General features: G+C 46.1%; 1 protein-coding gene and 1 long non-coding RNA gene across 2 annotated transcripts; one reads left to right on the top strand and one right to left on the bottom strand.

Annotated features, from left to right (window-relative positions):
* Nucleotides 1–29072: 29072 nt before the first annotated feature.
* On the top strand, nt 29073–29622 carry LOC142276403 (uncharacterized). Its single transcript, XR_012739855.1, has 3 exons — nt 29073–29325; nt 29458–29517; nt 29598–29622. It is a non-coding gene; the product is annotated as an uncharacterized LOC142276403 (long non-coding RNA).
* Nucleotides 29623–32511: 2889 nt separating this feature from the next.
* LOC142276404 (uncharacterized) lies at nt 32512–61131 on the bottom strand. Its single transcript, XM_075332605.1, has 2 exons — nt 57115–61131; nt 32512–32673 (listed from the first exon to the last, which is right to left on the bottom strand). The coding sequence occupies exons 1-2, from the start codon at nt 61129–61131 to the stop codon at nt 32512–32514; spliced, it is 4179 nt and encodes a 1392-aa protein (XP_075188720.1).
* Nucleotides 61132–72089: the final 10958 nt, after the last annotated feature.

Below are 72089 nucleotides of genomic sequence, written 5' to 3'. Positions count from 1 at the left end.
TACTTACTTAGGGATAACAGTCCCCGTGGATCTCTCAAAACTATATCAGCTTAACTACCTTCCCCTTCTCAACAGGACAAGAAAGGATCTTACCTCATACAATAGTAAAAGACTATCCTGGTTTGGACGAATAAATGTTATCAAAATGGACGTTTTGCCTCGCTTTTTGTACTTGTTCCAGACGGTCCCCTTGGTTCATCCTGCGGCCTTTTTCTCCAGCCTGCAGTCAGTTATCACGCGCTTCGTGTGGGGAGGTAAGCGCCCGAGGATAAGCTTCACTACCCTTTGCAGACTTAAAAGCCAGGGGGGGGCTGGATTGCCCAACCTTAAACTCTATCATAACGCGGCTCTACTGATGCGATTACTAGATTGGCAATATCATGGGGCCACAAAGCAGTGGGTAAGCCTAGAAGAAATGGACCACAAGATCCCCTTGCGTTACCTCCCTTGGATTAGCTTGGGCTCCAGGGGCCAGCCTCTCTCTGAGGTTGATCTCTTGAGGGCGACATTGAGGACGTGGGATTTAGAAACCAAAAGGGGTCATCTGTCCAGGGGGTGCGGTCCCCTCTCCCCTATCTTTTCAAACCCAGATTTTGCCCCGGCTGTTGGGCCCGATGTTTTCCTGTGCCGGAGGAGGAGCGGGGACGTGCGATTCTTTCACATACTTCAGGGATTCCCATTGCCCACATACGACTTGCTCTCTACCTCTGTCTTGGGAGGGGCCATACCCTGGTTTGAATACTTCCAGATCAGGTCTTTCTTGACCGGATCAGGCCGGGAGGCACTTTATGCTGCCCCCCCCTCCTCGTTTGAAAAGCTCTTTCTTTTGGAAGAGGCTCCGGGACATACCCTGTCCCTTATCTATAACCTTTTGATCCAGAAGGGGGATGTGGACGAGCTCAAATTTGTGGGGGGATAGAGTAGAGACTTGGGCGTGACTATCCGGGTTGAGGAATGGAGGACTGCTTTTCTTTTCACTCACAAATTTTCTAGGGCTTGTTCGGTCCAGGAAAAGGGTTATAAAATTCTCACCCGCTGGTACCGCTGCCCTCATGCCCTACACGCAATCTTCCCTTCAGTGTCAGACAGATATTGGCGGTGTAATCACAAGAGGGGGGATATGTTGCATATATGGTGGAGCTGTAGCCTCATTAAGCCTTTTTGGAGTGGGGTCTTCTCGGCATACAATAACATTAGTGGGGAGGCCCTCTCTGGTTCTCCACAAATCGCTCTCTTATCTATCCTACCGGGGTCTGTAAATTCTCAGAAAATGAGACTATTGCGGTTTTGTCTAGCGGCTGCTCGAGCCGTGATCCCCAGACACTGGAGGTCCACCCGTGCCTCCGCCTTGGATGAGTGGCTTGAGGAGATGGCCTCCCTTTACAGAATGGAGAGTCTCACTGCTGAAATTCAGGATGCTAGTGAAAAATTTATTAAGATCTGGAGTCCCTGGGTCATTTTTTTGATTCTCCGGACTTCAGGTCCCTCTTTGGGGCGAGTTGAGACTCTACCTAGATTTTCCCTGCTAGTTATTCCCGGCCTTTCTTGCCCTTCCCCCATGATCCTTTTCCCCGTCATCATTCACTTTGTCTACTTCCCTCTTTCTTTCTCTCTTTATTTCTTTTCCTTCGACTGACCATTATGTGCCTCTATGGTATGAATGGTAAATCTTTGCTGTTTATGGTATAGTTTATGGATTTTATACTTTTATAATGGTTCAAGACAGAATGATATAAATGTTCTTAAATGTTCTTTATTGTAACAAACTGTATATGGCTACAACCATGCAAAGCCTTTCATGTTTCATTGCATTCTTGTTTTGTTTTTTTTTTTTCTCTATTTGGGGGTTTGCCTTGGTCTGCAGCCCTGCTTATTGTAACCAACCTTAATTTTTCAATAAAAAAGAGATAAACATAAAATAATAATTATTATTATTATTATTAGTATTATTATTATTATCTCTGTATATGAATAATAATATTTAAAATTTAATAAGAAAAAGTATAGCTTATTTTAAGTTTTCATTTTTTATCATAAAAATTATAATAATTTTATTATTTTATTTCCCTCAGAATTTCTCAGTAAAAGCAAATTGATGAAGTATTAAATTTTATTTATAAATTTATTTTTATCCTCAAACAGGTAATATATATGTTATAATGTGTAAGGCAAATCGCGAAAGCATGCTAAATAATTATTATTATTTTCTCAGGTAGCAATCGTCAGGAGGAAGATCAGTTGTTTTAACATCTTTCTTTTAGGAATATGAATACATATATCTTCCTTAGTGCTATTTTGGGAATGTAACTAATATGTGTAATCTGAGTTTTGGAGTGGAATGCTTACACTTGCTTGCCTTTTTGGAATGTTTTTTGTCTTTAATCAAAAGCATGGGACTTTGAATTACTGAGCTAATAATAAATGACTGTCCTGTTAGAGGTCAAACGTACAGTATGTAATTATCAAAGGTACCTGGTACTCATGAGTATATGTAATATTTAATTTGTATATTTCAAGAAGTACTTCAAATTAGTTGTCATATCTTTGAAATGCGCATAGAAAAATTGGAAAATCAAAAAGGGATATGTGTTTGTCAACGGTTTTCTATGTGGATGTATATGTTAAAGAACCGTTACAGTCTTGTGTACATATATGTGTGTATGAATGATTGACTGTCTGAGCAGCTGCTGATGATCATTACTTGTCCAAAGAGTTTGAAGTTTAAAAGAAAAACAACCTACTTCTTAATTTCAAAGTTTATATGTTTATATAGTTAGAATAAATAAGTTATAGTACATAAGTATTAATAATGAAGGAATTTATACAGAATATATTTTATTCATAGACATATTTCTTTAGTATAGATGTGTCACGATCCATATCAAAGGTTAACTCTGAAGAATGACATTCTAGTGTTACTTATTTTACTGATACACAGATTGGTAATCATTTTCTTTTCAAATATGGTCTTGAAGATATACAACATAAATGTTAATTTAATTTAATTGTGATATATTAATTTTTTCATAACATCGTATTTCATGATATTAAAAGAGAAAGGTTTGGTCTAAATTATATATGTATATTTGATTAAAATACATGTCTATACAATATTTTAATAATTAATATTTCAACTACAAAGGAAAAATTGAAGTATGTATAATCACAATGCTTTTACATACTAAAGAAGAGTATTGTCAGCAAGGTTATATGACTTAATTATTTCTATAGGTTAATGATATGACAGGCATGGAAATCATATAAGATATTGGTAATATTAAGGTTATGTGTTATTAAGGACATAAGTGTCATATACATAGAAGGCCTTATTTTTATTCCAACTTTTATCCTTTATTTTTTTTTCGATTTTCATTTTTCCTTTTTATTCTTATTTTTTTATTTTGATTATTTTTATTTAATATTTAAATTTTTAATCAAAATTTTAATTCTACAATTTTTATTTTTCCTTCTATATTTTAATATCTCAATTGAGAAACCACTTCAATATTTAGTTAAGTAATATCTAATATAAGAATATTACTTTATTAAATATGAATCATATTAAAAGGGAAAGTTCCAATTTGGAAGAAAAGAACACTTCATTCATCAATATATTCAATTATTTACTTCCTAGTAATACATTATTCTTACATTAGTATGTTAACGCAATAAGGATGAAATATTGGTTATAGTTACACATTTTCTTATATAGTAGGTTATTTAATAAATAATAGACAAATCAAATAAATTAAATTAGAGTAATAAAGATGGAAAATCGAGGTACATCTAGGTTTACCTTCCTATATTTAAATATATTATATTTTTTAATCAATAATAAGCATTTATAATGAATAATATTGTGTTTTGATGGAATCATCCAGTCTTTTCTAAAAGGTTATTTGCTTTGGTTTAGAATTTTACAAATGATCTAACTAAATAAGCCACATTGTTGCCTTTCATATTTATAATATGGTACATGTTATATGTACATATTATATTATTTCATATTTAGGATTACAGTTTGGTTGTATTCAAACACATTGCCACCTATGGGTTGGAAAGGTAATTACACCAATGACAAAAAAGGTTATTACATGAAAATACTATCGTTTATACCATTATGCAGTATTATTTCATCATTTTAAGTATCAAGTATATTAATACTTTTATGATAATAATAATGACATGGTATTATAATATTAGAGTTATGATAGGCTGTGACATTTATTAGTGGTAGTATCATTGCCATATTTGGTATCTAGATTAGGGAATGAAGTCTTCAATCAAGATTACAGCAAGATAAAAGACTTTTATTAATTTTTAAAGTTAAAAGGGATTCCACAAAATGTTGCAAAAGCTGATACTCAAAGGTCCAAAAGGTAACGTCTCAAATAAGACTGTGTTGAATACAATACACTTACCGCTTCTGGACCTCAGCAAGATGGTGATCTTATGGTGCTAGGATGCAACCCTGACACATGTTCTGTGCATTAAGACCTCACCACACTTACCAAGGAGAGTAAAAGAGTGTTAAAGTTAACCCCTGTCATGCTGACCAAGAACGTCTCAACACCTGTTCCAAGAATGACAACAGGCAGCACAGAGGATAAGGGTGACTAATGTAAATTACACTGCACAGATATCAGAGGCCTATGCTATTTTTCTACACTTATGAACTGTGGTTTATCAACATTAAATTATGGACTTTGATTAAATATATGGACTTTGCAATAAAGAATAAAGTTTATGGATCTAACAATGATAAATGCAATATTGGACAGTATCAAATCGATAAGCAATCATTTTTTATCAAAAGATTTATTTCAAAAGACGTGTTTATGCCAGATTACATTGGAGATAAGAAGACATCATCCCAGAGGACATCAGATGGTGACCGGATCTGTTTTGCATCTTTTTTAGTTTTAGGAAAGTATAATTATGTATTTTATATGATTATCAGTCATGGCCTACCATAATATGAATCCACATTATTATATTGTTGAACATACAACATGAATAATGCAAATGAATTATTATTTATCATTATTATTGACATTAATCCACTATCACCAAAAAAGGAAAGATCTGTTATTTTAATGATGTATTAATTTATTTTGGGGGTTTAATTAATAATTTACCCGCTTCAAGGGGGAATTGTAAAAACATTAAAATTAATACATCTAGATATCAAACACTTTATAATGGAACATATTATATATGATGACAGTCATGTCTATATTGAAGGGCATAGCTTATTGATAACAGTATTTATAAGGAATTAATATTTTGAGTCTGTATTGACTATAGATAGTTGCTGACATAGTCATATATATAAATATATAGCTTTGGAAGCTGCTAGTGAGTGACCTCATGCGTTCAGCAAAATCACCCTATATGGTTTGGACAGCTGCATATATCCTGTATATTTCCTGCCAGCGTTGAGAAACATGTGATGGTGTCTCCGCAGGCCTTCTTGCTTTGAATATTTCCCAGGGGGCATTGCTCTAGAATCACTGCGTTGAGAAACACGTGATGGTGTCTCCGCAGTGGTGGATGTTGATCTCCATAAGGTCAACCATCCTTGCTCACATAGCTGCATATATAATGACAAATGGTGGGGGGCAAGGGGGCTCTCACTCTTGCTCCGGGAGTCGATCTACACATGTCGAAGCTGATCCATCCATCCAGCCCATTCACCCAAGACAAAGTAACATATGCCTGTCAGGTCTACAGTATCTAAGGCTTGCCTAACCATTCAGGAATCAAGGAAAGATGGATGAAGATTTCTATTGATTCAGTATGAACTATTATCGAACTCTTTATGTAAGCTAACAAAGAATACTATTTCTTTGTTTTTCTTTTCTGTAATTGAATTTGGCAACCATTTTATTAGATATAAATACATCTATTTATTTTTCTACTTTTTTTGAAGTTTTGTCTTTCATGCGCTTATCACGTATTTCAAGAAAAATATATTTAAGGGATATATTTTTAACAGACTGTGGTATTTCAGGTTTGAATATCTGATTGGAATCATAGTGGCTGTGTATTAGTGTGTCTTTTAAATTTTGTAATCTTCTAGCAACTACAGAAGGTCTTGATGGTAAAATCTTTTTTAGTGTAACATCCGACAATAAAATGTTCCAATGTTTCTCTAGGTTTCTGAAAGGTTGTAATAAATCGTTCCTGGTTGTCATTATTCACACATTTTTTATGCTGACTGCTGTACGACAAATAATCTCTAAAAACCGAGATTGCTGTTTGATAGCCCTTCCGAATCTGTGTCCTGCTACATCCTCAATCTGCAAATCTATGTGCAAGGTCCTGTGATTGTCATTCACAAAAACAGGACTAGAAGTAATTCCGCATATCAAATATAGAAATATTTTATTTTTAGAAAAATTAATACAGTAAGTCAGGGGTGGGGAACCCCCGGCCCGCGGGCCGTATACGGCCTGTGACGACTTTTTATGCGGCCCCCGGGCACTTTTCCCGGCTGCCGGCACTTTAAATCCCACTGCCTGATGCCTTGTGGGTAGATGCTAGAATGTACGGGCTCTATACAGATCCTGACATCCAGGGCCTGACTGCAGCCCATACATTCTGGGCTTATGGAAGAAGGCAGAGAAGAAAAGGATGAGCCGGCACTGATTCTTCTTTAAGATAAAATCTCTGTAATCTTTATTAGAAATATTAAAAGCATCGTGAAGGCCGAGGTATAAATCAATACATGGAAACTTTACGCGTTTCGGACTACACCATAAAAACAGAAAGAGTCCTTAATCATAAGTGTTCCATGTATACCACAACGTTACTAAAATAGACTGACCCGCTGGATGGGTGGAAGGGAGGGGCGGGATGTCATGATTGCATGAAAAAACAGGTGAACATCGCCGTGCATATGGACAAAAGGAACACCATACTGGGTCAATATAATCCTTAGTAAATAGTGCGTGATAAACCATAAAACATTCATTCATATATTAATAATCATTTCAATAGAGGAGCTGACCTGAAATTGCAATAGGGCTGCAAATACAAGCCCCTATATATTCATAAGAATAGAAACGAAAAATTTCATGATACAGATAGAGCTAAAAATGAAATTAGATTATGTGGGTTAGTTACCAAAGGACCCAACCCTAGGTTGATAAGTAAATTATATGGAGATCACAAGTTAAATAAAATATACATTTATAAGGTTCTCAACAATATTTGCAAAGTATATCAAAAAGCAGCTCCTCCAGTGAAAAAAAGGGGGGGGGGGGAAGAGGACATGTTCAATATAAATAAGCAAGCTCCAATATGTGCATATCGTCTGACGATAAAAAGACCATAAAAAAAAATATATATACATCAGGATGAAACATGTGTGGCGCTTGACTGAAGGAATGCTCATTACAATATGTCCGAATTATGGCATCCGTGCAGGAATGGATGAATTTCATCAAAGAATGACTATAACAAACACATAAGCATAAAAGCACCTCATTGAATGTCAGAAAACGGATCAGAAATTATTCTATATCTATCGATCTAAAAAATAAATCGCAAATCGGAGCGATAGTTAAAGCCACCTGGGTATCTTGTATTTAGCTTCAAAATCCATTTTGCCTCTGCCAAAAGCAGGGCTTGGAACCAGTCCCCCCCACAAGGGTATGCTTGGCCTGAGAGGTATTACATAAATAATTTAGCCAAGGTCTTTTTCCCTGACGGGATATATTCCCGATCAAGGTTATATCTATCTATTTATCCTCTGTTCATTTAGATCAAAGGTTCTCTTTAAGAGTAGCCTCCAACCCTTAGAAAGCCTTATATGGACCTGTGGTCAGTTAGGCCAGGTTTGAGATATGGTTCCAGGCTGGGTAACATTAACCTATTAAATTGCCACTGGTAGAAACTTATATGGTTTTGTATAACCACAGGGTGTAATTCCTAAAAGTGCTGATAGAAGGATGTCCACAGGTTCTGGGGTATTCCATCCTCCACAGTATAGGGAGTTTTCCTTTAAATAAGATGCCTCCCTATATATATATATATATATATGTTTTTTGCCCTGTTTTTTAAATCACAGTGAGCTATAGTCCTAACCCTGGGAGCTATATGTGGAAAGGCTGTCCTGCTGTAACATATACGGAATGGTAGGAGTATACACGGGATAGATATCATCCACAAAAGCTCCGTGGTGTGTTCATTGCGCATGCCTGTGGATGACGATATTATATACAGAATGGGCAGACTGGGAAGGATTGGAAGATTTCGTTTGCCGGAAGTGATGTAAATAGTCACTTCCGGTCCGGCACTGTGAACCACATTGCACTACGCATACACGGAAGCGGTGTGCTTGGTGACTTCCGGCTCTGCGTTGTGGAGCGCACGATGCTGCGCAGATGCGGAAATGACCTCAAGATAACTTCCGGTTGGTTTCCATGGTGCGCAGCAATGCGACTCCACGGAACGGAGACGGAAATGACATGGTTGATCATTTCCGGGGTGATACCTGGGAGCCGGGAACTTTTAGAAGTTCACCATATAAAGGACTGGGATGGATAAGGCAGGGGGTACCACATGGCAGCCGACACTTTGGGACCTGCAGATTCTGAATGCAGCCAGTGACTACACATCGGTTTTTGGACCCTATTATGGGCTGTTTTGCCATGCTGTGATTATGGACATTTATTTGGTCCTCCAGGTATGTTCCCCCAATATATAATGATTCCAAATGGCACTCCTTTTTGAGAACCTACTGTAACTATAAGAATTTAGAAATGCATTGTGTCAGAGATATATTTATATCTTTTATAGAAAGAAACCTCGGATCAGTTATTCCCCTGATGAACCCCTAAGAAAAATATATAGGGGGGAAACGCGTCGGGATTACGGGATAGACTACCGGATGATCCTGGCAGATAAGTTATCCCTGCTGGGAATTCGGATTCACATAAAGATTACAATTTTTCATTGGTCTGAGACATATGTAATATTTATAATACGGCTGGCACACATTGCTGTACGGCTGGATAGCTTTGTGGCTATTTGCATAATTTTTGTAATATTTACAATATGGCTGGCACATATTTTATGTACAGCTGAACAGTTTTGTGACTATTTGCACTAATTTCTTGGTGGCGGGTCTCCCGGTTGCAACTGATAAGCTGCAGGGAGAAAATAGGGAGAGACGACGTGGAGCGGGGGGTACCCAATAACGTATGGTGCGCCTCCGTTGGTAGGTAGGGGACAGGGAGGGATAGATAGTGTATCCCCCATCTCCCTATAAGAACCATTTGGAGTAAGAAGTGCAACTATCTAAGTTGTCCCTACCTTGAGAATAGAAAATAATAAACACTGCTCCCACGAATCGGATCTATCACCTCTCTACACGCACTTAATTCTTGTGTTTTTATATAAAAACTACGTAAAAGCAATTTTGTTTTATATTGATAAATTTTAATAATTAATTAATAAAGGTATACATTTTAGGAGTTTTTCTCATTTTGGTTTTCACTAAGGAAGAAAAATCCGCTGAATGACATTCAATGTAGTGCCTGGTCAGACCAGATAAGGAGCGTTTCTTCACCAATGCAACATAGCTTAAGGAGGTCCTGTCATGAGCTGCTGAAGGTATGCGGACGTGCTCAGAGATCCTGGTTCTAAGTGCTCTAGAGGTGCAGCCGACATAGCCCTTGCGGCATAGTGTGCACGTTGCCACATAGACCACATGTGCAGAAGCACAATTAATAAATGATCGAATTACAAAGCTTTCCCCATTATTCCCTAATAGGGATTTGGTATTGTGCATGAACCTGCAAAGGCCACATCGGCCGGACCCACATTTATAAGACCCAGAGACACTGAGCCAGGTTCTGTTACATTTCTTAGATGTGAACATGCTGGTTGCCACAAGGTTCCCAATGGTACGAGCTCTCTTGGCTACTATATTGACCCCCGGCTGAAGAACTGAATTTAGTATGGGGTCCTGACGTAAAAGGGGGATAAAACGCTGGATGGTCTGTTTAATTTGAAAAAATCAGTGCTAAATGGTGTTGAAAAAGTCACACGATTTCTAGATACTGAGGAAACAGGGCGATCTTCCAACCGATTGGTTCTGGTCCTATTCGCAACAATAGAAGAGGCCCTGTTCAAAGTCCGATCAGGATACCCCTTCCTACTGAGTCTCTCTCTAATGCGGACAGCTTCACAACGATAGGAAGCTTCAGATGAGCATAAACGCTTCGCTCGTAAGAGCTCACCCACAGGTAAATTCTGTAAGGTGTGGGGCATGTGACAGCTACTCGCATGGAGAGAGGTATTGCCACAAATGGGCTTCCTATACAGAACAGAATGAATGGAACCAGTCAAGGGGTCGCCAGATAGCAGGATGTCCAGGAAGGGAGCTGAGTCCACATATAGGTTCATGGTAAATCTCAAATTGAGAGGGTTGTTGTTAAAATGTGCATTGACGGCTTCCATGGCCTCCTGGGGGGTACCAAAATCTCCTGTATTACATATCAAAACTTGATCATCAATATATCTTGCATACCAAATAATGGTATGCAACAATGGATTATCACTTGTATAGATATATTGCTCTTCCCAGTAGGCCATGTAAATATTAGCCAATGCACATGAAAAACTTGCCCCCATAGGACAACCGGCTATCTGGAGATAAAATGTACCGTTAAACTGGAAAAAATTGTGGGTCAACAGAAAACCTGTTGTCATGAGAATGAATTCTTTGAGGACATCGTCAAATGAGCTGTGTTTATTTAGATGAAAATCCAGAGCCTGTAAGGCTTCCCTATGCGGTATGCTAGGATATAATGAGACCACGTCGCTCATTATCCAAAAAGAACCACTCGTCCAGGACATCTTCTCCAAATCCTGTAAGAGACTCTTTGTGTCTCTAATATGACCAATAGTACGTTTCATGAGCGGCTGGATATAATGATCTAGCCAGTCACTCAGATTGCTGGTTAGAGACCCAGTCCTGGCTACTATGGGTCTCAATGGGGGAGGGAAAGTGCCCTTATGGACCTTGGGAAGGCCTTGAAAAATGAGACACACCAGAGAGTCGACAAAAAGATATTCGTGGACCTTTTCGTGGAATTTTGCCCCTAATAATAGGGCTGATCTTTTCCAGACTCTTAAGCTGGTGTCACACATAACGACGATGACAACGACGTCGCTGCAACGTCACCATATTCTGTGACGTTGCAGCGACCTCAACAGCACATAACAACGATCAGAACCCTGCTGCGAAATCGCTGCTCGCTCCTGAATGTTCCAGGTCATTTTTTGATCGCTGTTATCCCGCTGCACATGCTGATAAGCGCTGCATTCTTGTGTTTGACACCACAGCAGCGACCATCGCTACGACGCTGAAAGCAGTGACGTAGGGCTGAAGGCAGGATAAGGGCGTGTTTTTGCGCTCTATTTTGCAACGCCCCTACGTCTCCGATTGGTGGTTACAACAGCGTTCCGATTGGGTACCTTGCCGAAGGCGTCACTGTGATTTCATTCTTTAAGTTCTATTTTTTGTTCTACGAACTACATTCTCTGTTTGGCGTCGCTAGTGTGTCGTGTTTTCTGGATCTTTCATCAGACCTCTTATCAGACCTTGTGATTGAAAAGGTAGGTATGCTTTGAATTTGTTGTGTATAGGATAGTACTTTTGTATACGGGAACAGTATTGTACTACTTGAATTCTTGTACTTAGGGAACCAATATTATCTATATATATAATTGCCTTATTCTGTCTGTCTGTCTATCTGTCTGTCTATCTGTCTGTCTGTCTGTCTGTCATGCTCCGAAATTGTGTCCTTACGGTGACACAAAGCTGATTGGCCGCTGGGCTCGCCATGGCCCCGCCCCCCCACACGGATTGGCCTCTCGCCCCGGCTCTCTGCAGGCCCCGCCCCCTCACGCAATGCACGCTCGCTGTGGCCCAACTGACACGGGGCTCCGATTCCCAGGTGAGTACACACACATCAGATCACACTCACTCTCACACTCACTCTCACACATCACATCCACACACTCACAACATGCTGGGATATCGCTTGCTTCTACACCGGCTCCGTCAGGATCCCGGCAGCGCCAGACATAACCTTGCGATGCTGGGATCTTAACGGAGGCCGTGAAAGCTGGTAACCATTATACACATCGGGTAACTAAGGTCCCTTAGTTACCCGATGTGTATCATAGTTACCAGTGTACACCGGCTCACACTCACACACACATCACATCGCATCCACACATCAAGGTCCTGCAGCTGCAGAACATACATAACATAACAGCACACACACACACACACACACACACACAAATCAGATCACACTCACTCACATACACACATCACATCGCATCCACATACTCACAACATCCTGAGATATCGCTTGCTTCTCGGCGGCGATATTGTGCTGTGAGCTTCCAGGACCTGACGGAGGATCACATGGCCAGAAGCATGTGATATCCCCGGATGTTGTGAGTATCAGCGCGTATGTGCAATATCGTCAGTGTCTGTGTGTGTGAGTGTATGCGATCGGGTGTGTGTGAGTGTATGCGATCGGGTGTGTGTGTGAGTGGATGCGATCGGGTGTGTGTGTGAGTGGATGCGATCGGTTGTGTGTGTGAGTGGATGCGATCGGTTGTGTGTGTGAGTGGATGCGATCGGTTGTGTGGGTGAGTGAATGCGATCGGTTGTGTGGGTGAGTGGATGCGATCGGGTGTGGGTGAGTGTCGGCAGAGGAGCACGGCGTGCTGGAGGAGGCTGGGAGCAGAGAGGCTGATCTTGGGGAAGGCTGGGAGAGGGGGGCTGATGCTGAGGGAGGCTGGAAGGAGAGAGGCTGAGCAAACGTGCTCCATCCGCCATACTGCGCACTCCCCATCGTGCTGCATCCCCCATGCTGCGCACTCCCAAACGTGGTCCATCCCTCATGCTGCGCACTCCCAAACGTGGTCCATCCGCCATGCTGCGCACTCCCAAACGTGGTCCATCCGCCATGCTGCGCACTCCCAAACGTGGTCCATCCGCCATGCTGCGCACTCCCAAACGTGCTCCATCCGCCATGCTGCGCACTCCCAAACGTGCTCCATCCGCCATACTGCGCACTCCCCATCGTGCACCATCCGGCATGCTGCGCACTCCTAAGCGGATGGAGCATGATGGGGGGTGCGCAGCATGGCGGATGGAGCACGTTTGGGAGTGCGCAGCATGGCGGATGGAGCACGTTTGGGAGTGCGCAGCATGACGGATGGAGCACGTTTGGGAGTGCGCAGCATGACGGATGGAGCATGTTTGGGAGTGCGCAGCATGCCGGATGGTGCGCGATGGGGAGTGCGCAGTATGGCGGATGGAGCACGTTTGGGAGTGCGCAGTATGGCGGATGGAGCACGTTTCGGAGTGCGCAGCATGGCGGATGGAGCACGTTTGGGAGTGCGCAGCATGGTGGATGGACCACGTTTGGGAGCGCGCAGCATGGCGGATGGAGCACGTTTGGGAGTGCGCAGCATGGCGGATGGAGCACGTTTGGGAGTGCGCAGCATGGCGGATGGAGCACGTTTGGGAGTGCGCAGCATGGCGGATGGAGCACGTTTGGGAGTGCGCAGCATGCCGGATGGTGCACGATGGGGAGTGCGCAGTATGGCGGATGGAGCACGTTTGGGAGTGCGCAGCATGGCGGATGGAGCACGTTTGGGAGTGCGCAGCATAGCGGATGGACCACGTTTGGGAGTGCGCAGCATGGCGGATGGAGCACGTTTGGGAGTGCGCAGCATGGCGGATGGAGCACGTTTGGGAGTGCGCAGCATGGCGGGTGGAGCACGTTTGGGAGTGCGCAGCATGGCGGATGGAGCATGATAGGGGGTGCGCAGCATGGCGGATGGAGCACGTTTGGGAGTGCGCAGCATGGCGGATGGAGCACGTTTGGGAGTGTGCAGCATGGCGGATAGAGCACGATGGGGAGTGCGCAGCATGGCGGATGGAGCACGTTTGGGAGTGCGCAGCATGGGGGATGCAGCACGATGGGGAGTGCGCAGTATGGCGGATGGAGCACGTTTGGGAGTGCGCAGCATGGCGGATGGACCACGTTTGGGAGTGCGCAGCATGGCGGATGGAGCACGTTTGGGAGTGCGCAGCATGGGTGATGCAGCACGATGGGGGGTGCGCAGCATGGGGGATGGAGCACGATGGGAGGTGCACACCTCCCCCCAACACACACACACACACGCGCACTGCACAACACACACACACTAGGAATCACAAACAACGCCCTACACAGACACCCACACACACAGACAACGCTGCACACACAAATATACGCACATACTGCACAACACACACATTGCTCAAAACATACCTCCCCCCAAAACACACCACACCCACACAAACCGCACAACACACACACACACACAACGCTACAGACACACAGCGCTCCACAAACAACGCAACACACGCAACACACATACAACACCGCTCTCACCCCCCGCGACACTCAGAACATGTACAGCGCCCTACACAAACACTTGGTAACTACACACAACAACATCTATATATATAACAAAAATCATACATGAACTACACAATACGTAAATTCTAGAATACCCGATGCGTAGAATCGGGCCACCTTCTAGTCTATATATATAATTGCCTTATTCTGTCTGTCTGTCTGTCTGTCTGTCTGTCATGCTCCAAAATTGTGTCCTTACGGTGACACTAAGTGTCCTTACGGTGACACAAAGCTGATTGGCTGCTGGGCTCGCCATGGCCCCGCCCCCCCCGCACGGATTGGCCGCTCGCCTTGCCTCGGCTCCTCCCCCGCATGGATTGGCCGCTCGCCTCGCCTCGGATCCGACCCCCCCGCACGGATTGGCCGCCACTCACACTCAGACTCACACTCAGACGCAGACTCAGACGCACACTCAGACGCACACTCAGATGCAGACTCAGACGCACACTCAGACGCAGACACAGACTCAGACGCACACTCAGACACACCTCAGACGCACACTCAGACTCACACTCAGACTCACACACTCACACTCAGACTCACACTCAGACGCAGACTCACACTCAGACGCACACTCAGACGCACACTCAGACGCACACTCAGATGTTGACTTAGACGCAGACTCAGACGCACACTCAGACGCACACTCAGACGCAGACGCACACTCAGACGCACACTCAGATGCACACTCAGACGCAGACTCAGACACAGACTCAGACGCACACTCAGACACAGACTCAGACTCACACTCACACTCACTCAGACTCACACTCAGACTCACACTCACACTCAGACTCACACTCAGACTCAGACTCAGACTCACACTCAGACTCACACTCACACTCAGACTCACACTCACACTCACACTCAGACTCACACTCAGACTCAGACTCAGACTCACACTCACTCAGACTCACACTCACACTCAGACTCACTCACACTCAGACTCAGACTCAGACTCAGACTCACACTCAGACTCACACTCAGACTCACACTCACACTCACACTCAGACTCAGACTCACACTCAGACTCACACTCACACTCAGACTCACACTCAGACACAGACTCAGACTCACACTCAGACTCACACTCAGACTCACACTCAGACTCACACTCACACTCAGACTCAGACTCACACTCAGACTCAGACTCACACTCACACTCACACTCAGACTCACACTCAGACTCACACTCAGACTCACACTCACACTCACTCAGACTCACACTCACACTCAGACTCACTCACACTCAGACTCACACTCACACTCAGACTCACCCTCAGACTCACACTCAGACTCACACTCAGACTCACACTCACACTCACACTCACACTCACACTCACTCAGACTCACACTCACACTCAGACTCACTCACACTCAGACTCAGACTCAGACTCAGACTCACACTCAGACTCACACTCAGACTCACACTCAGACTCACACTCAGACTCACACTCACACTCAGACTCAGACTCACACTCAGACTCACACTCACACTCAGACTCACACTCAGACACAGACTCAGACTCACACTCAGACTCACACTCAGACTCACACTCAGACTCACACTCACACTCAGACTCAGACTCACACACAGACTCACACTCACACTCACACTCACACTCAGACTCACACTCAGACTCACACTCAGACTCACACTCACACTCACTCAGACTCACACTCACACTCAGACTCACTCACACTCAGACTCACACTCAGACTCACACTCACACTCAGACTCACCCTCAGACTCACACTCAGACTCACACTCAGACTCACACTCACACTCACTCAGACTCACACTCAGACTCACACTCACACTCAGACTCACACTCAGACTCACACTCAGACTCACACTCACACTCACACTCAGACTCACACTCAGACTCACACTCACACTCAGACTCAGACGCAGACTCAGACGCAGACTCACACTCACTCAGACTCAGACTCACACTCAGACTCACACTCACACTCAGACTCACACTCAGACTCACACTCAGACGCAGACTCAGACGCAGACTCAGACGCAGACTCACACTCACACTCAGACTCAGACTCACTCAGACTCACACTCAGACTCACACTCAGACTCAGACTCACTCACACTCACACTCAGACTCACACTCAGACTCACACTCACACTCAGACGCAGACTCAGACGCAGACTCAGACTCACACTCACACTCAGATGCAGACTCACACTCACACTCACACTCAGACTCACACTCACACGCACACGCAGACGCACACGCAGACGCACACTCAGACGCACACTCAGACGCACACTCACACTCACACTCACACTCAGACTCACACTCAGACTCACACTCAGACTCACACTCAGACTCAGACTCACACTCAGACTCACACTCACACTCAGACTCACACTCACACTCACACTCACACTCACACTCACACTCAGACTCACACTCAGACTCACACTCACACTCAGACTCACACTCACACTCAGACTCACACTCACACTCACACTCAGACTCAGACTCACACTCAGACTCACACTCAGACTCACACTCAGACTCAGACTCACACTCACACTCAGACTCACACTCAGACTCACACTCACACTCACTCAGACTCACACTCACACTCAGACTCACTCACACTCAGACTCACACTCAGACTCACACTCACACTCAGACTCAGACTCACACTCAGACTCACATTCAGACTCAGACTCAGACTCACACTCAGACTCAGACTCACACTCAGACTCACACTCAGACTCACACTCACACTCAGACTCACACTCACACTCACAAGCACACTCAGACTCACAAGCACACTCAGACTCACACTCAGACTCACACTCACACTCACACTCAGACTCACACTCAGACTCACACTCACACTCAGACTCACACTCAGACTCACGCTCACAAGCACACTCAGACTCACACTTACACTCACACGCACACTCACACTCAGACTCAGACTTACACTCACACTCACACTCAGACGCACACTCACACTCAGACTCAGACTTACACTCAGACTCACACTCAGACTCACACTCACACTCACAAGCACACTCAGACTCAGACTCACACTCACACTTACACTCACACGCACACTCAGACTCAGACTTACACTCAGACTCACACTCACACTCAGACGCAGACTCAGACGCAGACTCACACTCACACTCAGACTCATACTCACACGCACACTCAGATGCACACGCAGACGCACACGCAGACGCACACTCAGACGCACACTCAGACGCACACTCACACTCACACTCGGACTCACACTCAGACTCACACTCAGACTCAGACTCAGACTCAGACTCACACTCAGACTCACACTCAGACTCACACTCACACTCAGACTCAGACTCAGACTCACACTCACACTCAGACTCAGACTCAGACTCACACTCAGACTCACACTCAGACTCACACTCACACTCAGACTCACACTCAGACTCAGACTCACACTCAGACTCACACTCACACTCAGACTCAGACTCACACTCACACTCAGACTCACACTCACACTCACTCAGACTCACACTCACACTCAGACTCAGACTCACATTCAGACTCACACTCACACTCAGACTCACACTCACACTCAGACTCAGACTCACACTCAGACTCACACTCAGACTCAGACTCAGACTCACACTCAGACTCACACTCACACTCACACTCAGACTCAGACTCACACTCAGACTCACTCTCAGACTCACTCTCAGACTCAGACTCACACTCAGACTCACACTCAGACTCACACTCACTCACACTCACACTCAGACTCACACTCAGACTCACACTCACACTCAGACTCACACACTCACACTCACAAGCACACTCAGACTCAGACTCACACTTACACTCACACGCACACTCACACTCAGACTCAGACTTACACTCAGACTCACACTCAGACGCACACTCACACTCAGACTCAGACTTACACTCAGACTCACACTCAGACTCACACTCACAAGCACACTCAGACTCAGACTCACACTCACACTTACACTCACACGCACACTCAGACTCAGACTTACACTCAGACTCACACTCACACTCAGACGCACACTCACACTCAGACTCAAACGCACACTCACACTCAGACTCAAACGCACACTCACACTCAGACTTACACGCACACTCACACACACTCAGACTCACACTCACACTCAGACTCAGACTCACACTCACACTCAGACTCACACTCACACTCAGACTCAGACTCACACTCACACTCACTCAGACTCACACTCAGACTCACACTCACACTCAGACTCACACTCAGACTCAGACTCACACTCAGACTCACACTCACACTCAGACTCACACTCAGACGCAGACTCAGACGCAGACTCACACTCACACTCACTCAGACTCAGACTCACACTCAGACTCACACTCACACTCAGACTCACACTCACACTCAGACGCAGACTCAGACGCAGACTCAGACGCAGACTCACACTCACACTCAGACTCACTCAGACTCACACTCAGACTCACACTCAGACTCACACTCACTCACACTCACACTCAGACTCACACTCACACTCACACTCAGACGCAGACTCAGACGCAGACTCAGACGCAGACTCACACTCAGACTCACACTCACACTCAGACGCAGACTCAGACGCAGACTCACACTCACACTCACACTCAGACTCACACTCACACTCAGACTCACACGCACACTCAGACGCACACGCAGACGCACACTCACACTCACTCAGACTCACACTCACACTCAGATTCACTCACACTCAGACTCACACTCAGACTCACACTCACACTCAGACTCAGACTCACACTCAGACTCACACTCAGACTCAGACTCAGACTCACACTCAGACTCAGACTCACACTCAGACTCACACTCAGACTCACACTCACACTCACATTCACTCACACTCACTCACACTCAGACTCACACTCAGACTCACACTCACACTCAGACTCACACTCACACTCACAAGCACACTCAGACTCACAAGCACACTCAGACTCACACTCAGACTCACACTCACACTCACACTCAGACTCACACTCAGACTCACACTCACACTCAGACTCACACTCAGACTCACACTCACACTCACACTCACAAGCACACTCAGACTCACACTTACACTCACACGCACACTCACACTCAGACTCAGACTTACACTCACACTCACACTCAGACGCACACTCACACTCAGACTCAGACTTACACTCAGACTCACACTCAGACTCACACTCACACTCACAAGCACACTCAGACTCAGACTCACACTCACACTTACACTCACACGCACACTCAGACTCAGACTTACACTCAGACTCACACTCACACTCAGACGCAGACTCAGACGCAGACTCACACTCACACTCACACTCAGACTCATACTCACACGCACACTCAGATGCACACGCAGACGCACACGCAGACGCACACTCAGACGCACACTCAGACGCACACTCACACTCACACTCAGACTCACACTCAGACTCACACTCAGACTCACACTCAGACTCAGACTCACACTCAGACTCACACTCACTCACACTCAGACTCACACTCACACTCACACTCACACTCAGACGCAGACTCAGACGCAGACTCACACTCAGACTCACACTCACACTCAGACGCAGACTCAGACTCACACTCACACTCACACTCAGACTCACACTCACACTCAGACTCACACGCACACTCAGACGCACACGCAGACGCACACTCAGACGCACACTCAGACGCACACTCAGACGCAGACTCAGACACAGACTCAGACGCACACTCAGACACAGACTCAGACTCACACGCACACAGACTCACACTCAGACACAGACTCACTCACACTCAGACTCAGACTCACACTCAGACTCACACTCAGACTCACACTCACACTCACTCAGACTCACACTCACTCACACTCAGACTCACACTCAGACTCACACTCAGACTCACACTCAGACGCAGACTCAGACGCAGACTCACACTCACACTCACACTCAGACTCAGACTCACTCAGACTCACACTCACACTCAGACTCACTCACACTCACACTCAGACGCAGACTCAGACTCAGACGCACACTCAGACGCACACTCAGACGCACACGCACACAGACTCACACTCAGACACAGACTCACTCACACTCAGACTCAGACTCAGACTCAGACTCACACTCAGACTCACACTCAGACGCACACTCAGACGCAGACTCAGACGCAGACTCACACTCACAATCACACTCACACTCAGACTCACTCAGACTCACACTCAGACTCACACTCAAACTCACAAGCACACTCAGACTCAGACTCACACTCACACTTACACTCACACGCACACTCACACGCACACTCACACTCGCACGCACACTCAGACTCACATGCACACGCACACTCAGACTCACATGCACACTCAGACTCACACACACACTCACACTCAGACTCACACGCACACTCACACTCAGACTCACATGCACACTCACACTCAGACTCAGACTTACACTCAGACTCACACAAACACTCACACTCAGACTCAAACGCACACTCACACTCAGACTCAAAAGCACACTCACACTCAGACTCAAACGCACACTCACACTCAGACTTACACGCACACTCACACTCACTCACACTCAGACTCACACGCACACTCACACTCAGACTCACACGCACACTCACACTCAGACGCACACTGACACTCAGACTCAGACTTACACTCAGACTCACACAAACACTCACACTCAGACTCAAACGCACACTCACACTCAGACTCACACTCACACTCAGACTCACACGCACACTCACACTCAGACTCACACGCACACTCACACGCACACTCAGACTCAGACTCACTCGCACACTCAGACTCACACGCACACTCAACGCAGCAGACACACAACACCCAACACACAAACACCGCGGCACACACAAATATACGCACATACCGCACAACACACACATTGCACAAAACATACCTCCCCCCAAAACACACACACCCACACAAACCGCGCAACACACATACACAACGATACAGACACACAGCGCTCCACAAATAACGACACACAACGCAACACACAAACAACACCGCTCTCACCCCCCGCTACACCCAGACAACACCCAGAACATGTACAGCCCCTACACAAACACTTGGTAACTACACACAACAACATCTATATATATATATATATATATATATATATAACAAAAATCATACATTAACTACACAATACGTAAATTCTAGAATACCCGATGCGTAGAATCGGGCCACCTTCTAGTAATATTTATATTCTTATACACAGGGAGCAGTAGTTATATTCTTGGATATAGTGGGCAATATTATAGTTGTATTCTGGGTCAGTATTATAGTAGTTATATTCTTGGATATAAGGGGCAGTATTATAGTTGTTATATTGTTACATATAGGGGGCAGTATTATAGTACTTTTATTCTTGTATATAGGGGGCAGTATTATAGTACTTACATTCTTGTATATAGTGGGCAGTTTTATAGTTGTTATATTGTTGCATATAGGGGGCAGTATTATAGTACTTTTATTCTTGTATATAGGGGGCAGTATTATAGTACTTAGATTCTTGTATATAGTGGGCAGTTTTATAGTTGTTATATTGTTGCATATAGGGGGCAGTATTATAGTACTTATATTCTTGTATATAGGGTGCAGTATTATAGTTGTTATATTAATGTATTTACATAGCTGGAAGTATTTTAGCTTTTATATTCCGGTATATAGGAATATACATACATATTGTTGAAAATTCTCTTATTTCGTATTATTTTTACAGTTTGAACATCATGGATGATATGCAGTGTGCTGTTGTAGTTGCTGCAATGCTGGTGGAGGAAGCTCAGCGACAAGATGAGGCACGGATGCTAGAGAGGCGTTCAAAGCGAAAGCGTCGCATGTGGACCAGAGAGTGGCTGCAGAGGAGGTCCGAATTCTCACACATGCAACTTATCAGAGAGCTGCAGGAGAAGGATCCTCATGATTTCCGCAACTATCTGCGGATGTCAGAGGAATCCTTCAAAATGTTACTGGAAAGAGTTACGCCACTCATTCAACGAAAGGATACAAAGATGCGTGCTGCCGTCCCCCCAGATGAAAGATTGGCAGTCACACTGCGATTCCTGGCCACAGGACGCTCCCTCCAAGACTTGCATTTTTCTGCTGCTGTTTCAAGGTCCCTGCTTAGCGTAATAATTCCTGAGACATGTAATGCAATTGTTCGCAGTCTACGCAGCAATAATCAATTTCCTAAAACAGTGGAGGCATGGAATAAAATTGCCAAGTATTTTGAGCAGCTCTGGCAGTTCCCAAACTGTGGTGGGGCTTTGGATGGAAAACATGTGCGCATCACGCAACCACGGAACAGCGGATCCTATTTTTACAATTACAAGGGCTATTTCAGCCTCATAATGATGGCCCTTGTTAATGCAAACTATGAATTCATAAATGTCGATGTTGGCATGAACGGCAGGGTTTCTGATGGTGGTGTTTTGGAGCACACAGCATTTGGTGAGCATTTGCAGAACGGTGCCCTGCACTTGCCACCCAACTCTGAGACCACAGGAAACCTTAATTTTGTTTTTGTCGGCGATGAAGCCTTCCCACTTCATGCCAATCTTCTAAAACCGTTTCCACAAAACGCTCTTACGCAGGAAAGACGCATTTTCAATTACCGCTTGTCAAGGGCACGTCGGGTAGTAGAAAATGCCTTCGGGATCATGGCCAACCGCTTCAGACTTTTCCACACTCCGATTAACCTAAAGCTACAATCAATAGACTCTGTTGTTTTGGCCTGTTGCACGCTGCACAACTTCCTTCGTCGTCAAGATGTAAATGCGTACAGTCCGCCTGGTTTCATGGACTCTGTGGAACCAACAAATGGGGAAGTGGTTCTTGGTGAGTGGCGTGCTAACGCTCCCGCAATCGCAGGCCTTCAACCGGTCATACATGGCAGAAACAAGGATGATGCGAAGGCCTGCCGAGAAAACTACTGCCAATATTTTAACGGTCCTGGTGCTGTAAGTTGGCAGCAACAGATGTTATAGAGGCCTACTGAGCATTTTGCTGTCTATACTGTTTTTTTAATATATTTTTGTTGTCCGTTTTATTTTAATCTTTCTGAATTTTATAATGTTTGCATTTGTTCAATAAAATGTTATATATACTATTATGGTTGATGACTTTTATTACATTGACTGCCATTTGTACCAACAACCATTTAGGTCCTCTGTACCGATACCCCATCGAGTATAATTGCATGTCCGCTCTATTCTCCTTCCCATAATAGATTTGTAAATCAAAATGATACCACTAACACTTTATGCCATTGCTATACCCAGCAAAAAGTCATTGGGCCCCGGGACAACCCTCCCTACCCGCGGAGGGGTTAACATCCAGCTGCCACTACCTCTCCCCTGGGTGCCCAACAACAACAGCGGTGGTGTCCCACCTGCCCCGATGTACAAGAATATAACTACTATAATACTGCAACCTATGCACAAGAATATAAATACTTTAATACTGCCCCTATGCACAAGAATATAACTACTATAATACTGCCACCTATGCACAAGAATATAAATACTTTAATACTGCCCCCTATGTACAAGAATATAACTACTATAATACTGCCACCTATGCACAAGAATATAAATACTTTAATACTGCCCCCTATGTACAAGAATATAAGTACTATAATATTGCCCCTATGTACAAGAATATAACTATTATAATACTGCCTCCTATGTACAAGAATATAACTACTATAATACTGCCCCTATGTACAAGAATATTCCATAACTTTACATTCCATAATTCCATAACACAAAAATCCAATACACAAACATAAATCAAAGATTTAAGTGCTATCTATGCCTTTTGCTATCTGACTCGGTTACAGCCGGGATCGCAGACGGGAACGCTACTGTGACTCTGTGCTAGCTTTATTCAGACCGCTAGTTTCACGAACGGGAACGCTACTGTGACTCTGTGATAGCTTTATTCAGACCGCTAGTTTCACGAACGGGAACGCTACTGTGACGCGGTTCGAGCGGCTCGTTGATAACGAGACCGCTAGCGGGATCGCTATTGCGACGTTGTTCAGAACGTGACGTGATGACGTTGCTCACGTCGCCTTTGAAGTCTGTTGGGCGGCGTACATGTTCTGTTAATGCTCAGAGGCGGGAACATGGCGGCTAGGAGTCGCAGTTCTCCATGGGGGCCTGTGGAGGTCCGTTATTTAGTAAAAATGATGGTCAAAAAAGACTATTTCTGCGAGGCACAGCATGACCATCCCATGCTTCATAAGCAGGCTGTGCTGAGGCTAATTAGTAGAGGCCTGGCCCGTCGATTTGGGGTGGAGCGATCCACAACCCAAATTAGGAAGAAACTGGCAGACCTGCGCTATAAATCCAGTGATCTCCTCGCCAGCATCCGAGCAGACATCGAGAGGCGTCATGGTGAGTGCTGTTTAGCGGCTTTGGTCCGGTTCGGTTTTGTTTACCCATGAACAACCCATGGCTTTATGGTTCATGGATCATGGATCTAAACATCGGTGTTACCATTTAGTAAACATGTTAAATCTAATATCCCCAAAAATATATTGTAGGATCACCTTTTATGGCCTAGAGCATACCTGGGCAAGGGGCGGCCCGCGGGCCACATCCGGCCCGCCTACTCTCTGTGACCGGCCCGCCTGGCTCCGGGCATCCTTGCTGGCCGGTCACTGATGAGGGCAATCTGACGTGTTGTCCAGAGCTCCAGGCTCCGGGCGGCCTGTGGTCAGATTGCCCTCATCACACGCTGCGTGCCGGCAGGGAACAGAGGACTGATACTGCAGCACCGCACAGTGCAGCAGCGGAAGACAGGAATCTGTTCTCTGTTTCCTGCCGACACTTTCCCTGTGACACACACGCACGCGCCCTGATGTCGTCAGTACGGCGCGCGTGTGTGTCATTTGAAAAGTTCCCGCCCCGGCAGGAGAAGAAGATGCAGCAGCCGGACCCCGTACGGAGAGAGGAGGCAGCTCAGCGGGGAGCCGTACAAGAGAAGAAGGATGTCAGCGGGAGCCCGGGTGTAGTGATGTATATTACAGGTGGATATAGGGGTGTAGTGATGTATATTACAGGTGTATATGGGGGTGTAGTGATGTAGTATATGGGGATTGTTTGTGTATATATGTCTATAGCGTGTGTGTATGTATGTGTGCGTGCGTGCAGAGAGTAAAGCCCGTAACTGCGAGTGGTACCATGTGCTCTCTCCCCGCCCCCTGCAGCGCCATTCCGCCATTACAGGGCCTGATTGCATTTCTCCGGTACCTGTTTGCATACATGTGTCAGGTACCGGCGAAAACACGAGTCTGTGAAATAAAAAGATTTTCCATATTTACCTGCTTTCTTCAGCTCTGCTGCCTCCCGCTCCTGACCACTGCTCATTCATTGATTATTCACCGCACTCAGGACCTGGAAGCCGGAGCGGCGCGATGACAGCACCGGGCACAGCACCGTTGAGGGCATCAACGCAGGGACAGGTGAGTATTCTGCAAGCACAGTGGCCTCCAGGAGGTCATCAGAGTTTCCAATGAACTTTGATGACCATCCTGCGACACCCACGCTACAGCTTCATGGGTTCATCAGAGTTCATTGGGAACTGTGACGAGTCCCCGAGATGCTCCGGCTTCCAGGTTCTCAACATACACACACACCTTTATACTCACCCAGCGATGCGGTCCCCAGCACTGTCCCTGCTTCCAGCTGCTCACTGCAGTGAATATTCAGTGAGTATAATTACCATCGATAAGGAGCGGGAGGCAGCAGAGCCAGAGACAGCAGCGCTGGAGAGAGGTAAATATAGAAAATCTTTTTATTAAAAAGACCCGTGTTTTCTCTGGTATTTGTCACACTGATGTCACACAGATCACATCAGTGTGCGATCCGTGTGACACCTGTGCTGCCAGAGAAAAAAAGGATAGGTGTGCATGCAGGGCCACGAGGGGTCACACAGTCCGTAACTTACTGTTTGTGTATGAAGGATAGTATATATGCTATATACAGTATTGGTTAAAACTGAGTTAATTATATTAGTCCGGCCCTCTAAAACCATCCCAATTTCTCATGCGGCCCCATGGGAACATTAATTGCCCACCCCTGGCCTACAGGCTACTTTACACACTGCGATATCGGTCCCGATATCGCTACTGTGGGTACCCGACCCCATCTGTTGTGCGGCACGGGCAAATCGCTGCCCGGCACGGGCACAACATCGCCCAGAGCCGTCACCTATACTTACCTGTCCGGCGACGGTGTCTTTCTAAGGGTGGCGGTCCGTGCGGCGTCACAGCCACGTCAATGAACCGCCGCCCAATAGCAGTGGAGGGGCGGAGATGAGCGGGACGTAATATCCCGCTCACCTCCTTCCTTCCGCAATGTGGCCGGGAGGCATGGAAGGGGAGCTTCCTCGTTCCTGTGGCGTCACACGCAGCGATGTGTGCTGCCGCAGGAATGAGGAACAACTTCGTTACTGCTGCATTCACGATTTTTGAGAATGGACACCCATGTCGCCGATTAGCGTTTTTGCACGTTTTTTCAACGATGCAAAATCGCTCATCGGAGTCACACGCAACAGACGGCATCGCTAATGCGGCCGGTTGTGCGTCAAGAATTCCGTGATGCCATCGACTTATATTTGCGATGTCGTAGTGTGTCAAGCCCCCTTTAATGGTGTTGGACGCAGCTTACAGCAATAAAAAGTGGTGTGAGGTTCCCGCAGAAAACATATGGGAACATTGACTGAAAAATCTGAAAAGTTCTGTCTGGTGGAAAAATGAAAGGTATTGAAAAAAATCAGTAAAACAAAAATAATAGAACACATGGGTGCTGAACAAGTTATCGAGGACCTGTCACCCACTCCCCACGCATGCATAAGTGCAGCAATGAATGCAGCATACATACTTTCATAACATGGACATTAACTGTGATATTCTTCCCCGACACTGGTGACCCAGTGATTACAATTGGAAAAACATGGCACAAAATGCCAATGACCAATCATTAAAATAAAAAAAAAAAATCTTAATTTATATAAAATTTACAAAGAATAATAATACAATTGTGTAAAATATGAGGTAGTTTGGCGAGGACCCAAAGGAGGGGATTTATTTCTGAAACATATGAACTAGAAATATACACACACATATGGCTTCTAAACTTGCTCACTCAGATATGCAACGAGATAAGAAGGATAGTCAGATGACTGGACAATGCTCCAAACGCGATTAGAACAAGGTTGTTTGGAAAGCACAGTGTAGTTCAAATGCAATATATTGCAAAGAAAATAATCACATTATACCGAGATATCTAGTGTGCATATCAGAGGGACAAGGTGGCGAAAAAGAGCTAATTATCCTTTGTAAAAGGTATGGTATGCAAACTTGATCATAGGTAAATTTCAGATACCTAAAAACTTCAATGCTCCTGGGGTAATGGGATTATTTACTCTTTGCATATATTAGGATTTGATCAACACTGTGCCAGTCTTTACAAAAACCATTTCGCAATAAACCATGCTGTGTAATCGCGTTTGGAGTATTGTCCATTGACCTGATTATCATTGTTATCTCAGTGCATATCTAAAGAAAATAATTACATTATACCAAGATATCTAGTGTGCATATCAGAGGGTCAAGGTGGCGAAAAGGAGCTAATTATCTAACTTGATCATAGGTAAATTTCGGATACCTCAAAACTTCAATGCTCCTGGGGTATAATGGGTTTATTTTCTCTTTGCATTTGCATCTCTGATTATCATTGTTATCTCGGTGCATATCAGAGTGACATTAGAAGCCTTGAGTACAAGCCATATGTTATACTATTTACAGAACAGAATAAAATAGAATAATTTAAGTGATTGATTTTTGTGCCTTGTTTTTCCAATGAATGCAGCATGTTTGCTGCTTTGAGGCAAGTGGTCCCCATGTGTCTGGTGCCCCTAGAAAAAGGTTTGTCAAACATACGTAAAAAAGCAGGCTATACACGGGCTTTACATGCTACAATATATCTACCGATGTGTCGGCGGGGTCACGTTGTAAGTGATGCACATCCGGCATCGTTAGAGATATTGTAGTCTGTAAAACCTACATGCGATTACGATTAAACGAATAACCGTTCATCGCATACACGTCGTTCAATTACTAAAAATTGAACGTCTGGTTGCTCAATGTTCCCGAGGCAGCACACATCGCAGTGTGTGACACCCCGGGAATGATGAACTGCAACTTACCTGCGTCCCGCTTCTTACGTATGGATGGTCGTATAGAAGGGTAAGTACTTGTGACAGGAACAAAGCATAGGTGCGACACGGTCAACAAATTTCAGTTGTCGCACATAAGATGGGGGCGTGTCACATCACATACGATATCGTATGCAGAATTGTATGGTGTAAAGTAGGCGTAAGCCATAGTGGCCTGGAGTTATGCGCTCAATAAAAGTTTTCTCCTATACCTAGGACCACCTCCAGCTGCACAGGCAGCTCCACCATCTCCACCCTCTCCGGCTGTGGATCCACCATCTCCGCCAGCTCCACCATCTCCTGCTGCGGATCCACCATCCCCGCCGGCTCCACCATCTCCTGCTGCAGATCCACCACCTCCGCCTGCTGCGCCTGCTGGGACACCCTCTCCTTCTCCAACCCCATCACCTGCTGCAACCCCATCTCTTCCTTCAACCCCATCACCACCTTCTACCCTGTCTCCCCATACTTCTCCTTCTAACGATGCCTTCTCCCCCGCATCAGTTGGTGAGTTTTGTGCAGGCTACCCTTCCTGTAATTTATGCACATAACATGGTGTCCCTACAAGTTGTAAAGGATACAGGGATGTTTAAATGATGGTGGGCTGTCGTGTACTAATATTTGATTTGTGTTCCCTAGCCACAGGATCTGGTTGGGCCATCAGCGCCTCAGAGGAAGAAGGTGATGAACCCCAGAACCGTAAGTGGTCAACCAAAAACATATACCTGACAGTTCGATGTTGGAACAAGGATGGTTAACTTTTCCCATTCCCTCCACAGAAATCCCCACACTACAGGACCTGGTGGAATCACAACGGCGTTTGTCAGAAGCCGTCCGGCGTCATGGGGAGATGCTGGAACAGTTTTTGGCAGCCCAACAGCAGGGCCACTAAATGTGAATGTTTGTGATTTAAATGTTTTTTTTTGTTTTGTATGTCACATAAATCTTTCTAGTTTATTTTCGCTGTTGCTTACATTTTTGGACAAAACTTTCAAACAGGGTTTGGGAACCTATTTACTGCCGGGGACCATTTGGAATTTTCTACCAACCAACGGGGGCCACACCAAATTATCAACTTGAACACGACCAGGCTATATTTGTTAAAATAATTAATAAAATCAGCCCCAGAGTGGTGGCTGGAGAGACTGTGATGTTCGGTGAGATGGATCATTTTGATTCTCACCACTACATTTCCATGTTTGTCTTGGTCTGGAGAGGCTGGGGGCATACACAACACAGGAGAAGCTAGGGCATATACATCACAGGAAACACTGAGGCATATACATCCCAGGAGAGGCTGCGTCATATACATCCCTTAAGAGTATGGGGCATATACATCACCCTGAGCAGTAGTTGGCAGCACAAAGAGCACTGTGCCGCCCTGGCAAAACCTGGGTGTTACAGAGGTCTGCATACATGTTATTGATGCTGATTTAACTCTCCCTTGGGGAGGTTCCCACACACAAACACACACCAGCCAATCAGACCCCACTCACCCCCTCCCCACGAAAACAGGAGGACATCAAGACTGTACAGTGGCAACAAGGTTTTTTTTTTTTTCAATGATCTTGACTGTCCAGGGGAGGGTGTGTGTGTGTGTGTGATGTTACCTCTGAGACCACCTGGCTAGTCCAGGGCGTCACATAAGCAGCCCCTGTGTGGGGCTGGGGTGAGTGGTACTCACGGCCTCAGGAATGGGCCAGCCTCTTGTGGGACCCGAAGTGGACCAGGAGAGGGGTGCCAGCTGTCGGGACCCAGTACGGACCAGTGTGAAAAGAAGACACATACCTCGGGCAGGAAAAGATCACCTGAATTACACACACGGGTGTGGGACCCGTCTTCACAGCAGCGGGCCGTTGGCACCTGTTACCAGCAACTTGGTTAATTACTGGACTGGGGTTAGTTATTGGTTTATACTGTGAGTACTCCTGCACCACCCGGTACAAGGCGAGGACTGTACCCGTCACTCTACAAACTACCTCTCCCAATTGGGCCCTGGGACTATAAATCCCCCTACCCGTGGAGGGTATCCCACCTAGCTGCCCCACACCATCAGTCCCGGGCACGGTCCCCAGAGGCAGTGGCGGTGCCACCACCTTATCAACGCAACCCACGGGTGGCGTGACAGACAATTCCCCCTACCTAATCCCCCTCTTTTTTGGGAGCTTGACATTACAGACCGGGTCACGACACCGGGATACCTGCAGAAGTAACCCCTTGGCCAGGATCTCATTTCCCCCCCAATCCCTGGGCAACACAGCAATAGGTGGCAGCACAAAGAGCTGTAGGTGGCATAACACAAACAGCACTGACAGTGACAGCACTAGAAGGCAGCTCGGAGAGCATTAGGTGACAGCACTATAAGGCAGCAGGGAGAGCACTATGTTCCCCACCACAGCTTTAAAACAAAGAACCCACAAAAACATTCTTAATTAAAAAAAAAACACCCACACACACACATTATATATGTGCATCTGTAGAGTTGTGCCATGATGGCGACCCTGACCTCCACCCAGCCCTTTACCCCGTGAATAATGTTATGCAGAATTCATGAAAGCTGTACAAAAGTTTGAAATCAAAGACATTTTTTATTACAATTCCCTAACATTGCTTAAACAACAACAAAAACAGCATAAATATTATAACAAAAAACAAAAACTATAAATTTTGATATTGGTTACTAGAGTCATTTAAATGTTGCCTCTGTGGGCTGAAAAATTGGTTCATTGGGGGGAACATGGGATACTGTGCGGGGGGGTCATGCTGGAGGTGCGGTCGAGGCTCCATCCTCATCCATGGCACTTGGTTCCATGAAGAGTGTTGTTGATGATCTACTTCGCACACTTTTGAGGAGTCTGTCAGTTTCCCCAATGCCACCTTGTTGAGGGCCTCCAGCATGACCCTTTCGACATGACCTCTTTGTTTGTCATCCAGCTTACGGAGTCTTTCATCCGTAAGCTGGGCAAATCCGCAAATGGATGGTCTGCTGTGCTGCTCCAGGATTTTCTTCGCCATATCCATAAGGTCTGTTGATGATGTGTTGTTCGGCTGCCTCTTACGGGTTGAGGAGATCCGCCGCGGTAATGGAGCTTCTGCGGTCTCCTCGGAAGTCCCGGCAATTTCATCATCACCACCTGTCGCTATTGGCCCAGCTTCACAACGATCCTGCGGAACAATAAAAATGATGTTAAACTCAGATATCATGAGCAACAGGCACAGGGATACACATGCACTGGAAACTAATGGGAGGGGCAGACTAGTACTACAAGATATGAAATGTCATTACATGGTATGAAAATAGAGTGTGGAGAAACTAGTAAAGGAGTATACTTATCTGAACTGGAAGGGATACATTTTGAAATCTGCAACAGTAATCATAGAAAACCGTAGTAACTATTTTCAATTAAATAATGCCATGTACATCAAAAGTTTCACAAAGGTACTTACATCTCCAACTGTGGTGTCAGACCGGACCTCAGGCTGTGTTCCGGGACCAAAGGACAGCGATGTTATTGTACGTGGTACCTCTTGGTCTCTTATGAAGGCCAGCAAATCGTAGTACCAAAGCTTTGGAACGTAAAGTTCCTCCGTTCCGGCACCAGATTTGCTGGCCTTCTCCACCTTATTTAGTTCCTTTTTATAAACGGTGCGAAGACCCTGGATTTTCTTTCGCACAATCTCAGTTGTAATGGTCTAAGTAGGGTTATGCCTCTGGAACAATTCAACAAGCTGCTCATAGGCCTGCTTTTTCTTGTATCGATTGCTATAATCGACAGACTTAATCTTCCACAAACAAGGCAGGGATCGATACATATCAATCATCTCCCTTATAAATTCTTGTTTGTTGGAAGACATCTGAAAAAAAAGGAAATTAATGTATTACTACATTGTTATAAACTAAGCACAAGAATATAGCTGCTATAATACTGCCACCTACGTACAACTACTTTAATACTGCTCCTATGTCCAATAATATAACTACTATAATACGGCCCCCTATGTACAAGAATATAACTACTATCATACTGCCCCCTATATACAAGAATTTAACTACTATAATACTGCCCCTATGCACAAGAATATAACTACTATAATACTGCCCCTATGTACAAAAATATAACTACTATAATACTGCCCCTATGTACAAGAACATAACTATATGTACAGCGGTATTGAATATATAAATATATATACATATATACCTATATATATATATATATATATATATATATATATATATATATATATATGTAGAAAATAGCTATATGTTCAAGAATATAATTGCTATAATACTGGCCCCATAGATATATTTATTTTTATATATATATATATATATATATATATATATATATATATATATATATATTCCTATGTACAGGAATAGAAAAGCTATAATACTTCCCCCTATGTACATAGATAAATATAACTATAATACTGCCCCAATATACAAGAATACAGTTGCTATATTAATGTCACGATGTACTAGAATATTGGTATAATACTGCCCAAAATTACTTACCTTTAAGTCAGGAGAATATTAAAAATCCAAGACGAAATCAACAAATTGAAAGAATCACTGCAGCAAACTGCGTTCTGAAAAAGCTCAGGTAGAGTGAATGGAAGCGCTACTGCGTCGTCTTTTGTTTGATACGGTCACCCAATCAGGCGACGCTGTAGTGATGACCAATCGGAACAGAGGGGCGTGAAGAAAGACAACGCAAAGCGCTGTAGCGATCACCAATAGGAACAGAGGGGCGTGAAAAGAGATAACGCAAACCGTATCTAGGGGTTAAAACCACACCTCTGACTCGTCGTGCAATGACATGTCTGAAACCACACAACGACCGTCGACGTCGCTATGATCTCTGCTCCGTCGCTGCTTTATTTAGCATGTTTGACAGCTTACTAACGATTATCTATGGTCGCTGCAACGTCACAGAATATGGTGACGTTGCAGCGACGTCGTTGTCGTCGTCGTTATGTGTGACACCAGCTTTAGAGATGTTAATAGGTTTGTCAGGAATCTCACAATAAAAAGACATTTTTCCAATACTGATGCGGACAATACTGATAGGCCCAACTCACCTGATCCTCCGACCAACAATTCTACTCATGTCCCCCTATTTTGGAATTTGAGGGAACAGATTGCGGTTACGCACTTACAAGAACTAAGTGACACCTGTACGGGTATATCTGAACCTTCTCCTTTTGTCAATAAGAACCCGAGTTTTTATCCTATTGCCTCCAGGGTTCCTGTTATGGACACGTTCCAGGACCTTATAGAATCGGAGGTCAGAAATATACTCTTGATGAAACCCCAGATTCAGGACAATTTGTCATCCTCTGAAAAAAGAGCACTTAAAGATCTGAAGGACAATAGTCACATTGTGGTCCGGGGGGCGGACAAGGGGGGCTCAGTAGTAGTGCTGGACAGCAAACTGTATGAAAGAGAGATTAATACCATATTGAGTGATAAATCCACTTACAGGCAATTGCCTTGCGATCCCACATCTGATTTTTCCTCAAAGTTACGGGTCCTCTTCTCACAAGGTTTTCAATGGGGAGTTCTTAATGAAAAGGTCCACGAATATCTTTTTGTCGACTCTCTGGTGTGTCTCATTTTTCAAGGCCTTCCCAAGGTCCATAAGGGCACTTTCCCTCCCCCATTGAGACCCATAGTAGCCAGCACTGGGTCTCTAACCAGCAATCTGAGTGACTGGCTAGATCATTATATCCAGCCGCTCATGAAACGTACTATTGGTCATATTAGAGACACAAAGAGTCTCTTACAGGATTTGGAGATGTCCTGGACGAGTGGTTCTTTTTGGATAATAAGCGACGTGGTCTCATTATATCCTAGCATACCGTATAGGGAAGCCTTACAGGCTCTGTATTTTCATCTAAATAAATACAGCTCATTTGACGATGTCCTCAAAGAATTCATTCTCATGACAACAGGTTTTCTGTTGACCCACAATTTTTTCCAGTTTAACTTAACATTTTATCTCCAGATAGCCGGTTGTCCTATGGGGGCATGTTTTTCATGTGCATTGGCTAATATTTACATGGCCTACTGGGAAGAGAAATATATCTATACAAGTGATAATCCATTGTTGCATACCATTATTTGGTATGCAAGATATATTGATGATCAAGTTATGATATGTAATACAGGAGATTTTGATATCCCCCAGGAGGCCATGGAAGCCGTCAATGCACATTTTAACAACAACCCTCTCAATTTGAGATTTACCATGAACCTATATATGGACTCAGCTCCCTTCCTGGACATCCTGCTATCTGGCGACCCCTTGACTGGTTCCATTCATTCTGTTCTGTATAGGAAGCCTATTTGTGGCAATACCTCTCTCCATGCGAGTAGCTGTCACATGCCCCACACCTTACAGAATTTACCTGTGGGTGAGCTCTTACGAGCGAAGCGTTTATGCTCATCTGAAGCTTCCTATCGTTGTGAAGCTGTCCGCATTAGAGAGAGACTCAGTGGGAGGGGGTATCCTGATCGGACTTTGAACAGGGCCTCTTCTATTGTTGAGAATAGGACCAGAACCAATCGGTTGCGGATGCCCTGGAAAGACCCATCTCAGAGGAGGAGTACTGGGCTGCAATTAAAAATTCCCCCACTGGTAAGGCCCCTGGCCCAGATGGCTTCCCCCTGCTTTACTACAAAAAGATGGGCTCCATGCTGCTCCCCCATTTCTCTCTGCCTTTAACAATATCTCACTCTCCGAAAAGGTCCACTTGCCGAGAGACTCTTTGGCCGCTAATATAGTAGTCATCCCTAAAGAGAGTAAAGACCCTACCTCTTGTTCTAGTTACCGACCCATCTCCCTCCTCAACACAGACTTGAAGCTCTTCACCAGAATATTATCAGAGAGACTCTCTCCATTGCTGGGGGGGATTGTCAACCCGGACCAGGCTGGGTTCATGATGGGAAGGGAAGCGAGGGACAACACCACTAAGGCGCTGAACTTAATCCACAGGGCTAATTCGGAAGGGTTGCCCCTGATGCTCCTGTCGACCGACGCAGAAAAAGCGTTCGACAGAGTCAATTGGATATTCATGGAGGAGGTTCTGCGGGAGGTGGGGTTGGGGAGGATGATGCTCAGGTGGATATGCTCTCTGTATAGTAACCCCTCTGCCGCGGTCAGGGTGAACGGTCTGGGTGAACGGTCTCCTTTCAGATAGATTTCCCATTCTTAACGGCACAAGGCAGGGATGCCCCCTCTCACCCCTGATCTTTATCCTGACCCTGGAACCCCTGCTTAGCCGAATTAGAGGTAACATTGACAGGAATGATACCAGGCCACATAGGTTTGAGCTCTAAGCCTGAGCCATAACCACGATTTTCAGGTGTTTCAAGCCTCCCCTGATGAGCAGTCGTTGTGAAACGCGTCGGAAGTCACCTGCTTGATGGATATTAGGGTCAGCCACAACAGGGCCAGCTGTGGACTGCCCTTGTAAGGGCGGGAGTTTTTGTGGATTATCTTAGGGTCAGTTGTATCCCAGACAGGGCCAGTGACCAAGCCACTGCTCCCCAAGTGCCGGTAGTTGGACTAAGCAGCACTGGAGAAGGACGACACCTCACCGACAAAAAGACTGGGTGAGATGGTTCCACTTTAAGTGGTCCTAATATTGCACTGTATATGACATCCTATTGTCCCTGACCCCTGCCGTTGTTTGTATAGAGCATGGTACAGGTATTATGAGGTCATTATTTCCTGGGCACCGCATGTCATGGTGCATATGTTTGGTTGTCCCCTGATAGAGCGTATCACACTAGCTTAGCTCTATAGTGGGACATTCACACTATTTTTGGTCTGGTGTTGATGACGCTGAGTGACAACATTCTGTCTGTTGAGTGGCATGCTACTTCTTGTGTATACATTTATCTTTGAAGGCTGCACTTACACAGCATCTGTCTAATCAGCGATACCACATCAGCTTTTTGTGTGTTGAAAAACTCATTACATCTCCGGTGTTGTTCATCTAGGTGAACGTTACCCGTTCCCCTTTTTCTGTAAATGATGGTGCCATAGATACACGCAGCACACATTGGTCCCATCATTTCCAGGTTTTAAATGGTGTTTGGATCACAGTTTGTATATTTATTTTAAATAACCCAATTAAAGGTTAAGTTTTATTATCACATGTTGCTAGATCTATATAAGTTGTACATGTTGGAATTCTTTTCTAATACCTACTGGTTCTGAATTGGTGCTATATTCATAACATTGACATTTCCGGCCCTATAGTTGCTGGTTCCACCTACAAAATTGCGGCGTACGCGGACGACTTACTTTTCTTTATTACCAACCCTCGGGTCTCCCTGCCCAATCTACTGAGAGAGCTGGAAACATACTCCTCTCTTTCTAATTTTAGAATTAACATGTCAAAATCGGAGGCTATGAATGTATCTCTCCCCCAAGATCATGTTATTTCGCTACAATCTGCGTTCGGGTTTAAGTGGGCTAATCACTCTCTGAGGTACCTGGGGGTCCAGCTGGCAGCGGACACTAGCCAACTATATAAGCTGAATTATCTCCCTCTCCTGCAGTCCATTAGAACAGACTGCGCAAATTGGGCGAGGGGCCTTTTCACATGGTTTGGGAGATGTGCAATATTGAAGATGAATATATTACCACGACTTCTATACCTCTTCCAGGCCCTGCCAATTAAGATCCCGAGCTCTTTCTTCAAGGAATTGGCCTCACTATATACTAAATTTATCTGGGCGAATAAGCCGGCGAGACTTTCCCGTTCCCTACTGTGCAGACCTAAGTGTAGGGGAGGGCTGGGAATACCTGATATGAAAAAATATTACTGGGCCACACATATGGTTAGGGTTCTGGATTGGTGCCACCACTCTAGGATGAAACCATGGGTCGCCCTGGAACAGAGCTTCTCGGAGGTACATTTACCGGCCATGCCTTGGGTCGCAAGCTTTTTCCCGTCTACTTTGAGATCTCACCCCACTATTGGCGCTACTCTGGAATGCTGTTCGAGGGGCGAGGTTCGGCGCCTCCTCCTGCCGTTGCCTTCCCCCATGTCACCAATTATAGGAGATCCGGATTTCCGTCCTGGCCTCTTGGACCCAGTTTTTCGGAGCTGGGTACAGGGGGGCAGATTCAGAGCTTACCAGCTGGGAGGGGAGGGTGACTGGCTATCTCTTTCGGATATTTGTGGTCTCCTGCCTCCGGACCCCCTGGGGAGATGGAGGGCCATGCAGTTGAGGCATTTCATGAGCTCCCTTCCCTGCTTCGCCCGGTATGCTGGGCCTCCCACAAGATTCGAGAAATTGTGCTTGGGAGAGGGGGCCCTGCGGCACTCACTTTCCCTGGCATACAATTTGCTATCAGACCCGGGAGATTTGCCCACCCCGGTCTATTTGCGGCAGTGGGAAAGGGACCTTGGGACGGCTCTATCTGACACGCAACGAAACAACGTCCTAATGATGGCACATAAAACCTCGATCAGTTCCAGACTGTTGGAGGCCAACTTCAAACTGCTGACTAGGTGGTATAGAGTCCTGACCAGACTTCATAGGATATTCCCCTCAGTTGACCCCGTTTGCTGGAGGTGTGGCTCGGGGGAGGGTGATTACGTGCACATCTTTTGGTCCTGCCCTTCCTTGCAACGGTTTTGGTCAGAAGTGAGGGAGGTAATTAGACTGGTGACCGGCACGGTTGAGACATTGGGTTCGGAACTGTTTATCTTACAGCTTTTGGAACTCCCGGCTCCTAGATACAAGCGCTCTTTGCTTAGATTTCTGGTAATGGCTGCCAGGTCTTGCATCCCGCTTGGCTGGAAGTCTTCTACCACCCCCACACTGGCACAGTGGGTTTCAAGGGTTAACGACCTAAGGCACATGGAGGACTTGACATCCTCTCTCAATGACAGACAGGAAGATTTTCATAGGACTTGGTTCCCATGGTTGGAGTTCACTCACTCGGTGGAATACGCCAGATTACTCTCTGTTCCACGGCTGCTGTGAGGCTCTGGGGAAACACTCTCCCCCCCCTTTTTTTTTTTTTTTTTCTCTCCTCTCCCCCTTTCCTCTTTTTTCTTCTCTCGCTCTCCCTTCTTCTCACTTCTTTGTCCCCTATCTTCCCCTATTCTCCCCTCCCCCCCTATTCCCCTTTAGCTCTTTCTCTTAACCTGTTCTAAACTCTTTTCGGGCTTTGCTCTCTTTCTATGTTCTGTATTCCACCCTTGTTGGGTTGGTTCATAAAAGGATTAAATTGGGCCTGACTCGAGCAGTTGCAGCGACTAGATATGTACAGGGGTGCGGAAGGGTGGGCTACATGTCAATGTTAAATATTTGAAATCTGTTATTCTGTTCTTTGTGGAGCAGGTGTTACTTTGTATGTTCTCGAGTCGGTCATTAAAATAAAGAATTTAAAAAAAAAAAAAGAACCAATCGGTTGGAAGATCACCCTGTTTCCTCAGTATCTAGAAATCGTGTGACTTTTTCAACACCATTTAGCACTGATTTTTTTCAAATTAAACAGACCATCCAGCGTTTTATCCCCCTTTTACGTCAGGACCCCATACTAAATTCAGTTCTTCAGCCGGGGGTCAATATAGTAGCCAAGAGAGCTCGTACCATTGGGAACCTTGTGGCACCCAGCATGTTCACATCTAAGAAATGTAACAGAACCTGGCTCAGTGTCTCTGGGTCTTATAAATGTGGGTCCGGCCGATGGGGCCTTTGCAGGTTCATGCACAATACCAAATCCCTATTAGGGAATAATGGAGAAAGCTTTGTAATTCGATCGTTTATTAATTGTGCTTCTGCACATGTGGTCTATGTGGCAACGTGCACACTATGCCGCAAGGGCTATGTCGGCTGCACCTCTAGAGCACTTAGAACCAGGATCTCTGAGCACGTCCGCATACCTTCAGCAGCTCATGACAGGACCTCCTTAAGCTATGTTGCATTGGTGAAGAAACGCTCCTTATCTGGTCTGACCAGGCACTACATTGAATGTCATTCAGCGGATTTTTCTTCCTTAGTGATCACGGGTATAGAGTCTGTTCCCAGACCACCTCGTGGGGGGGACTGGTTCCAAGCCCTGCTTTTGGCAGAGGCAAAATGGATTTTGAAGCTAAATACAAGATACCCAGGTGGCTTTAACTATCGCTCCGATTTGCGATTTATTTTTTAGATCGATAGATATAGAATAATTTCTGATCCGTTTTCTGACATTCAATGAGGTGCTTTTATGCTTATGTGTTTGTTCTAGTCATTCTTTGATGAAATTCATCCATTCCTGCACGGATGCCATAATTCGGACATATTGTAATGAGCATTCCTTCAGTCAAGCTCCACACATGTTTCATCCTGATGTATATATATTTTTTTTTTATGGTCTTTTTATCGTCAGACGATATGCACATATTGGAGCTTGCTTATTTATATTGAACAAGTCCTCTCCCCCCCCCTGTTTTTCACTGGAGGAGCTGCTTTTTGATATACTTTGCAAATATTGTTGAGAACCTTATAAATTTATATTTTATTTAACTTGTGATCTCCATATAATTTACTTATCAACCTAGGGTTGGGTCCTTTGGTAACTAACCCACATAATCTAATTTCATTTTTAGCTCTATCTGTATCATGAAATTTTTCGTTTCTATTCTTATGAATATATAGGGGCTTGTATTTGCAGCCCTATTGCAATTTCAGGTCAGCTCCTCTATTGAAATGATTATTAACATATGAATGAATGTTTTATGGTTTATCACGCACTATTTACTAAGGATTATATTGACCCAGTATGATGTTCCTTTTGTCCATATGCACGGCGATGTTCACCTGTTTTTTCATGCAATCATGACATCCCGCCCCTCCCTTCCGCCCATCCAGCGGGTCAGTCTATTTTAGTAATGTTGTGGTATACATGGAACACTTATGATTAAGGACTCTTTCTGTTTTTATGGTGTAGTCCGAAACGCGCAAAGTTTCCATGTATTGATTTATACCTCGGCCTTCACGATGCTTTTAATATTTCCAATAAAGATTACGGAGATTTTATCTTAAAGAAGAATCAGTGCCGGATCATCCTTTTCTTCTCTGCCTTCTTCCACAAACCGGTCGGGACTTACCGGCGGATCCGAGGCACCCGCAAGGTCTAGCAGTCCGGGCAACAGGTGAGCTGAAGAATCCCTTTTCCTTTACCCATTCTAGGCTTATCCCCAGCCTGTGCTAGTGTGCTCTGGTGGACGGAGCAAGCAGCACGCTGCGATAAAGGCACAGAAAAGCTGCAGCAGGTTTACCAGCCTCCCGAAACTGTGCTGTGTGTGTGACTCCCCCCCCCTCACTGTGAGTACTCAACCAATTGCTGCCCCCCCCCGCTCAGTGCTGTGTACCCCCTAGTGCTGTGTGCACCCCCTCGTGCTGTGTGTACCCCCTCGTGCTGTGTACCCCCCAATGCTGTGTGTACTCCCTAATGCTGTGTGTATCCCCTAGTGCTGTGTGTACCCCCTAGTGCTGTGTGTACCCCCTAATGCTGTGTGTACCCCCTAGTACAGTAAGTACCCCCTAATGCTGTGTGTACCCCTTAATGCTGTGTGTACCTCCTAATGCTGTGTACCCCCTTGTGCTGTGTGTACCCCCCAGTGCTGTGTACCTCCTAGTACAGTGTGTACCGCCAGTGCTGTGTACCCCCTCATGCTGTGTGTACCCCCCAGTGCTGTGTACCTCCTAGTACAGTGTGTACCCCCCAGTGCTGTGTACCTCCTAGTACAGTGTGTACCCCCTAATGCTGTGTGTATTCCCTTGTGCTGTGTGTATCCCCTAATGCTGTGTGTTCCCCCTAATGCAGTGTACCCCCTAATGCTGTGTACACCCCAGTGCTGTGTACTCCCTAGTACAGTGTGTACACCCTAAGCACGGTGTAACCCCTCACTGCTGTCCGTGCCCCCCTAGTGCTGTCTGTACCCCCTGGGTGATGTCTACGCCCCCCCAGTGCTGTCCGCACCACCTAATGCTGTCCATGCTGCACCCAGTGCTGTCCATGCCACGGTGAGTGCTGTCTGTGCCCCCCTTATGCTATCCATGCTCCCCAGTGCTGTGTGTCACCCCTCAGTACTGTGTACCTCCCAGTGCTCTTAACTCGCTACTGCTGTCTGTACCCTCCCACTGCTTTCTATGCCCCCCAGTCTGTGCCCTCTTGTTGATGTCTATGTTCCACCAGACCTGTCTGTCTCCCTAGTGATGCCACCTAGTGCTGTCCATGCTGCCACCCAGTGCAGTCCGTGCTGCCACCCAGTGCAGTCCGTGCTTCCACCCAGTGCAGTCCGTGCTGCCACCCAGTGCTGTCCCTGTCCCCAGTCATGTCTGTGCCACTGCCAGGGCTGTCCATGCCCCCTACTGATGTATATGCCCCAGCCCCTCCTGTGATATAAACTCCCAGTGTCTCCTGTAATTTATGCACCCCTGCCCCTCCTGTGATGTTTATGCCCCCAGCATCTCCAGACAGAGACAAACCTGGAAAAGCAGCTGTGAGAAACAAGATGATCAATATCACCAAACATCACAATTGCACCAAAGAGAAGCAGCTCCTGCCCCCACAGTAGGGGTGAGTTAATTAATTGTTTGACCAAATATAGCAGGGTTATTTTTCAGGTTGATAATGTTGTGCGGCCCCCAAAGGTTAGTACGAAATTCCAAATGGCCCCTGCCAGTAAAAAGGTTCCCCACCCCTGCAGTAAGTGATAGACATACAAAAACACATTAAAAATATAGTGTTACAGTTGTGAGGTAGCGACCACCAATGTTGTGGATGGTCGCTATGTGTTGCAGTGGAGAAGGATTCCCTGCCCTATTGAACTGAAGATGTGACTGTGGGACCTGTAGTTTCACAGGACTTGGGTTGTAATTAAGGGTTAGCTTCCCTTTAAACTATGGGCGGCGTGATGGACAGGGCTGGAGAATCACATACCTCCACCTGTGGGTGTGTCCGGTTGGGTTTAAGAGACTGTTAGTTTTAGAGACAGAAAAAAGTCTGAGTGTGCTGCACATGGAGATTGTGTGCTGCACATGGAGATTGTGTGCTGCACATGGAGATTGTGTGCTGCACATGGAGATTGTGTGCTGCACATGGAGATTGTGTGCTGGAGGTCTCAGTCTGTGTGAAGACTGAAGAGAGACTTCTGGAAATCAGTCCAAGTGAGGACTGGGGATAAAACTGCAGCCTGGCTGGAGGCTGCAGGAAGGAACCACAGTGAGTGGTGTTCGCTGGCAGGAGCCAGAGTGTGGAGACTCCACTATGGACATTTAATTGGACTGGAAGCCCACGGTATGTTATATTTTCCTTTAAGCCAGGAGAGGCTTTGTTACATTTTGTTTAGCAGTTTATGTTGAGTCTATTAAATAAACTGCTGGGTTTTATAAGAGACAGTGATACCTGTGTTGCCTAAGCTACCTAATACCGCTGCAAGCGAGTGAAACCCCCAAGTTTCGGTAAGCAACGTTATACAGTGTACAAAACACACAAGGATGCAGAGGGTTAACACGCTGTAAGTTGGGTTAAATTATACAAACCCTAGGAGTATAGTGAACAGATAAAGCCTAATTGGCTATTCCTTTGGATTTGGATGTAGATAATAACAGAGGTAACAGTAATAGGGCTGTCGAAATTTACAAGATGATGGTCGCGGTGTAAGTAAAGTGCAACGGCTGGCTGTAAATATATATATATATATATATATATATATATATATATATATAGTTCCGGAATTGCGACAGTGCAGACCTTCATTGGACCTGTGGGCTGACTAATAAAGTGTACATGTGCACTCAAAATTCATCGGTATAGACCTGTATGTTCCCAAATGCTGGTATCCCCATCATTGATGGGTCCATACCCAGGGACTCAACACGTGAATTTCACATATAATAGTGAGAGAATGATAGTAAAATTCTGTAGTAAATATTATATCTCATCACTATAGAAACAGGACTAAATGGTAATCTCAGCAGCCACAACTCTGCCTAATGGCTGAAATACTAATAAACGCACTGAGTAGTGGAAAATACCAAAGGCAGAAAGAGTGTGCAGGAGAGTAGAAGGCACCTTGCATTAAATTCAAAAGAGCTTGTTGCATTACCTGGTGGTATATGGGGCTGGTTCTGAAGGCAAGAGTAAACCTCCTTAAAGACTATTTTTATAAAGGAACATTTCTCCTTTCCACACCCTTGGTGACCGATTCCATGTTCTGTATGTCTTTTTGTACTGTTTTGTATTTGTTCTTTTAACCTTTACCAATAAAAACTTAATATTTTCAATCATAATTGTGCCTTATCTCCTTTCCTCCTCTTTTGATATGCCTTTCGGAGTTGGCATTACCCCCGAGGGATGCTATTGTGTTATCTCCTCGGTGTATTAATCATGGCCAAATTTATGTGTTTAATCCTTATATGATGTGTTTGCTTAATGGCGGCCGCTTGCAGTCTGACGCCGGCGCATGCGCGCTACTGTCCACCGACCCCAACGGGGAAGCGCCGCGCGTCAACGGTGCCAGCACATGCGCAGTGGCTATAGAAGCCAGTGCACATACGCAGCCCTAATGACAGCGGGCAGGTGGAGGACAGCGGGCACGCGCACCAGACTGCAGTAAGCAACTTACGTCACATTCCCATATGCTGCACTATAATATGCGCTTGCTTACTTGCTAATCACTATGCATGATATGCAAAGTTGAAGCGACCAAATGGTCATGGAAACCTATAAATTTATAAATTCCAAGTATGCCATACATAACGATTGAGACATATGGTAATTCATAACATGCATCAGGTCGTGCAATATTGAGAGAATATCCACGTCAGGAATATGAATCCATTAGAGTGGGTTCTTCACATACAAGGTGATCCTTAGAGTTGGTAGAAGTATACTGTAAACAAATACACTAATTAAAACCGATTAAAAACAATACAGGAAAACAGTGGAAGAGATCAATCAAATATAATGTACTAAATTGCATAAATGATCGTTGCTGCGCAGAGAGCCAGATGGATTAATTGGGGACTATAGAGCTAGTACACAGGCATTTTTTTAGGGGAAAGAGAGTCCAACTTATAAGAAACAAGCAAATTAATTGGTTTCATTCAATCCCATAGTTTCCAATAGTGTAATCCATTTGTATTCTTGCTGTAATAGTTTCTTATTTATATTGCCGCCTCGAATCCCTACGGACACATGTTCAATCCCCCTTACCTTAAAGGTACAGGGATCACTATCATGTTTTAATTTGAAATGTCGAGGGATCGTTTTCAATTCCTCCAAATTGGAGATGGTTTTTGAAGCGACAATGTCGCGTACGTGTTCCCTTGTCCTGACTCTTAGTTGGCGTGATATCAGCCCCATATAAAAATGTGGCCACAACCACACATCGCATAGTATATCACCTGCGTGGTGGATCAGGTGGATACTGGCGACTTTCAAATTCTTTGTCTCCCCATGATGACCTAAAGGTCTTAGTCCTGCACATATTGGTGCATGCCCTACATCCACCACAGGGGTATCTAGTATATACTTTTTTAGGATTGGTTTGGTCTGGAGAACTGGCCACTGGCCAATGGCGCCAATTTGTCGCTAATTATTTCTGTGTTTTTCACAGCATCCAGTAATAAGAATAAAATGGATTATGAAGTCAGAGAAAAGTTAATTGCTTTCAAAAATGAACGCAGTGTTCAGTGATGAGCCCATATTGGTGTCTACGGAAAGCAGTGGAGAGATGCAAAATAGTATAGATCGATATAAGGAGTTGCTGTGCAAGAGAACCAGAATCTGGTGGAATAGGGCATTTTTAGAAAAATATCTGGAGAAAAACCTCATACCACGGAGACTTAAGGGCACTTTACACTCTGCGATATCGGTATCGATATCGCTAGCGATTGTACCCACCTCCGTCGGTTATGCAACACGGGCAAATCGCTGCCCATGTCGCACAACATTGCTTACATCCGTCACACGCACTTACCTGCCTAGCGACGTCGCTGTGACCAGCGAACCGCCTCCTTTCTAAGGGGGCGGTTCATTTGGCGTCATAGCGCCCAATAGTAGAGGAGGGGTGGAGTTGAGCGGGCCGAACATCCCGCCCACCTCCTTCCTTCCTCATTGCCGGTGGGACGCTGATACGGTGAGTTTCCTCGTTCCTGCGGTGTCACACATAGCGATGTGTGCTGCCGCAGGAATGACAAACAACCTCGTTACTCACCTGACAACAATATTTGGTGTTTGGACGACCTCTCCAAAACCAACAATTTTTACCACTTTTGCAATTGTTGAAGGTCGCTCGTACATGTTACACGCTGCGATGTCGCTAACGATGCCGGATGTGCTTCACAAACACCATGACCCCGACGATAAATCGTTAGTGATATCGCAGCATGTAAAGCACCCTTTATAGTGCAGGTCTTTCCAGCCTTCAAGGAGCCGGATGATTAATTTAGGAATAGGTGGGAACAGGCGGCTACCACCTGCTCTAGAGAGTTCATGGAGCTGCTAGTACAACTAAATAAACAGTCAGTGACATGGATACAGAAATTGAACAAATACAGAAAAAGCTACAGGATGGCCTATCCAGTGATGCGCTGGTAAGACTAAATTCTGAGATTGAAGATGAATCCATTAAGTGGGAAAAAGAGGTAAGCGATGTTAAAATCAAAAAGTTTCAGAGAGATACTATGGATCACAACCAAAATAACATCTATAGATGGCATAGGAGACAGCGGGGTAAATGGAAGAACGCTGGATCAAGATCAGGGTCGTTTGCTTCCTGCACGTCCAATGAAGTTCAACGAACCAAGAATCAGGGTCTGGGAGTGGCATGACCTTGCGATCCACGGACAAGAGACAGAACAACTCTAGTAAAAGCATGCCCTCGGGATCATATAGGAAGAGTCACAAGAAAAATGATACGAACAAATTACAGGTGATTAACTTATCAGAACATGTATTGACTTATAATAAAAAAAAAAGTTGTTTGAGAGGGGGCTAACCTTTGCACCCACTAATGGCTTTAATCTTTTCACAGTTATAAAAGATGTTAATCTTTTATCAAGGAAATTTATTCTTAAAAAGCTGCATTATAAAAACAGCGATGACCATACGACCATGTCAGACTCTATAATAGAAGAAGCCTGGAGAAATTTGAATTTTTTGTTGGACGAGCAGGATGGAACGACCCAAGGTAAATACCCCAGGCATTTATATCCCAGATCGGTAACATTTCCCCCGATGTCGGCATCTCCTGCGGTGGAGATCTTCACTGATCTGGTTATCCATGATCTCAAGAGGATCTCTACTGCATGACTGAGTGACAACCTTACTCAGGGAGATCGAACAGCACTTTGTGAATTACAGTCGCTCGATGACCTTGTCATCAAACCAGCCGACAAAGGGGGAAACATTGTCCTATGGCCCAAAAAGATGTATGAGAAGGAGGCACAGAAACAGTTGAGGGATAGAATCACATATATAAAATTATCCAAAAATCCTATGTCATCATATTCTGCTGAATTAGGTCTGATACTATATGGCAGGGCATTATCCCTAAAAAAAAAATAATCTATGACGGTCTAATATTTAAATACCCTAAGACACCAACCACTTACTTCATCCCTAAAATCCACAAAAATGCCACCGAACCCCCGGGCAGACCTATCGTGTCTGGGTTGGAAGGCCTTTATGACCCGGTGTGCAAATTTGTGGATTTTTGTTTGCAACCACTGGCAGAAGCTCTCCCATCATACGTCCGTGACACCACGTACGTATTAACCAGAATTAACGGGATACATTTGGAGGATGATATGTACCTCGTGACTGCAGATATAGAGTCACTCTATACTTGCATTGATCATCAGCAGGGGTTGGAGGCGGCCCGCTTTTTTCTCGTGAACAGCAACTTGGATGGTCGCACATGTGAGTTGGTCCTTGGGCTGCTTGAGTTCATCCTAACGCATATTTTTTTTTCCTTTTAAAGAGCAATTTTATCTACAGCGGAGGGGTACTGCAAAGGGGGCGGCCTGTGCGCCTTCATTTGCAAACCTCTTTCTTGGGTTTTGGGAAAGTGGTTTGCGGGGGGGCGAGGACGCGTGGGCTGTAGACCATATACCCCTCTGGCCATGATACATTGACGATATTTTATTTATTTGGCAAGGCAGTGAGGATGGGCTTAGGCAGTTCATGGGCCAACTCAATGTGAATGATTTTAACATCAGGCGGACCTATGTGTATAGCAGGGAGGTGGTGGACTTCCTGGACATCAAGATCGATATTGACAGCAACCGACAGCTACAGTCAGACTTATTCAGGAAGCCCACCGCAATCAATTCCCTGTTGCATGCAGAGTCTAGCCACCATTACGTCACTATCAAATCTATCCCAGTTGGGCAGTTTATGAGAACGAAGCGGATTTGCTCAACCCCACAGAAATTTCAAGCTGATATATTGAGAAAGAGATTTCAGTCATGAGAGTACAGCAACAGATCCATAAAGGAAGGGTATAATAGGGTGAAGAAGTTCACATGAGAAACTTTACTCCAGTCCTCCAATGGAGTATCCAAGGACAACAATAATGTCAGATTCATCACAACATATAATTCACAATGTGAAGAGGTGAAAAGAAGTTTGCAGCGCCATTGGCCAGTTCTCCAGACCGAACCAATCCTGAAAAAGTATATACTAGATTACCTCCAGATGACCTATAGGAGAAGCAAAAATCTCAAAGATATATTGGTTAGAAGCCACTACGTGGCGACTACCAATACGCCCTTTGACACAGGGTCACCGGTTAAGGGGTGTTACCCCTGTGGTGGATGTAGGGCATGCGCCAATATGTGTGTGACCTTTAGGTCATCAGGGGAGACAAAGAATTTGAAATTCGCCAGTATATCACCTGCTCCACCACACAGGTGATATACTATGCGATGTGTGCTTGTGGCCTAAGTTATATTGGGCTGACATCACGCCAACTAAGAGTCAGGACAAGGAAACACGTACGCGACATTGTAGCTGCAACAACCATCTCCAATTTGGAGGAATTGAAAACAATCCCTCGACATTTCAAATTAAAACATGATAGTGATCCCTGTACCTTTAATGTAAGGGGGATTGAACATGTGTCCAGAGGGATTCGAGGCGGCAATATAAATAAGAAACTATTACAGCAAGAATGCAAATGGATTACACTATTAGAAACTAAATCACCTACAGGATTAAATGAAACCAATTAATTTGCTTGTTTCTTATAAGTTGGACTCTCTTTCCCCTAAAAAATGCCTGTGTACTAGCTCTATAGTCCCCAATTAATCCATCTGGCTCTCTGTTTAGAGCACGGTAGCTAGTATGCCGTGCGAATGCATGATGGCACAGGCCTGGTTATATATACAATGGAATGGCCATTATTATTGAATAAAGGTTTTTATGTTCACTATATGTGTGGTGAGTGAAGGGTTAAGAACAGCTGTGTTCTGTCATGAGGAGACTGGTTAAACCAGTTTAGGCTGGTTCTGCGCACCCGTTTTTTCTAACAGCTGATTGGTCAGCTGTTAGAAAAGTGCGGGAAATTTGTAAATAAAAGCAGGGGCTCTCCATCAGCTGGCTGTCAGAATTTCTGAAGATCAAAGAAGAACAGCTGATGGGAGCCTGCTGCAAGACCGGATGAAGAGGGCGAGCGAGGACAGTGGAGAAGCCTGGCTGAGACAATGCCTGGAGGCGTCTAGGCAGCCAGCAGACGTTGGAGAAGCTGAGGATCGTGACGCCGCGGTTATCCAGCATACCAACCCAGAAGAGATGGCAGCGCTGACAGCGGATATCCCGGAAAGAAGGCGGTCCCTGCGGCGCAGCGTCCTTCCAGCGGCAGTCGGTGAGAATGAGCAAGAAGCGGAAGCCGGAGCATCCCCGCCCATCCTGGCTGCGGAGGCGCGTCATTGTTCAGCGCCGGACAGAGCAGCCACGAAGAGGAAGAGTACGTCATCTAGTCGGCGTCGCCGTAAAAGCGCGGCACCGGCCCAGGGATTTGAAATTCCTGGTGGCAGCGGGAGATCATAGGGGAAGATCGTTCCTGAGGCCAGAAGAGCGACGGGGGCCCCCTGGTCCGAGTCCCCGTCTGAAGAGGAGGAGGTGCTTTGCCGAGGCCAGAGGCAGGAGCCTGAGGCGCGAAGCTGCTGGAGACCAGGGACGTCCACAGGAGGGCCGAGAACTGCAGAGCAGAGGACAGGGTGAGAGTTTCAATGTCCCTCTGTCTGTCTCGTGTGCCAGCCCTCTTCCTTTTAGTATAGAAGCTGTAGTGAAGAAAGTGTTATGTGAAATGTTAGCAGGGGGGCGGTGGCTAGGGAGAGTAGTGCAGGTCTTAGTGGTTGTCAGGAGTCCATGTCTCTGCATGGTTTTTTATTTAAGGAGGCTTTGACATGTGACATGTCCCCCCTGGGATTTCATTTGCCGCAGCCAGTTAGGGATAAGATTTACGAGGGGGATTATGTTGATTTGTTTTCTCTGCTTCCGTCTAGTAGAGAGAATGTTAAAAAGGATGAGAAGACGGATTTAGATGATAAGAAAAAGGCCGCCTTTAAATCATTCAATAACTGGCTGCAGGCATTTTGCATTTTTTCTTCTGTCTTGGGTGAAAAGAATCCGGCAGTTTGTTCGGGTCTTTTTCAGCACCTGGAGAACATATTAGAGGCATATCGCAGTTTTGGTGGCATTGCATGGCTGAATTATGATGAGAGTTTTCGTCAAAAATTAGCCATCCTCCGGAATATGCAATGGGGCCAAAAAGACGTCGGTCTATGGCTAAACCTTATGCTTCCTCAGAGGACTAATTTTAACAGATTTTCTCAAAATAATCCTATGGTTAAAAAAGGTTTCTGCTTTGCATTTAATGAGTCGTCATGTAAATTTACATCCAATTGCAGATTTCGACATGAGTGCTCCTTTTGTGGCGGCAATCATGCCATCTTCAAATGTTTCAAAAAACAGAACCAGAGTACACAGCAACAACACAACACTAAGGAGTCCATATTTAAAGGCGGTGACACCAGTGATAGTACAAAACATGCTGGGTTGGTTAGATCGCTATCCAGTCAGACAGAATGCTTAGTTAATTTTGGATGGATTTGTGAACGGGTTTTTTGTTCCTGAGTTTAAAGGGTCAGGGTGCATTTGGGTGGAGAATCTTCTTTCAGTAAATGAATTTGAGTCAGTGGTAGCTTCCAAAGTGCTAAAAGAGATTCAATTAGGTAGGGTAGCTGGTCCTTTTGTTAGTCCCCCGTTCAAGAATTTTCGGCTTTCGTCACTCGGGATAGTCCCTAAGAAGGAGAAGGGTAGTTTCCGTCTATTCCATCATTTATCGTTTCCAAGATATGGTTCTTAAATGTTGAGATTGAGCCGGATATAGTCTCGGTTAAATATTCCTCATTTGATCAAGCTGTGGATTTGTTAAGGGAAGCAGGTAGAGGGGCTTTAATGGCAAAATCAGATATACAGTCAGCATTCAGGCTTTTACCAGTGAATCCTTCGGGTTTCAATTCTCTGGGTTTTCAGTTTAGGGGGCACTATTTTTTTGACAAATGCCTCCCGATGGGTTTTTCTTTGTCTTGTTTTTATTTTGAATCTTTTTCATCATTTTTACATTGGGTTGTTGAGGTTGAGGGAGGTAAGGGAAAATTCTGCATTATTTAGATGATTTTTTATTTCTTGGTAAGGCGGAGTCTGAGGATTGTTTAAAGTTGTTAGTTAAGTTTCGTGAGTTGATGTGTTTGTTTGGTGTTCCTATAGCGGAAGAGAAGACGACTTTGCCCTGTCGGTGTTTGGAGTTTTTAGGCATCACTATTGATTCTGATAGGATGGAGTGTAGGTTGCCTCAGGATAAAGTTGCTAGGTTGGAAGCGGAGCTTTTGAGCTTGATTGTCAGAAAAAAAGACTACTTTGAAGAATCTGTAATCATTGCTTGGGCTTTTGAATTTTAGTTTGCAGATTTTTCCAATAGGTAGGGTATTTTCCATTTTCCGTTTTTTCTAACAGCTGATTGGTCAGCTGTTAGAAAAGTGCGGGAAATTTGTAAATAAAAGCAGGGGCTCTCCATCAGCTGGCTGTCAGAATTTCTGAAGATCAAAGAAGAACACCCACCCGCCATCCCTGGAGAAAGAACTTCTCGTGGAGGATCGCACTCGTCGTGGCATTTGTTAGAGGGAAAAGTCGTCAGCTTTGCTGGCGGACTAGTTTATGGACTGTGGTGATGAAATGGTTAATAAAGATTTGGTTATTTATTGGTAATTTTAATATGCTATTTAACCCTTAATAAATGTCACGGCCATTTAATGCCATCAAAATTATTCAGAGTGTCACGTCTATTTATTTTATATAGGCCTTGTGTTATCATGCGCAGCAATGATCATTTATGCAATTTAGTACATTATCTTTGATCTCTTCCACCGTTTTCCTGTATTGTTTTTAATCGGTTTTAATTTGTGTATTTGTTTACAGTATACTTCTACCAACCCTAAGGATCACCTTGTATGTGAAGAACCCACTCTAATGGATTCATATTCCTGACGTGGATATTCTCTGCATATTGCACGACTTGATGCATGTTATGAATTACCATATGTCTCAATCGTTATGTATGGCATATGTCGCGGGCGGAGGTGGGGACGCCGCGCTCTCCCACTGCTCGGGTCCGGCTGCCGCTGCTGCTGCGGCCTGCTGCTGCTCGGTGGCTCGAGCGATGGGCCGGATCCCGGGGACTCGAGCGGCGCTCCTCGCCCGTGAGTGAATGGGGATTGGTTTTTGGGATTGTTTATTGTCCGTGACGCCACCCACAGTTGTGGTGATTGTGTGGACACCACCGCTGCTCTGTATGGGGATCCCGGGAGCGGTGACAGGGAGCAGCAAAGTTGTTGGTTCTCCCCTCCGTGGGTAGGGGGTGGTTGTCCCGGGGCCCAGTGATGAGATGGGGGATGAGGGATGGCGGGGCCGGTGCAGGGCTTGGTGGGGTGCAGGGATGCGGGGCAGCGCTGTGCCTCACGGCACTGTGGTACTCACTCAGCCTGAGACGGGGACACAGTTCTCGGTAAAACACACGGCTGGAAAGACGGTTCCCACGGACGGCTGCTGTTGCTTTTCCCCGGTAGTTGACGATGACGGTCCCTTTTCCTGCACGTAAGTCTATATTGGTAGCGATGGGTTCCCACCGGAAAACCCACTCCCTGGCTTGGATATGGGCCGGAGGAGCCCCACTTTACCCGCAGGCGCTGGCCCTGAGAAACTGGTGCCTTGGCGGTGGCGGTGTCTCTCTCCTACGGTTGGACTGTTGCCTTCAATCGGGACTTAGTTGTTGGGAGACCCGGAGGTCCCCTTCACTGACGGATTTGGCAAATTCACGGCGACTCCTAGCCTTGCCGGGATCCGAAAGGCCCCTGCCAATGTTGCTGGCTTCTCTTCGTATACCATTCTGGTACCGCCGGGCCACCACCCGTCCACGGTCCTTTCGACAACCTCCGATCAGCCTCTCCTGCAGACGGTCACCGCCGTCTGCTGACCTTGCTGTCTCAGTCCGGGGCACGCACCCGGACCAACTTCAGGCTTCCTCAACTGTCACTTTCTCTTCCAGTTTTACTCCTCTCTCTTGCTCCTCTACCACTTCACTCTCACTTCAAACTCTGACTAAACTGATCTGACTGGTTCTCCCGCCTCCAGGGTTGTGAACTCCTCGGTGGGCGGAGCCAACCACCTGGCCCACCCCCTGGTGTGGACATCAGCCCCTGGAGGAAGGCAACAAGGATTTTTGGTTTAGCTTCGGTGTACCTATCCGGGGTGTAGGGTGTGGTGGTGTCATGACCTGTGACCCCTGGCTTGCCCAGGGCATCACACATACTTGGAATTTATAAATTTATAGGTGTCCAAGACCATTTGGTCGCTTCAACTTTGCATATCATGCACAGTGATTAGCAAGTAAGCAAGCGCATATCATAGTGCAGCATATGGGAATGTGACGTAAGTTGCTTAATGCAGTCTGGTGCGCGTGCCCACTGTCCTCCACCTGCCCGCTGGGTCACGCCGCTGTCATTAGGGCTGTGTATAAGCCCTGGCTTCTATAGCCACTGTGCATGCGCTGGCAACTCTGAAGAGCGGTGCTTCCCCGTTGCGGTCGGTGGACAGACTGCAAGCGGTGGCCATTAGGCGAACACATCATACAAGGAGAGGGAAAATTGATCTGCAATAGCCCCCTGAGGAAGCGTTTTATGCGAAATGTACATAGGGGCGGAAGTGGATGCACTGCTGACCCACCAACTCTAACATGGGTAACAAAGAAATATGATGTTTATATCTGATACTGGGTATTTACTATTTTAGCAAAGCCTGTTAGCAATGACAGATATCATATTCCTTATAAATATATATATTTATAAATATATATATATATATATATATATATATATATATATGAAAGAGGTAAGAGTCCCGGTGCACCACCTACTCCGTGTGTTACTACACGTTCAGCTACTTGAGCCCTACTGAGCCATGGAGGGGATCATGGTGCAGACTTGCGGTGAAGACCAAGATAAATCCAAAGGAGAAAGAAAGTCGCACTTCAGATGATCACCATATAACTCCGTCTTTATTGCAGGGGAAACATGAGGGTACAAGCGGTGGGGAGGGTGAGACAAGCCATACAACGCCGGACGACGGCGTGCCGTTTCGCTAGAACTTAGCTTCCATGGGTCCAGTGCAAACTGCCATGCAGCACCGCCCTTTTAACACAAATGGTGCGGGTACTGCATTAGCAGAGTGATTTAAAATGCAAATGCAAGTATACAATTAGTAGCTGCAAAAAACAGGTGAAGACTTCAAGGGTATTAACATATCACAGTCTAATACACATATCTCTCAAAATACAATAATATACAAAAGGCGGACAGAATCACAATCCCTACAAGAACAGAACAAAATTCTGATGTACAGTACAGCGAGCACAAAAACAGTAGAAATTATTTTAAATTTGTGAAAAAAAAAAAAAAAATTTCAGAGACAGTGTATGCAATAATGTTAAAATGCAAAACAGTAGCTATTAATCAACGCCATGATCAGATAGTGCTAGCAAAACAAGGGTGTCACAGTCAGGATGTCATATAGTCGACATGCCAAAAAAAAAAAAAGGTCTTTCAAGAAAAACTGACAAGTTGTTTCTGTCATTCAAACCTAGCGGTCCCATTGCGTTTAGATCCAGAATCAATCTGGATTCTTTTTGTAACAGCGTGCGGTGCGTGTCGCCGCCTCTGCTGCTAGGATTGACTTTAAACAGACCAGCAAAAGAACAGGACAGGACTGCGATGGCGACGAATGATCGTGATAGACCTCGCAAATTTTTTTTTAAAAAAAATACCAGGAAAAATGCCGCATAATGCCGCCGGGGATAGATGCACCTTCAATTTCAAATACAATTCTGTTTGACATTGTGAGATCCAGCATAAAGAGACACTGGCATTTGTTGAAAAACGATAAAGACCTTAGAGCCCTGGTTAAAGAGGGTCCCTTGGTATCTTACAGAAGAGGCCATAATTTAGTCGACCTTTTGGTAAAAAATAGATTCGTGCCCACAAAGGAAAAGACATGGTTAGACAAGAAAAAAATTAAGGGTAATTTTAGATGTGGGAATTGTCCTTTCGGTTCGGCCCATAAAACGGGGGATGTAATAAGTGGGGTGTGAGTACCTCAGGGTTAATGATTTCATATCGTGCAAGTCCACTTATATAGTGTATGCATTATTCTGCCCCTGCAATTTTTATTACATTGGAAAAACTATCCGGCCCCTTTACGTCCGTTTTAGGGAACATTGCAAATCCTTAATATCAGGGATAGGTTCAGCAAGACTTATTAAACACATGCAGGAATGCCATAATAGTAATTCCAATCTACTTTCTTTTGCTGGTCTGTTTAAAGTCAATCCTAGCAGCAGAGGCGGCGACACGCACCGCACGCTGTTACAAAAAGAATCCAGATTGATTCTGGATCTAAACGCAATGGGACCGCTAGGTTTGAATGACAGAAACGACTTGTCAGTTTTTCTTTAAAGACCTTTTTTTTTTTTTTTTGGCATGTCGACTATATGACATCCTGACTGTGACACCCTTGTTTTGCTAGCACTATCTGATCATGGCATTGATTAATAGCTACTGTTTTGCATTTTAACATTATTGCATACATTGTCTCTGAAATTTTTTTTTTTTTTTTCACTAATTTAAAATAATTTCTACTGTTTTTGTGCTCGCTGTACTGTACATCAGAATTTTGTTCTGTTCTTGTAGGGATTGTGATTCTGTCCGCCTTTTGTATATTATTGTATTTTGAGAGATATGTGTATTAGACTGTGATATGTTAATACCCTTGAAGTCTTCACCTGTTTTTTGCAGCTACTAATTGTATACTTGCATTTGCATTTTAAATCACTCTGCTAATGCAGTACCCACACAATTTGTGTTAAAAGGGCGGTGCTGCATGGCAGTTTGCACTGGACCCATGGAAGCTAAGTTCTAGCGAAACGGCACGCCGTCGTCCGGCGTTGTATGGCTTGTCTCACCCTCCCCACCGCTTGTACCCTCATGTTTCCCCTGCAATAAAGACTGAGTGATATGGTGAGCATCTGGAGTGCGACTTTCTTTCTCCTTTGGATATATATATATATATATACTAGAAGGTGGCCCGATTCTAACGCATCGGGTAGTCTAGAATGTGTATGTTTGTTAGCAGATTGAATAATAATGTAATAAATTGTTTGGATGGGTTAGTTTTAATTTAGTATTCTTAAAATAGTTTATTGGTTTAAGAATGACAAATAGAACAAACAATTTTATTTTCAATAATTTATTAGATAATGAATTGGTTTCAAACTATCAATACATATATTTCATATACTATAAATGGTTACAATTTTTTTTGTATGAGAGGAAAATGAAAGGATGGGAGGGGTAAGAATATTTTATTAGGGAAGAAAGCAGGGGAACAATGAGGTAAGTGGGTACTATGGAAAGAGGTTGTGGAAACATTCCTGGTTATTTAGTTCATGTTAAATATTTTTATGATCGGTGATTAATATGAACAGTTTTAATAGATGAGTCTAATGTTTAATGATGTCCATGGCTTGTAATGAAAGAAGGTTATGAACAGTGTAAAGTTAATTAAAAATATTTTTATACACCACATTTTGTGTAAAGATCTTTTCACTCTCTTTAAGTAACTTTCCTTGTAAAGGTGTGTCAAGAACTTGTACTTTGACGTTGCATCTCATTGTCACTCTTGAAAACGCAACGTACAGTTGTCCATGGCCAAAAACTGGTTCAGGTAGATATATGCCAACACGGTGTAGAGTTTGGCCTTGTGACTTGTTTATTGTCATGGCAAATGCAGGTTTTAGGGGAAACTGACGACGGCGAAGTTTAAATGGAAGGCGAGTGTCTGAAGGACATATATCAATACGTGGAATTAACACTTCCTTTTCTTTAGCTGATCCAGTGATGACTCTTGCTTGAATAAGGTGTGAATACATTCCAGTCACAATAAGGCGCGTTCCATTACATAGTCCTTGTTTGGTATTTAGATTCCGGAGCAACATAACAATGGTTCCAATTTTAAGTTGAAGTATGTGGGATGGCATTCCTGATGGTGTTACACTGTTTAAAAATTCAACGGGATAATGTTCACGTTCATCTTCATTATCTACATCGATTGAATCATCACTTTTGTACAACTTATATTCACCTGGCATGCGATCCATTACACGGGAATTTAGTAGAGTAACGTCTTCATTTTTGGCACAGAGAATTGCATAGGAAGAGGCTTTGTTAACATTGTTTTTGTCGTTAATATCAATGTTCAAACGTTGTCCAAAAACCTCAGTTACAATGCAGTCTTTACATAACATGTCTTCAGGTATTTCTATAATGTCTTCTCCAAGGTTATATTGATTGGTAAGTTCACCGTTACCAAGTTTCAGAAGCCATTTGCTGTAATCTGGATCAGTAGATCGCATGTTGTTAATTAGTTGGAGTTTGGTAAAGTTTTTCCAAAGTTCTGACATTTTTAAGCTGGACTCAATAATATCTGTTCTTGTTCCACTTGGTATAACTGGAAGGCATTGTCGAAAATCTCCCCCAATAACAAACACTTTTCCACCAAATGGAATTACATTTTTTTCTGCTACCTTTGTGGTCATTACTTCACGTAGAAGTCTGTCAATTAAGGTCAAAGCATATTTGGAGGCCATAGTGCATTCGTCAATTATTAAAAGACTTGCATTTTGTAAAAGTTTTCCTGCTACTGTATCTTGTTTGATTCGTGAAACGGATATTTCATTGACTGGAACTGGGATGCCAAATAGTGAATGCATAGTGCGACCTTCGTTTAATAGATTTGCTGCAATACCTGTTGTAGCAGATGTCAACACTTTTTTTCCCAACCCTCTAACGTGATGTATTAAAACATCATAAAGGTATGTTTTGCCGCTTCCTCCAGGACCGTCAATAAAGAAACATTTAGGGTTCGCATTTCCTTGGTTAAGAATGGCACTTAAAATGGTGTCATATGCAATTTGTTGTTGTTCATTTAAGGAGATTCTCAGCTCTGTTGCTAACAATAATTCTGAAGATTCATTATACTGCGGAGCTTGTGGAAGTTGTATTTCAGGGTGTGGCAAATTAAAGTCAGCATACGTTTTTCCATGTAGTAATAAAATATTTTGGACATCTTGCATGGCGTAAGCTTCACATTTGCAACAATGACCAGTTTGGTTGTGAAGATGTAAGCAGTAATCTTCAATTAGATTTTCTTTGAAAAGTGTCCAAAGTTGATCAGGGTTTGTAGGGGGGCCAAACACGCAAATGTAGGCAAACAATTCACGAAGTTGCTTAGGCATATGTAGGGTTACTGCGTCTTGTAAAGTAAGTTTCCAAACTGTATCATCAAATAGAAGTCCCAAAGCCAAAGCTGCAGCTTTAAATGTATCATGTAATACTCCATGAACGGTTTTTAAATGGTTATAACTTGTAGCTCCTCTGACATGCAGTAGTAAGAGGCGAAGGCAATATCTTTCTTGATCTTTGAGACTAACAGTATACATGCGTCCAATTATTGTGCTTACTCCACGTAGTCTTGGATTCCAAGTTTTTTTCCAAACATAATGCTCTGGAATCTCTCGATACAAATATTGCCTTGCATTTTTATCTCGTTGGTTTAGCAAAAACCATTCTAGTAATGTTGAGGTTGTGGTTAAAGTTTTGGACACATCTTCGACTTGAGCATCTTCAAAAAAATAAAGTTGTTGTTGATGTGGTAAATGAATAGCTAATCGTATAATGGCATGGGACTGTGAATGCATTGGAAAGGCAAATATTCGCCACGCAGCTTCGGGAGCACTGACATATCTTGAGTCTACAAAAGTTGAAGATTCATCATGGTTCAGAGTTTTCTGTTGGATTTCGACATTAGCTTTGTCATGGCCTTTGTAGATATACTTAAAAAGATATTTAACACTTTTGATTGAACCACAGATTTCCACGTTGATGTGACAGTTGTAGCGTTTTAGTAGGTATGGATTGTATGGAACTATCCATGAGTTATTGATATGTTTATTTTTGTGAACAATGTTCTCAATATCTTGTCGTCGGTATGATGGGTAGCCATCTAAATCTTTAACAGTGTGCTGTTTTAAGTCCTTTGGAAATTTTTTAGTACATTTTCCATTTTGCATGCATGGACTTGCTGGATTAAGAACTCCACATGGACCATGAACCATATGAGACACTACAATGTCATAGAGCTCTGGATATTGTTGTTGGTTAGGAATCTCAGCCCATACTATGTTGTCGATGTCTTCCTCAGTGTGAATCTTAGAATTGGTGTCTAAGATAAGGAGAATATGTGCATGTGGTAGACCTCTTTTTTGAAACTCGATGACATGAACCATTGCTATGACTGTTCCAAACAGGCCATTTTTGATGTCTTGTAAAAGGCTTTTTAGTTTTAGCCGAAATATGCGTGCAACTAAGTCAGGCCTATGTTCTACGTGTTGCCATGGTTCCAGATGCTCGGTGATTTCAACCCATTTGGGATTACAGGTCATGGTAACAAAAATGTCTGGTTTTCCATACTTAGTGACTATTGCCATTGCATCTTGATAACGTTGTTGCATGTTGCGGGGGCTTCCTTCAAATGACGAAGGTAGAATAACTGTTTTGCCAATAGGTATTCCCTTTTCAATTGATTTTTGTTGCAAATGTTCTTGAAGAACACAGTAGTCTTCTACTTTGAGGATTTTTTGATTTTGTCTTATGTAATTCAGGCGATTAGCTTCTATTTTAACATATGCATCTACTAAGTACTGTTGTGTTAGTTTTCCACCGTTTAAAATTGGATTAAAGTGATTGCGGACAGAGAGTTGAAAACTGTAGTATTGCAGTTGTGTTATTCTTCTAGTAGTACCTTGTTGTTGTAGGTTTTCATGCCAGCCTTGATCACCTCTTGGAAAGAAAAGCGGATATAGAAGAGCATCAAGGTTGCTGTGCAAAATGCTAATCCGCTGTGTTTTAGGAAGTAAAGGGTTGTTTTTGTCTGGGTGAAGATGAACTAATATATCCCTGTTAAAAGGAGGCTCTCCATCATCATTTTGGAAAACTACTGCGACCTCACTAATGCGTGGTTTGTTGTATCGCCGTGGATCTTGTCCACGTTCTTGTTTAATGGCCATGACAATAGAAGGCATTGAAGTTCCATATGTGATAGCCTTCTGTTCTTCTTCGGCTTCTACGTCTTTTAGCATGCGATATGCAGCTGCAAATGGATTGATTTGTTGTAAAAGTTGTGCAATTTGATGCATCATTTCAGTATTACACTTTTTGTTTTCGTGAACAGTCAGCCGTTGTTCTGTTGCTTCATTTGGATCCAAAATGTATAATTGAGCATATTTTGGAGTTTGGCCCATTTCTGGATGAAGTGTCCCTGTGCGGTGGTAAATTTGACCATGAATTTTAAAACAATACGGGCCAAATCCTGGCGGCGGTGCAATATTGGCTCCAAATGAAGCAAATGCATGTGAACTGTTGATGCTTCGGATATTGTCCATAAAATTTTTACTGTGTGGATGACTTCCTTTCATCAATTGCTCTAACAGATCTGAGTATTGAGGTATGGGCAACTGAATTTTCCCTTTTTGGCAGCATTGAGTGAACAGATTGTCTGCTGGTTTTTCATCGGTAAAATTGTGCGAGTTGCATTTGGAGCAGAGTGAATTCATCTTTCCACAGTAATGCTGAATAATTGTATTTTCATTATGTGTTCTGCTGGCTGTAAAAAGTTGAATATTGTGTTGAGTTTGGCTGAGATGGTAGATCATTCTTTTGTGATGAATTAGGCGATCATGTTGTTGTCTTTTTAGTTTGGAAGATGGGGATTCCTGTCTCCGTTGTTGGCTGTGGGCTTCTGCATCCTGAGCTTGTCTTGCAGCAGTTTGTTGTGGTGTCTCTTGTTTTCTACGTTGTGTGTGAGCTGTGGCATCTTGTGCTTGTCTGTCCACAGTTTGTTGAAGTGTCTCTTGTTTTCTACGTTGTGTGTGAGCTGTAGCATCTTGTGCTTGTCTGTCCACAGTTTGTTGAAGAGTCTCTTGTTTTCTACGTTGTGTGTGAGCTGTAGCATCTTGTGCTTGTCTGTCCACAGTTTGTTGAAGAGTCTCTTGTTTTCTACGTTGTGTGTGAGCTGTGGCATCTTGTGCTTGTCTGTCCACAGTTTGTTGAAGAGTCTCTTGTTTTCTACGTTGTGTGTGAGCTGTAGCATCCTGAGCTTGTCTGTCCACAGTTTGTTGAAGAGTCTCTTTTTTTTCTACGTTGTGTGTGAGCTGTAGCATCTTGTGCTTGTCTGTCCACAGTTTGTTGAAGAGTCTCATGTTTTCTACGTTGTGTGTGAGCTGTGGCATCTTTTGCTTGTCTGTCCACAGTTTGTTGAAGAGTCTCTTGTTTTCTACGTTGTGTGTGAGCTGTGGCATCTTGTGCTTGTCTGTCCATAGTTTGTTGAAGAGTCTCTTGTTTTCTAAGTTGTGTGTGAGCTGTGGCATCTTGTGCTTTTCTGTCCACAGTTTGTTGAAGAGTCTCTTTTTTTCGACGTTGTGTGTGAGCTTGAGCATCGTGGGCTTGTCTATCGGAAATTTGTTTAGGTGAGGCTTTGTGTCGACATAGTCTTTGAGAATTAGCTTCTCTGGCTTGTCTTTCAGTAGTTTGTTGAAGTGTCTCGATGTTGCGACGTTGTTGTCGCATTGATGCTGCTGCTATTTTTCTATCATGTTCGCTGGTGTATTTTCGCTTACGCCCCCTTGTAAGACAGAGCTCGTCAAGTATTCTTGAGTGAAGCTGTAAAAGGCAGACAGATAGACGAAATAATACAGTTAGACTGTTGAGTGAAGTAAAGGATTTTTTTGTTAGAGTACTGTGCATGAGAGAAGGTGTTGAGTTGACTTGTGAGAGCTATGTTGCACTGTGTTACTGAGCAGGTCTTTACAAATGTTGCTGAAAGTATGTTACTACATGGTTTACATTATGTGTGTGTTCCACGTGGAAAAACTGTAGGAGTGTGGGAGTGTTTATCGTTGTGTTGTGACCTTCTTTGTGGGCTACGATACAGCAAGGTATGTGATGGGTAGAAATCTGGATAGTTTTTTGCGTTGTTAGTTGCCTCCATTTGTAATGTAAGGCAGTTGATGTGACAGTACTTGTCCCGTTGCTAAGGGGGCGTTGGCTTATAGAGAATGCATTGGGGCATTAATTTATCTGCGCAGGCAGATGCAAACTGGAACCAATGGAGGCAAGACATGTTAGTGAGGTGGGATGATTTTGGTAGTTACTATGTGTATTTTGTGTGTGTCCATTCTCTTCTTCTTCTGACTTACCTCTTCATTTCTAATTTCTTGTGGTGTCTCCTGTTGTGTTGGAAGTGCGGGAGGTGATACTTCCAAGGCTTGTCTGTTGTCCTTTTTTTGAAGATTATCTTGGTGTAGCTGTTGTGTGTGAGCCGTACCCTCGTGGGTTATTGTGCAGGCAGTTTGTTTACGTGTGTCTTGTTCTGGAGGCTGTGTGCTAGCGTTGGCATCACATCGTTGTCTGTTGACCTCTTGTTCTATTTGCCTTTGTTTTTGACGTTGTAGTTGCCTTCTTTTTGCTGCAGCTGCTTTTCGTTCCTGGTCGGTGGTGTACTTGCGCTTCGGCCCCATTATAAGGCAATCAGTGTAAATCGTGCTAGACGTAATCTGAAAAAGACACGAAAATTGCAAGACATGGCAAATGATATGGTAGACTACAGGCAAGAAGTATGTATTCAGCAGCATGTTAGTTTTTTTTTTTTTTATAGGATTTTGAGAAAGGTATGTAGCAGTGGTTATGAGGTAAAGTCTTGAATAATGATGGTTCATTTATTGCTTGTTGGTGTTCCGCTGTGCAGCACGCATCAGCGTGTTTGACAGCGGAAGATCATCGATCTGAATGGGCATGGAACCGGCATATACTGGTAACTATGGTAAACGATCAGGTAAGTATGCAAAGCGCAAAACTCTAGAAGTGTGGGAGTGTTTATCATTGTGTAGTGAGCTTCCTTTGGGGGCTACGATACAGCAAGGCATGAGATGGGTTGAAATCTCGTTACTTTTTAGAGGTGTTAATTGCTTCCATTTGTAATATAAGGCAGTTGATGTGACAGTACTTGTCCCATTGCTAAGAGGGCGTTGGCTTATAGAGAATGCATTGGGGCATTAATTTATCTGCGCAGGCAGATGCAAACTGGAGCCAATGGAGGCAAGACATGTTAGTGAGGGGGGATGATTTTGGTAGTTACTATGTGTATTTTGTGTGTGTCCATTCTCTTCTTCTTCTGACTTACCTCTTCATTTCTAATTTCTTGTGGTGTCTCCTGTTGTGGTGGAAGTGCGGGAGGTGATACTTCCAAGGCTTGTCTGTTGTCCTTTTTTTGAAGATTATCTTGGTGTAGCTGTTGTGTGTGAGCCGTACCCTCGTGGGTTATTGTGCAGGCAGTTTGTTTACGTGTGTCTTGTTCTGGAGGCTGTGTGCTAGCGTTGGCATCACATCGTTGTCTGTTGACCTCTTGTTCTATTTGCCTTTGTTTTTGACGTTGTAGTTGCCTTCTTTTTGCTGCAGCTGCTTTTCGTTCCTGGTCGGTGGTGTACTTGCGCTTCGGCCCCATTATAAGGCAATCAGTGTAAATCGTGCTAGACGTAATCTGAAAAAAACACGAAAATTGCAAGACATGGTAAATGATATGGTAGACTACAGGCAAGAAGTATGATTTTTGTTCAAGGTATTTAGCAGTGTGTGTGAGTTAAAGTTTTGAATAATGATGTTTCATTTTTTGCTCGATGGTCTTCGGCTGTGCAGCACGCATCAGCGTGTTTGACAGCGGGAGACCATCAATCTAAATGTGCAGGAAACTGTCGTAGACTGGTAACCATGGTACACAATGGAATAACTATGCAAATTGCTTTGCTTATTTACCCAATGTGTACCATAGTTACCAGCGTACGCCGACTCCCGCACACGTGTACCGTGAGCCGGGGTAAGCTGGTAACCATAGTACACATTGGCTAACAAACCAAAATGCTTTCGATATGAAGAAAAGGAGAGATTCCAGCAACTCCAGGAGAAAGTAGAATTTTATTTAAAAATGGATTCTTTATTGATAATAAAAATATTCCATCCAAGCAAGACAAAAAATAGTGAGGCAAGACAGAGGAGTCGTTTCCTACGCGTTTCAACGTAGATAGGTTGGAATCATGGCATTCCATGATTAAGACCTATCTAGGTTGAAACGCGTAGGAAACGGCTCCTTTGTCTTGCCTCACTAAAAATCATTTTGTTTTGCTTTGATGAAATATTTTTATTATCAATAAATAATCCATTTTTAAAGAAAATTCTACTTTCTCCTGGAGTTGCTGGAATTTCTCCTTTTCTTCATGTGTTCTCACCCAGGTCCAGGGTGTTTCCGTGCACCAGAGGTAAAATTTGGGAGTGAAGAGGGGAGAGCTGAAGTTAGTTCGTTTTTGAAAATGCTTTCCATAGTTACAGGATTGTATACCATTGTTACCTGTGTAAGTCGTTAAGCTGCTAACCAGAGTGCAAATTGGCTAACTATGCAAATCGACCGTGGTGGTTTATTTTTTGCTTGTTGATCTCTTGCTGTGTAGCTGTGTGCACCCCCATGCTGCGCATTCCCCATCGTTCTCCATCCCCTATGCTGCGCACTCCCAAACGTGCTCCATCCCCCATGCTGCGAACTCCCCATCGTGCTCCATCCCCGATGCTGCGCACCCCCCATCATGCTCCATCCCCGATGCTGCACACCCCCCCATCGTGCTCCATCCCCCATGCTGCACCAGCATCAGCCTCTCTGCCCCCAGCGTCAGCTTCTCTGCCCCCAGCATCAGCCTCTCTCCTCCCAGCATCAGCCTCTCTCCTCCCAGCATCAGCCTCTCATCCTAGCATCAGCCTCTCTCCTCCCAGCATCAGCCTCTCCTCTCTGTCCCCAGCATCAGCCTCTCTCCTCCCAGCCTTCCCCAGCATCAGCCTCTCTCCTCCCAGCCTCCTTCCTCCCACCCTCCCCCAGCATCAGCCTCCCCCTCCCAGCCTCACCCAGCATCAGCCTCCCCCAGCATCAGCCTCTCTTCTCTCAACCTACCCCTCCCAGCCTTCCTCCTCCCAGCCTCCCTCAGCATCAGCCTCCCTCTCCCAGCCTCCCCAAGCATCAGCCTCCACCAGCATCAGCCTCTCTCCTTCCAGCCTCCCCCAGCATCAGCCTCCGCCAGCATCAGCCTCTCTCCTTCCAGCCTCCCCCAGCATCAGCCTCTCTACTTCCAGCCTCCCTCAGCATCAGCCTCCCCTTCCCAGCCTTCCCCAGCATCAGCTTTCCCTCCCAGCCTCCCTCAGCATCAGCCTTCCCTAGCATCAGCCTCTCTCCTCCCAGCCTCAGCCTCTCTCCTTCCAGCCTCCCCCAGCATCAGCCTCTCTCCTTCCAGCCTCCCTCAGCATCAGCCTCCCCTTCCCAGCCTTCCCCAGGATCAGCCTCTCTCCTCCCAGCCTCCCTCCTCCCAGCCTCCCTCAGCATCAGCCTCCCTCTCCCAGCCTCCCCAAGCATCAGCCTCCACCAGCATCAGCCTCTCTCCTTCCAGCCTCCCCCAGCATCAGCCTCCGCCAGCATCAGCCTCTCTCCTTCCAGCCTCCCCCAGCATCAGCCTCTCTCCTTCCAGCCTCCCTCAGCATCAGCCTCCCCTTCCCAGCCTTCCCCAGGATCAGCCTCTCTCCTCCCAGCCTCCCTCCTCCCAGCCTCCCTCAGCATCAGCCTCCCTCTCCCAGCCTCCCCAAGCATCAGCCTCCACCAGCATCAGCCTCTCTCCTTCCAGCCTCCCCCAGCATCAGCCTCCGCCAGCATCAGCCTCTCTCCTTCCAGCCTCCCCCAGCATCAGCCTCTCTCCTTCCAGCCTCCCTCAGCATCAGCCTCCCCTTCCCAGCCTTCCCCAGGATCAGCCTCTCTCCTCCCAGCCTCCTTCCTCCCAGCCTCCCCCTCCCAGCCTCCCTCAGCATCAGCCTTCCGCTCCCAGTCTCCCCCAGCATCAGCCTCCCCAAGCATCAGCCTCCACCAGCATCAGCCTCTCTCTTTCCAGCCTCCCCCAGCATCAGACTCTCTCCTTCCAGCCTCCCTCAGCATCAGCCTCCCTTTCCCAGCCTTCCCCAGGTTCAGCCTCTCTCCTCCCAGCCTCTTTCCTCCCAGCCTCCACCAGCATCAGCCTCTCTCCTTCCAGCCTCCCCCAGCATCAGCCTCCGCCAGCATCAGCCTCTCTCCTTCCAGCCTCCCCCAGCATCAGCCTCCCTCTCCCAGCCTTCCCCAGGATCAGCCTCTCTCCTCCCAGCCTCCGTCCTCCCAGCCTTCCCCAGCATCAGCTTTCCCCTCCCAGCCTCCCTCAGCATCAGCCTTCCCTAGCATCAGCCTCTCTCCTCCCAGCCTCAGCCTCTCCCCTTCCCAGCCTTCCCCAGGATCAGCCTCTCTCCTCCCAGCCTCCCTCCTCCCAGCCTCCCTCAGCATCAGCCTCCCTCTCCCAGCCTCCCCAAGCATCAGCCTCCACCAGCATCAGCCTCTCTCCTTCCAGCCTCCCCCAGCATCAGCCTCCGCCAGCATCAGCCTCTCTCCTTCCAGCCTCCCCCAGCATCAGCCTCTCTCCTTCCAGCCTCCCTCAGCATCAGCCTCCCCTTCCCAGCCTTCCCCAGGATCAGCCTCTCTCCTCCCAGCCTCCTTCCTCCCAGCCTCCCCCTCCCAGCCTCCCTCAGCATCAGCCTTCCGCTCCCAGTCTCCCCAAGCATCAGCCTCCCCAAGCATCAGCCTCCACCAGCATCAGCCTCTCTCTTTCCAGCCTCCCCCAGCATCAGACTCTCTCCTTCCAGCCTCCCTCAGCATCAGCCTCCCTTTCCCAGCCTTCCCCAGGTTCAGCCTCTCTCCTCCCAGCCTCCTTCCTCCCAGCCTCCCCAAGCATCAGCCTCCACCAGCATCAGCCTCTCTCCTTCCAGCCTCCCCCAGCATCAGCTTCCGCCAGCATCAGCCTCTCTCCTTCCAGCCTCCCCCAGCATCAGCCTCCCTCTCCCAGCCTTCCCCAGGATCAGCCTCTCTCCTCCCAGCCGCCGTCCTCCCAGCCTTCCCCAGCATCAGCTTTCCCCTCCCAGCCTCCCTCAGCATCAGCCTTCCCTAGCATCAGCCTCTCTCCTCCCAGCCTCAGCCTCTCTCCTTCCAGCCTCCCCCAGCATCAGCCTCTCTCCTTCCAGCCTCCCTCAGCATCAGCCTCCCCTTCCCAGCCTTCCCCAGGATCAGCCTCTCTCCTCCCAGCCTCTCTCCTCCCAGCCTCCCTCAGCATCAGCCTCCCTCTCCCAGCCTCCCCAAGCATCAGCCTCCACCAGCATCAGCCTCTCTCCTTCCAGCCTCCCCCAGCATCAGCCTCCGCCAGCATCAGCCTCTCTCCTTCCAGCCTCCCCCAGCATCAGCCTCTCTCCTTCCAGCCTCCCTCAGCATCAGCCTCCCCTTCCCAGCCTTCCCCAGGATCAGCCTCTCTCCTCCCAGCCTCTCTCCTCCCAGCCTCCCTCAGCATCAGCCTCCCTCTCCCAGCCTCCCCAAGCATCAGCCTCCACCAGCATCAGCCTCTCTCCTTCCAGCCTCCCCCAGCATCAGCCTCTGCCAGCATCAGCCTCTCTCCTTCCAGCCTCCCCCAGCATCAGCCTCTCTCCTTCCAGCCTCCCTCAGCATCAGCCTCCCCTTCCCAGCCTTCCCCAGGATCAGCCTCTCTCCTCCCAGCCTCCCTCCTCCCAGCCTCCCTCAGCATCAGCCTCCCTCTCCCTGCCTCCCCAAGCATCAGCCTCCACCAGCATCAGCCTCTCTCCTTCCAGCCTCCCCCAGCATCAGCCTCCGCCAGCATCAGCCTCTCTCCTTCCAGCCTCCCCCAGCATCAGCCTCTCTCCTTCCAGCCTCCCTCAGCATCAGCCTCCCCTTCCCAGCCTTCCCCAGGATCAGCCTCTCTCCTCCCAGCCTCCTTCCTCCCAGCCTCCCCCTCCCAGCCTCCCTCAGCATCAGCCTTCCGCTCCCAGTCTCCCCCAGCATCAGCCTCCCCAAGCATCAGCCTCCACCAGCATCAGCCTCTCTCTTTCCAGCCTCCCCCAGCATCAGACTCTCTCCTTCCAGCCTCCCTCAGCATCAGCCTCCCCTTCCCAGCCTTCCCCAGGCTCAGCCTCTCTCCTCCCAGCCTCCTTCCTCCCAGCCTCCCCATCCCAGCCTCCTTCAGCATCAGCCTTCCCCTCTTCCCCATGATCAGCCTCTCTGCTCCCAGCCTCCTCCAGCACGCTGTGCTCCTCTGCCGACACTCACACACCCGATCGCATCCACTCACACACACCCGATCGCATCCACTCACACACACGATCGCATCCACTCACACACACCCGATCGCATCCACTCACACACACCCGATCGCATCCACTCACACACACCCGATCGCATCCACTCACACACACAGACACTGACGATGTCGCACTTACGCGCTCATACTCACAACACCCGGAGATATCACATGCCTCTGGCCATGTGATCCTCCGTCAGGTCCTGGAAGGTCACAACAGGCTGAGAAGCAAGCGATATCCCAGGATGTTGTGAGTATGTGAATGCGATGTGAATGCGATGTGAATGTGATGTGAGGTGTGTGTGAGGTGTGTGTGAGAGTGAGTGTGATCTGATGTGTGTGTATGTTTGTGTGTGTGCGTGTGGATCTTCCGCCGCAGCAGGCAGCAGGACCTTGATGCGCTTGTAACCATGCGAGCATGGTTACCAACGTATCCACACCACTCCCGTGCGAGCGGGGGCCGGGGGAAGGGGGGGGGAGGGAGTACAGTACTCACCTCCGTGACAGCGCTTGTAACCATGCGAGCATGGTTACCAACGTATCCACACCACTCCCGTGCGAGCGGGGGCCGGGGGAAGGGGGGGGGGAGGGAGTACAGTACTCACCTCCGTGACAGCGCTTGTAACCATGCGAGCATGGTAAGCAACGTATCCACACCACTCCCGTGCGAGCGGGGGCCGGGGGGGGGGAGGGAGGGAGTATAGTACTCACCTCCGTGACAGCCGTGTCAGTTCGGGAAATGCGCGGGGGAGGGAGGGGGCGGAGCCAGAGCTAGCGTGCATTGCGTGAGGGGGGCGGGGCGTGGCGTGGCCGAATTGCCAATGCCTGCAGGGTGCCGGGGCGAGAGGCCAATCTGTGGGGGGGGGCGGAGCCTGGGCGAGCGGCTGGCCAATCCGTGTGGGGGCGCAGCCTGGGCAAGCGGCCAATCCGTGTGGGGGGGCGGGGCCATGGCGAGCCCAGCGGCCAATCAGCTTTGTGTCACCGTAAGGACACAATTTCGGAGCATGACAGACAGACAGATAGACAGACAGACAGACAGACAGACAGACAGACAGAATAAGGCAATTACATATATAGATATTGTCACGGCTGGGCGGTCGGGCAGACCCAGGAGGTGGATCCACTGGACCGAACTCGAAGATGGTGGTAGGGAGTCCGGCAGCTGAAGCACTGATGGGCAGCAGAACAGTCCGTGCAAGTGAAGACAGCGGAGGAGTCCCTGGGACCACGGAGTCACAGATGGTAGTCCTGGTGACGTAGCTCAGGTTCGGAAGCCGAGATGATATCAGGCGGGGTCCGGAACCTCAGGAGCGAGATGACGTGTCACCGCAGGGATCCGAGATGGTACGGACTGTCAGATGGCAGACGGACAGGGTGCGGGGTTCAGGATACGGCTGACTGGATGGCGAGGCAGGTACGGCTCTACAAAGAGAGATAGGTGAGTACAGGCACATAAACACCAGGAGACCTGACTCCTAGCTCAGGGAACACGAAGATCAGGCCCCGCCCCCTTGGACAATAACCCCTTTTATACCCAGTACCTGTTCAACCTCATTTCCTGTTAGTGGACGCTGGCCCTTTAAGAAAGGGTCAGTGACCGCGCGCGCGCCCTAACGCGCATGCGCGCCGCCCGGGTGCCAGAAGCCAGGGAAGGAGGCTGAGAGGAGGACGCAGGAGAGCCGGCCAGGTCCTGGGAAGCCGTCGGGCGCCGGGATCGGGGACCAGGGGGCCTGGGACGGAATCCGGGGGCTGAGGAGCGGGCAGCGTGGCAGGTGAGCCGGGGAGCGGGGGTGAGGACCCGGGGAGCGTGACAGTACCCCCCCCCCCCACGCCCCCCACCCCGCAACCGGGACATGAAGGCACGGACCAGAGGAGTGCCCACGTTCTCCCTGGGCTCCCAAGACCTATCCTCAGGACCATACCCTTCCCAGTCCACCAGGAAGAACTGCCGACCTCGTACGGTCTTCATGGCCACGATATCCCTTACCGCATAGATGTCGTCATCGGCAATAGGTGGAGGGGCCGGACCGGCAGCATCGGAGAAGGGACCAAGGATAACCGGCTTGAGCAGGGAGACGTGGAATGAGTTGGGTATCCTCATCGTGGCCGGGAGCTGTAGTTTGTAGGAAACCTCATTGATCTTGTTGAGGACTTTAAACGACCCAATGTAGCGAGGACCCAGCTTGTATGATGGTATCTTCAGGCGGACGTACTGGGAAGCAAGCCAGACGAGGTCTCCAGGAGAGAAACACGGAGGGTCCAGACGTCTCTTGTCGGCGTGTCTTTTCATCCGCAGGGAAGCACGCCCAAGGGACGATTTGACAGAGTCCCAAATGTTTGCAAAGTCACGGGCTACTGTATCTGCAGCAGGGACATCCGAAGAGGGGGATACAGGCAATGGGATGGAAGGCTGAAGCCCGTAAACAACATGGAAGGGAGAGCTGGAGGACGACTCACTGAAGTGGTGGTTGTGGGAGAATTCAGCCCAAGGTAGAAGGGCGGACCAGTCGTCATGATGGGCATTGACGTAGTGACGTAAGAAAGAGGTCAAGATTTGATTGACCCTCTCTACCTGGCCATTAGACTGAGGATGGTATGCAGATGAAAAGTCCAGAGTCACTCCCAGATGGTTACAGAGAGCCCTCCAGAAGCGGGAAGTGAACTGAGTTCCTCTGTCTGATACGATGTGTAATGGAAAGCCATGCAAGCGGAAGATGTGTTGTATATAGGCGTCCGCGAGTTCCTGAGCAGAGGGCAGTCCAGCCATAGGGACGAAATGGGCCATTTTAGAGAACCGATCCACCACGACCCATATGACTGTGTGTCCGGATGACAACGGCAAGTCCGTAATAAAGTCCATAGCTATGTGTTGCCACGGAACTGAGGGTATCGGTAGAGGCAGAAGACGGCCATAGGGCAGGTGTTTGGGCGTCTTGTTCCTGGCACAAGAGGAGCAGGCAGAGACAAAGGCGGCGACGTCAGTGCGAAGGGATGGCCACCAGTAATGGCGTACAATCGCACCCCATGTTCTCTTCTGGCCTGCATGGCCGGCTGTTTTTGAGGCATGACCCCAGTGTAACACTTTTAGCCTGTCGGTCTCCGAGACATAGGTCTTCCCAGGTGGTATTTGGGCCAGAGTAACGGGAGCCACCGGAACAATCTTGCTAGGAGGGATGATAGGTTGGGTAGTCTCTTCCTCCTGCTCCATGGGCATGAGGGACCTAGACAAGGCATCGGCGCGTACATTCTTGTCCGCGGGTCGGAAGTGGAGC

Source organism: Anomaloglossus baeobatrachus, unplaced genomic scaffold (assembly GCF_048569485.1).
Source record: "Anomaloglossus baeobatrachus isolate aAnoBae1 unplaced genomic scaffold, aAnoBae1.hap1 Scaffold_398, whole genome shotgun sequence".
Lineage (NCBI taxonomy): Eukaryota > Metazoa > Chordata > Amphibia > Anura > Aromobatidae > Anomaloglossus > Anomaloglossus baeobatrachus.
Note: the sequence above shows the minus strand (reverse complement) of the source record. Positions and strands in the feature narration are given on the sequence as shown.

Coding starts and splice junctions, on each gene's coding strand:
- LOC142276404 (XM_075332605.1), bottom strand. CDS start 61,131: ATGAATTCACTCTGCTCCAAATGCAACTCGCACAATTTTACCGATGAA. Junction 32,674..57,114: donor CAATGAGATGCAACGTCAAA/GTACAAGTTCTT, acceptor CTTTTTTTTCAG/ATGTCTTCCAACAAACAAGA.